At 44.0% G+C, this 70,816-nt stretch overlaps 2 protein-coding genes across 4 annotated transcripts; both read left to right on the top strand.

Annotated features, from left to right (window-relative positions):
- Positions 1 to 7,728: 7,728 nt before the first annotated feature.
- Positions 7,729 to 11,935, top strand: SRSF1 (serine/arginine-rich splicing factor 1). 2 transcript variants are annotated; one of them, XR_001137665.1, is made up of 5 exons: positions 7,729 to 8,127; positions 8,552 to 8,736; positions 9,456 to 9,628; positions 9,829 to 10,507; positions 11,423 to 11,935. XR_001137665.1 is itself a non-coding variant. In XM_012648435.1 (4 exons), exons 1-4 carry the CDS (start codon positions 7,934 to 7,936, stop codon positions 10,021 to 10,023), a joined length of 747 nt encoding a protein of 248 aa, XP_012503889.1. In that variant the 5' UTR covers positions 7,729 to 7,933; the 3' UTR covers positions 10,024 to 11,935. The 2 variants fall into 2 exon arrangements, 1 of the variants encoding a protein (XP_012503889.1); XM_012648435.1 differs by having other exon boundaries at positions 9,829 to 11,935.
- Positions 11,936 to 26,824: 14,889 nt separating this feature from the next.
- On the top strand, positions 26,825 to 42,886 carry VEZF1 (vascular endothelial zinc finger 1). Of its 2 annotated transcripts, none has more exons than XM_012648437.1 (6): positions 26,825 to 26,994; positions 31,735 to 32,429; positions 33,166 to 33,229; positions 34,301 to 34,484; positions 36,011 to 36,166; positions 39,488 to 42,886. In XM_012648437.1, exons 1-6 carry the CDS (start codon positions 26,962 to 26,964, stop codon positions 39,913 to 39,915), a joined length of 1,560 nt encoding a protein of 519 aa, XP_012503891.1. In that variant the 5' UTR covers positions 26,825 to 26,961; the 3' UTR covers positions 39,916 to 42,886. The 2 variants fall into 2 exon arrangements, with proteins under 2 accessions (XP_012503891.1, XP_012503890.1); XM_012648436.1 differs by having other exon boundaries at positions 26,829 to 26,994; positions 34,283 to 34,484.
- Positions 42,887 to 70,816: the final 27,930 nt, after the last annotated feature.

Raw genomic sequence — 70,816 nt, forward strand, 5'->3', positions numbered from 1 at the left:
AGGAAAAATGGTACTGGCCCAAGTTTGGCAAAGTTAAACTTCACTGCGTATTAATAATGTCCTACATGTGTTAATTGAGAACAATGCAGACTTCAGAAAATATATCAATGTTGGCCCATTATGACCTGATGAAATTTTTTTGTTGGGAGTAGAGGGACAGGTTATATCCGTGAAGAGAGTAAATTCTTATAAAGGCGAACAGTCTCACTCTCAATCATCCTATGTACAGGTAGATCCCAAGCCAGGAAATGGAGATGCAGGACCAAGGGAAAGAATTTTTTCTCCTCTGGAGTCTGCACTCTATAGCGTAGAAATGAACTCGGAAGGAATTGCAGCTCCTGAGGCAGAGTGGCTCCTGGCCACATGGAGGCAGAGAGGAGGCAAACAAGGAAGCATCCCCATGGACTCCGGCCTGGACTGTGAACTGTATCCACATCTACTAGCCCCCTGGGCTAGCATCAGCCTAAAAGTGAGTGATTCCAGAACTACAGAAAAACAGTCTGCAAATTTTGGAAATTTCATCTGCAACTTCCATAGTGAGTAGACATTACTATTAATATTTACTTAGAACAAAAACTATTATGGACTCATTCTTTACAACATTACTTCAATGCAAGAATAGTTACAGAAACCTGCACTCTTGCAATCACTGAGCAATTTTGTATCAACTAGACTGCAAAAAAACGAAACCAACTGGAGGAGAGCAACACCTCCTCTTCTGTCTGGGCAGATGGGCAGGGGAGTTTATTTCCACTAGTTCTTAGTAGCTTATCACTGAACTGTAATAGTGGCTGATAAAGCACATGTAAGCAACATATTACTTGAAAAAGATTATTATTTATGTTTACAATAATATATTATCCATGACAAAAACATCTCCAAGATGAAGAAAACGTGACAAAAGTGAATACTTGAATTAGGTTAAGCACAAATGACAAAAGCAGGTTATTCTTTTCTTCTTGGTCACAGGTTGGCAAACTTTTTCTGTAAAGGGCCAGATATTTTAGGCTCATGGGCCATGCAGTCTATGTTGTAAATATGCAATTCTGCCTTTGTTGCATAGACAATATGTAAATAAGTGGGCATGACTGTGTTCCTATAAAACTTATATATGGACACTGAAATTTGATTTTCATATAATTTTCAGATGTCACAAAACTCTTTTTTTTTTTTTTTTAACATTCTTAACTCACAGGTATTCCAAAAACAGGCCGTGGGCTGAATTTGGCCAGACGTCTGTAATTTGCTGACCCCATCCTCTGGGTCTTATAAGCTCTGGAGTCATCTCGGCAAGTAAATTTAGAAAAGTAATTCTGAGAGTTTTTAGCTCACCTATTCTAGGATACCTTTTAAAACAATAAAGAGGAAAAAGGCACAGTGGCTCACATCTGTAATCTTAGTACAGTGGGAGGCTGAGGCAGGAGGACTTGAGGCCAGGAGTTCAAGACAGGCCTGAGCAACTTAACGAGACCCCATCTCTGTAAACAATACAAAACCTAGCCAGCTGTGGTGACCCATGCCTGTAGTCAGCTCCTTGGGAGCCTGAGATTGGAAGATCGCTTGAGCCCAGGAGTTTGAAGTCTCAGTAAGCTACGATAACACCACCGCACTCTAGCTCCATCAAAAAAAAAAGAAAGAAAAAGAGGCCTGGCGCGGTGGCTCACGCCTGTAATCCTAGCCTCTCTGGGAGGCCGAGGCGGGCGGATTGTTTGAGCTCAGGAGTTCGAGACCAGCCTGAGCAAGAGCGAGACCCCGTCTCTACTAAAAATACAAAGAAATTAATCGGACAACTAAAAATAAATAGAAAAAATTAGCCGGGCATGGTGGCACATGCCTGTAATCCCAGCTACTCGGAAGGCTGAGGCAGAAGGATCGCTTGAGCCCAGGAGTTTGAGGTTGCTGTGAGCTAGGATGACGCCACGGCACTCTAGCCCGGGCAACACAGTGAGACTCTGTCTCAAAAAAAAAAAAAAAAAAAGAAATCATACCCTAAAAACTTCAAATAAAAAAATTTTACTGAAATTAATTTTCTTACTTTCTTTTCTTTTTTTTCTTGAGACAAGTCTCACTCTGTTGCCCAGGCTAGAGTACAGCAGTATTAACATAAAATGCCACTATTACTATTAACAAAGATAACTAATATTTATATAGGACTCATACTCTAAGAATAAATCGAAAAAATGAAGGTAGCATTTTTAACAAATGAAGCATATCTGCCATATTTTAAATATAACACCTTAAAGAGCCACTTACTACAATTAGAAACATACACTGTGAATTGGAGTTTGATTTTTTACGAGAAACAACTAAGCAGAAAGAGGGGGAGAGGAGTTACAATAGTAATAGGAAAAGGAAAACATGGTGAGAATACATCTTTTAATAATAGATCATTTTAAGAGCTGTTTTCTGGCAAAATCATATCCTATTATTATCTATAATGGGACAATAAAGATGGGAAGAATTAGCCAAAAACAAAACAAAAAGAATCAAAGAATGAGGAAGGTCAGTCCTAAAATAAGATTACCAAGACTATATTATTAGATGATTTATCTGGGTTTGAAGAGTGGCCATCTTTATTGTACTGTGAAATGAAAAACAATCCTTGTACCCATTGTCTATTCACTGACAGCAAATGACGAAGTTTCCATAGAAACAATATTCTGCTCATCTAACTTCCCACCTTTTTCAAAGAGCAGTCAGTAAACAGTCAATAATATTCATGTTAACAGAGAATGTACTGGTAATAAAGAGAGTTATAGCAGAAATCTGTCCTCAACATAATTTACTAGGAAAGATAAGATTAATATAAATGAAATTTTAAAAAATACTATTTCCTTCCTTTTCAGAGAATATTTATCATTGAAACAAGTGGAGCCAAAGAACAGAGAATCCTGCAAATGAACTATTCCTGAAAGTAACTCCTTTACACAGTGGAATCAAGTAGTATTCCCAATTTTTGTGCCTCTTTGCTTAGTAGTAAAAATAATGGAGTTATCCCCAGGAAAGAGAGTAGAGATTGGCACAACAAATGCTGAAAACAGAATTTCCAGACTAGGAAAGCCATATTTCAGTGCAAATTACTCTCAGACTCTCCCCACCCCCAATAATGCCTTCAGAGGAAGGGTACTGGAAAGTGATTTTGCTGATTGTGGAGGTATAGAGAGTTTTTTCCCCTCCGGTCATTTTTCAAAGTTTTATTGAGTTACAATTTACATACTCTACAATTCATCTGCTTTAAGTATGCAATTCCATGATTTTGAGTATATTCAAAGTTGTGTATCTATCTCCACAGGTATAGAGTTCTAACTGGTAAGCAAATTACTGAAAAATTGGGTCTTGTGATTTCAACTCCTGCAGCAATTAACTCTGAATTTCTTTCTTTCTTCCCCTCCCCGCCCCAACTAATCATTTCCAGGGCAAAGTATGGTGATGACACTGATATATACTGAATTGAAGCAAAAATATTTTAAAAGTTTCTCTTGAGAGAAAAAACACTTGTCATAAACAGCAATAGTGTTGAAAATAAGGTAGCTTCTGAGAGTAAAGTTGGTAAAGTCCACACTTACTAAATTAGCTGGTTGTGGGAGCAATCCATAAAACTGCCAGTGAGGCCGGGCGCGGTGGCTCACGCCTGTAATCCTAGCACTCTGGGAGGCCGAGGCGGCTGGATCGTTTGAGCTCAGGAGTTCCAGACCAGCCTGAGCAAGAGCGAGACCCCGTCTCTACTAAAAATAGAAAACTGCCAGTGAATGTGGTGTAACTCGGAGTTTAGAACCCTCCCAAACTCTAGTTAAGATAAGGATGTAGGCCGGGCGCGGTGGCTCACGCATGTAATCCTAGCACTCTGGGAGGCCTAGGCCGGTGGATCTTTTGAGCTCAGGAGTTCAAGACCAGCCTGAGCGAGAGCGAGACCCCGTCTCTACTAAAAATAGAAAGAAATTAATCGGACAACTAAAAATATTTAGAAAAAATTAGCTGGGCATGGTGGCGCATGCCTGTAGTCCCAGCTGCTCGGGAGGCTGAGGCAGAAGGATCGCTTGAGCCCAGAAGTTTAAGGTTGCTGTGAGCTAGGCTGACGCCACGGCACTCTAGCCCGGGCAACACAGTGAGACTCTGTCTCAAAAAAATAAATAAATAAATAAAAAATAAAATAAAATAATATATAAGGATGTAATCTCGGGAGGCAAAACTGCAAACGGTTGTAAATCAATCAGCCAAAACCTAATCAATCGTCTAGTATGCTATTTAGAGAAAATCTGTGGAAAGATCAGCCTATGGAAGGAGACCGGCCAATCTTTACCCAGCACTGTCCAGGAAACAGAGTCCCAAAATCCAGGGGATAAGAATTTTCCTGTCTCGGAGAGGTATACTCTGTTGTGGGGCAGGGATCATTTATCAGGTCTCGCCTTCATCTGAATAAAATATTCCTCAAAACGATTCACCTCATCTTGCTCTGATTCCAAAATAGTTTGTTTTATTTGCTTTTTTTTTTTTACTCTTGTGGACTGAAATATGTTCATTAGCTCTGGAGCACTGGTAACATTAAGGTTACATCCTTAATTCATAAATCACCAAGCTAATGCCATCCTGAGAGACCCTGATAAATGGCCATTTAGACTTTTCCTGCCGCATACTGACCTCATTATCAACCCCAGAACCTATGATTTGGTTAAATTCAAATACAAAAAAAGAGGCCAACAGAGAAATAAGAATGTCCCATTCACACTATACTAAGTTCTACCTTGTATTTCACTGAACTGAGCAAAATTAGAGATGATTGCATTAAATTAGACACAAGAATAAATCAAAGCAAATTTGTAGTTTCCTTATTTTTCTGGAATGAAAATGTCTTGAAAAGCACTTCAGTTATCACCGACATCATTAATCAACAGAAGATGAGCCTGAATAAATCTAAATTGATGGATAAAAGTTAGAACAGAAAGAAAATGTGTTCATTAAATAACTTGAATAAATGAATCAATAGGATGCAAGTTTTTATTATTTTTTTTTTATTTCTTTTGAGACAGTCTCACTCTGTCACCTGGGCTAGAGTGCCGTGGAGTCAGCCTAGCTCACAGCAACCTCAAACTCCTGGGCTCAAGTTGTAGTAGTGGGCCTCAAAAATATAAAAAGTTATTATAAAAATGTTGTTTCAAGACTCATTCCTGCCTATAGAGTAAAAAGCTTGTACTTTGTAAACCTCGCCCTAATAGAAAAATCTGTACTCTGTAAGCAATGACCTTGTAACTAATTGTGCAAATCCCCCAGCTGTCTGCAGTCAAATTTACTGTACTTGCCTCCCCAAGAAAGAATGCTCCCTGCCTTAACTGATGCTATCTGCTTCTGTAACCTTGCTTGCTCAAAGACTATAATCAGTCACGTGGCCGGGCAGGTGGTCTGAGGCAGGTCCCAGACCCCGTGGCTATGAAATGTATGATGTAATTATTTTTGTTCCACTATGTCGTGTTTAATGTCACGTAGCCCCTCCCAATTAGTATAAAGCCTTCTCACCTTTTCGGCTTGGGGCTGCTCTCTGCACTGTTGCCTCTCAGCGGTGCAGAGGGTAGTCGCTGGCCAGCTAATAAAGACTCACAATTCAGCTCAATTTGGTCTCTCAGTGGTCACTTCTCTCACTCCCTACCATAACAAAGTGATTCTCCTGCCTCAGCCACCTGAGTAGCTGGAACTACAGGCACACACCACCATGCCCAGCTAATTTTTCTATTTTTAGTAGAGACGGGGTCTCACTCTTGCTTAGAGCTGATTTTGAACTCCTGACCTCAAGGGATCTTCATGCCTCGGCCTCCCAGAGTGCTAGGATTACAGGCGTGAGCCACTGTGCTGGGCCTGGATGAAAGTTTTTAAAAACTTTCATCTTTCTTGCCACTAACTGAATGGGACAGTGCTAGAAACTGAATAAATTTGTTGAAATAGTGTCTTTTTTGGTTAACTGCTTCTCATTTTAAGAAATATCAGGTTCTTCTTTTTTATTAAAAAATATCATTGGGCCGAGCGTGGTGGCTCACACCTGTAATCCTAGCACTCTGGGGGGCCAAGGCGGGAGGATCACTTGAGGTCACGAGTTTGAGACTAGCCTGAGCAAGAGCGAGACCTGTCTCTACTAAAAATAGAGAACATTAGCCAGACAACTAAAAATAGAACCAAAAAAGTAGTTGGGCGTGGTGACCAGTGCCTGTAGTCCCAGCTACTGGGAGGCTGAGGCAGGAGGATTGCTTGAGCCCAGGAGTTTGAGGTTGCTGTGAGCTAGGCTGACGCCACGGCACTCACTCTAGCCCAGGCAACAGAGCAAGACTCTGTCTCAAAAAAAAACAAACAAAAAAAGAGAATACACAGACACAAAATCAAGCATCCCTGCTCATTTCAAATTGAATTTGTATTTTGGAGTCACTGAAAGACATTTGAAAAACACATTCAATCAGCTTTTAGAATTAAGAAAACATGTCCTTCTCCTGAACAACCTATTTCTTTTTATTCCAAAGACTTTGGATTTTGAATATACAGTACTTGTGTTCCCTTTCTTTTTTTTTTTTTTGACACAGAGTCTGGCTCTGTTGCCCCAGGTAGAGTGCTGTGGCATCAGCCTAGCTCACAGCAACCTCAAACTCCTGGGCTCAAGCGATCCTCCTGCCTCAGTCTCCCAAGTAAAGTAGCTGGGACTACAGGCATGCGCCACCATGCCCAGCTAATTTTTTTTATATATTTAGTTGTCCAGATCATTTCTTTCTATTTTTAGTAGAGACAGGGTCTCACTCTTGTTCAGGTTGGTCTCGAACTCCTGACCTTGAGCGATCCACCCGCTTCGGCCTCCCAGAGTGCTAGGATTACAGGGGTGAGCCACCGCGCCAGGCCAACGGGAAACTTTTGAAAGAGGGATTAACTTCAGGACTCTGCACAAACACACACACCCTTTTTCTTTCTGGTTCTTTGAAAGGAGAAACAGGCACAATTTATTATGCAAGCATTCACTGAGCCTCTCTGTGCTTGGCCCAGCGATAGGCGATTAACAAGAGAAACAGAGGTCTGGGTCCTGGAGGCGGTACGGTGTCGTCACCCCTCTTGGTTGGCAAGTACCACCAGTTACTGATCAGGCCCACCGCGGCTAGCACAAGGAATGTTGGATTGAGCCATGCAAGACTAAATTCTGAACTGAAGGTGGAACAGTACTTAATGAAGAGCATTTATTAAGGAATCTAAATTGAGTTCCTCTAAATTAGACACTTGTCTAAGCAGCCACGGCCTGTTCGCGTAAGGGGCAGGAAGACAAATCTACGCCCCGGCTATCAGTTGAATGACCTGCAGCTCAGCTCCCGGACTAGACGCATTCTGCGAAGACGCCCGGGTTTCCGGAGCAACCTTCCCGTTCCGCCCCTTTTGGCCCCGCCCCCCAGCCTTTCCCGCCAAAGGCCGTTAGGGCCGCAGAGCATAGTGGGACAAGGCTCTAAGCTAGGTTTCACCAAGTCCTTTGATGGCGCCAAGTTGCTTTCAAAAAGGTTCTTTCCTGGGGAAATTGACTGTCCTTCAAGAACTGAAAGGGGTTAATAACTCCTTTAGCGTGGATTCTGTTTTTAATTTTTACCAAACGGCTAGTGACTCCATTAGCAAACCACGCCACATCAGGATGGTAGTGGACTTTTTTTTCCTTCGTGCGGAGGGTGACGTCGTGCGTACGTGCGTGCGCATGCGTGAGCGTACTAATCGCAGCACTCCTTGCGCTCTCCCGCATGCGTATTGAAATCGAATCGCTGTTTCCTACCGCTTCTCTTCCTCTCTCCCCTCATATCCGTGCGCCGAGCAGATAAAGGCGCCATTTTGGAGAGGCCGCGGGAGACGTGGTGCCGCTGCGGGCTCGCTCTGCTGTGCGCTAGGCTTGGTGGGAAGGCCCGTTCTCGAGTCCGCGCTTTTCGTCTCCGCCATGTCGGGAGGTGGTGTGATTCGTGGCCCGGCAGGGAACAACGATTGCCGCATCTACGTGGGTAACTTACCTCCAGACATCCGAACCAAGGACATTGAGGACGTGTTCTACAAATACGGCGCTATCCGAGACATCGATCTCAAGAATCGCCGCGGAGGACCGCCCTTCGCCTTCGTTGAGTTCGAGGACCCGCGGTGAGGCGGCATGGGGCTTACGGCCTTGATGAAATCGGTTGGAGTAGTTGGGGAGGGCTCCAAGGGCCTTAAGGTAGAGAGTGGGGAAGGGGGCGCTTTTAGAGAGGTTGGAGAGACGACATCGCCCATGCACTAGTCGAGTAAGGAGCCGAGTTGATGTGGCTCCTTTGCTGGCTGGGCGCCTTGGACGTCCCCAGAGCTCTTTAGCATACACAGAGCGGAACACTGAGGCGCTGAGGTCTGGTGTAGAGCCTGGGATCCTGGCGTGTTTCTGGGTGGGGGAGGGGCCATTCCTATTATGCAGCGCATGTGGGCTCTTCCACTTTGGGTGCGCATGTGCGGGGGGGGGGCGGTCGCCGGTTCCAGACTGAGTTAGCTTCTGCCGGTTTCTTTTCTCATCCCTTTTGCTTCTGTGATCGCGCAGAGATGCGGAAGACGCGGTGTATGGTCGCGACGGCTATGATTACGATGGATACCGTCTGCGGGTGGAGTTTCCTCGAAGCGGCCGTGGTACAGGCCGAGGCGGCGGCGGGGGTGGAGGTGGCGGAGCTCCCCGAGGCCGCTATGGCCCCCCATCCAGGCGTTCTGAAAACAGAGTGGTTGTCTCTGGTGAGTTTACTGTTTGTGTGGGTTGATGAGAAGGGACAGAAACCACTTAAAATTTTTCCTTGTGTGATCGGTTTAACAATTGCAAGTTTTTCGTGTTAGGCCTTTTTTGGTTTTTTGTGGTGTTTTTTTTTTGTTGTTTTTTTGTTTTGAGACAGAGTCTAACTCTGTTGCCCAGGCTAGAGTGCCTTGGCGTCAGTCTAGCTTACAGCACCCTCAGACTCCTGGGCTCAAAGCTTTCCTCCTTCCTCAGCCTCCTGAGTAGCTGGGACTATAGGCGTGCGCCACCATGCTCGGCTACATTTTTCTATATATTTTTAGTTGTCCAGCAAATTTCTTTCTCTATTTTTAGTAGAGACGGAGTCTCGCTCTTGCTCAGGCTTGGTCTTGAACTCCTGACCTTGTGCATCCTCCCGCCTCGGCCTCCCAGAGTGCTAGGATTACAGACGTGAGCCACCACGCCCAGCCTCATGTTAGGTCTTAAATTATTAGTTTTTGGGTGAGTTTGGTAAACAAGGATTACTGTGGTGCGGATTTACCAAATTAGGTTGCGGTACTAGAATGTGCTTTAGAAATGATTTTGGACTCTCGGATTACAGAATCTTAATACCTCTTTACCTGCGTACAATCATTAAGTATTTTAGTTTTTGTTCTAATGTATGTATTAAGTTCAATGGGAAATTTGGGATAATTAGTATTAAGAAAAGAAATCACTTTTTCAGGACTGCCTCCAAGTGGAAGCTGGCAGGATTTGAAGGATCACATGCGTGAAGCAGGTGATGTATGTTATGCTGATGTTTACCGAGATGGCACTGGTGTCGTGGAGTTTGTACGGAAAGAAGATATGACCTATGCAGTTCGAAAACTGGATAACACTAAGTTTAGATCTCATGAGGTAGGTTATCCACTTATTCTTTTCTTTGGCCAGAATTGGATACAGTGGTGTTAACAGTGGAATTTGAAGGTAAGGATTCAGGCAAGGGTGTCCAAGTAAATAGCCAGGTTTCTGGTTTTGGTTACATTGTATTCATTCAGCATGCCTGAAGACAGGTGAAAGCTTAGATCTTTCAATGGAAAGTTCTGTCTATCCAATAGGGAGAAACTGCCTACATCCGGGTTAAAGTTGATGGGCCCAGAAGTCCAAGTTATGGAAGATCTCGATCTCGAAGCCGTAGTCGTAGCAGAAGCCGTAGCAGAAGCAACAGCAGGAGTCGCAGTTACTCCCCAAGGAGAAGCAGAGGATCACCACGCTATTCTCCCCGCCATAGCAGATCTCGCTCTCGTACATAAGATGATTGGTGACACTTTTTGTAGAACCCATGTTGTATACAGTTTTCCTTTACTCAGTACAATCTTTTCATTTTTTAATTCAAACTGTTTTGTTCAGAATGGGCTAAAGTGTTGAATTGCATTCTTGTGTAATATCCCCTTGCTCCTAACATCTACATTCCCCTTATGTCTTTGATAAATTGTATTTTAAGTGATGTCATAGACAGGATTGTTTAAATTTAGTTAACTCTCCATGCTCTTCAGACTGTGATTGTGTAAATGTCTCCTGCTCTGGTTTGTGTGAACTGGGATGTTGGGGGTGTTTGTGGTTATCTTACCTGGGGAAGTTCTTATGTTTATCTTGCTTTTCATGTGTCTTTCTGTAGACATATCTGAAGAGATGGATTAAGAATGCTTTGGATTAAGGATTGTGGAGCACATTTCAATCATTTTAGGATTGTCAAAAGGAGGATTGAGGAGGATCAGATCAATAATGGAGGCAATGGTATGACTCCAAGTGCTATTGTCACAGATGAAATTGGCAGTATTGACCTTATACTAAAAGGCAAGGGTTAAAAATGATTATATTCATGTACCTTAAAATACTTGAACATTTTATGCAGTTACCTTTAGCTACAATTGCTTTGCTCTTTAAACCTGGCAATTGTGGCAAAATTGCCCATTTTGTAACAATTTATTTTGCCCCCCTTCCCCCCATTTTTGTTTTAATAGGGACTAATGTGGGAAGAACTGGCTAATTTGTCACAGTACTTAGTTACAACTGTTAATGTGTGACTTGCTGTTGGTGTACATGTGGGTACAGGGTGTCTTTAATTCCAACAAGATAGAGTATAATATCAATACTGCTAAATCTGCATGTCCTCTGTGTGACTGATAGAGCGTTGCTATTTCATTTTTTTAAGACAAAATGAAAGCAAAATATAGAATTCCAATGTATTGGTGTAGATAATCTAGTTGGGAATACTTTTAAGTCTCGCCTTCCCCTTTAAACTAATATTCATAATTGACTCATATGTTTAAAACACTTTAATTTACAAATTAAATTGCAAGATGGGAGTATTAGATTTAGTTTAGACTTAGGTGGGTAGCAATACCAGTAAACTTTTCAACTACATAACTTTTTGCAACCACAAAACCTGTAATACGCTGTACAGTAACAAGTGTTGGCATTATCAGTTGAACTGTAAATATAAAATGCTTCTTCCAATTAGTCTCTATGATTTAAGTTTCTAGAAATTTATCTGAACACCATTCAGAAACTTGTTTTGGGGAATTTGATAGTTATTGATGTACATCTGTTAAACTGATGACAGACATAACTCATCATTCCCCAGAAACCTTTTTTGATTACAGTATCTAACATTTTGCCTCCTCTTTTTTGGTTTTGCTGGTTATAAAGGTTTGGATTGGAGAGGGCTCACTGGATCCCAATCCTTGGAGCTGGATCATTGGATTCAAATCATAATGTGGATAGGATAGGGAGGATGAATTACAAGGATTCATGGAGCGGGATCAGATTACCAGGAACATAGGAGTGGATTCCTGCCCCAACCAAACCGCATTCGTGTGGATTTTTTTTATTCAACTTAATTGGCTATTCCAAAGATTTTTTTTTTTCCTATTTTTGACGATTGGAGCCCTTAAGATGCACGATGGAATTGTGTTTTGCATTTTTTGGTAAAAGGAGCAAAGCGAGGACCTGGAGATGTACGCTGGAGCAATCTCCTTGGAAGGATTCAGCACGAGTAGATGGTAAACATTTAAAGGGGAAAGGGGGGGTTTGTTTAAAATAGTAAATCAGTAAGTCACTTCTAAATTTAAAGAAAACAAAATTGGAGTTGAAGAATAAGTAGGTTTCCAATTGGCTATTGCCGTTTTTCTTTGAAAAAAATAAACATTTTTTAAAAAACTATGCATGGTTGTCCTTTTTCCTCTTCATGTAAGATTTTAACTGGATCTATCAGTTAATACTTTAAATTGATAAGCTTCTGACTCTTGTATTTATGTGTTAGTAAATTAAAAGTATTTAAAAGGCAATATGTAATAAATGGTGTTAGCCATCTCTTATTGTTAATTGTGAAAGTCTTCAGGGAAAGATAAAAGGTGAGACTAAGGCATTTGTGTATGTAATGGTAAATGAGGGGTGACCTAATCTGAAATACAAGCTGCTCCAGCTTTGCTAAAAAGTGATTAAAAACTTAGATACTGCTTATTTTTGGTGGTTATTTGGACAATACAAGTTTTTGTGCAAAACTGATTGATATCCAGTAAATTAATGTTAATTTTGAGTTAGCTTTTGAGGTTCTCAATGAAACTCATCTGAAAAATTGGTAAGTATTAAATGTTAACTTCAGCATAGATGTATTAGAACTCAACACAAATCACTTTTTTTTTGAAATGTGAATAATGCACAAGAAGGTTAGCTGCTTATTTGGGTGAAATCATTGCTAGTAAGAACCTGGGCATTCTTCAGAATGTTGCCTTGTAAATCCTTTTCGACTATAAGGTAATTTTATACCCAAAACTTTGGTATTCTGTACCAAAGCATATCTTGTCATATGCTGCTTTTGTATTTTTCTACTGATAGCCCCTGGTTGCTAAATCTTCAGCTTGATTGAGGAGATTTTTAAAATCCCAATGTTTTCTTTTTTTTTTCATAGCTAGGCACAATCCTCAAACCATTCTTTTCTGCACCCAAAAGAAATAACTAGAACCTAACATTTCCCTTGGGTGCTAATCAGAGTTGGAAGCTGAATTTAAGGTAGTTACTAAGGTGACAGGATTTAAAACCTAGGGGAAACAAGAAATAATTGGTAGCGGAAGAACTGGGCTCTGAGAGAGATTTATATAAGGTCACCCAACCAGTACATCTTAACGAACTTTGTGGAATATCAGGAGAAAGATGTTAAATTCAAAAGTACGATTTCACTGAAAAGTACTTGGGTATAAATTCATTAAAGTAGTTCTAGTTTTTTCATAAGAATTAAGTATAATCGCCAAGAAGTGAAAAGATTTACTGTTTAAAAAAATTCTGAACGATTATAGTTTTATATGACATGCTTGATATTTTAAACTGTTAAATGAATAGAATTCATTTTAAACATCAGATTATTAAAGGGAAGATAAAAAGTGACTAAAAAGATGATTTTGGAAGGTTAATGTGAGGTAGATTTAGGTTCATTTGTGTTTATTGAATGTTTTGGAAACAAAAGGCCAAAAAATGTAAATGGCCTTCGCTCAAGGTAGAGTGTATTGAAGTTGAAAGATGTGCTTTACTGACCCCAGATTGAAATGACATAGAAGATATACCTTGTCTACTGTATAGGCTGAATTTGGAGATATAGAGATTTTGGTGCATATATATGAAAGGTAAAGGGCCATAGGTTTTGTAGTTAAGGTGACCAGACAACTAAAAGCTGTTGACAGGAAATACTTCTATTTGTAGTCTTAGGAAATGGACCTTAAACCTCTCTCTACCCATATTGTCAGAAGAAAGACCCTTTTGAAACTACAAAAGCTCTCTTGAATTTTTTGCCTTATCGACCTATGTATTTCCCTTTAGAATATTGTAGGGAGCCCATAATTATTTTCTAACCAAGGAAACACTTAAGTCTCTTTAAGAAGCAATTATTTTTCATAACATCAGATTGAATAACCCACATTGCTGTTCAGCCTACATCTATCTGACTGGAATCAAAAGGTAAGAAACTGATTTTCTGATTGCTAGTTGTTTGGGATCTGAATTTTTATTTTTTAAAACAAAGCTAAGTTTAATATTTTTAAAAATACTGTTTGGATTGTGAATAGATTCTCTTCGTTTAAAATGGCTTCTTGTTTTATACTTTAAATAAATTTTGAGTGCTTATATATCCACCCATTGTAGTGCTCGAATTTGATCTAGACTCTCTACTTTCCTCAGTTTTGTCTTTAAAACATTGTCTTGGTCATTAGGGCTGGTATTTTCAGGTTTCTGTGGTCACGGGGAATTCCTTATGCTTGCCTTTTTGCTTACTTTGTATATGAAGTTTGTAATTAAATTACAAATGAAACTATGTATTTACCATAAAAAATTTAAAAATGAGAAGCTGTTAGACTGAAGTTCTGTTGTAACATAACCACCCTTCGTGTTTACTTATTTCCATCACCATAAGAAGAGTGCCCAGAGGCAGAAAACAGATTCACAATCTCTTATCCATTTTCTGAAATCCAAAAAACTGAAAGATTTTTTGTTGTTAAGGTAATGGAATATGAAACCTGACCAGAATTGATGTCTTCATTTTGCACTTAGTGTGACTAAAGTTTACCTGCAGAAATATAGATGTGCTTGATTATTCATTACACACAGTTGCCACAGACTTTGCTGAGGGCATTACATAATATAGGGTATATATACCACAGTATCATAAAGTGCAAATAGGTCTGAATCCCGTACATCTGGCCATGAGAGTTACGGATAAGGGATTGTAGAACTGTACTAGAATACACAAGTCTAATGCTTCTGTGTGTAATTTGGGTATATGAGTGGAAAACCTGTTACTGTGGATCCTTTATTGGGATAAGTTCCCCGTCTTTTTAGGCTGAAGCAGCCACAAGAAAAAAAAGGTATGAACGACATTTCTTTATTCTTTTACGGTAGTGGACTCAACAATTAATTATACTCTATTGAAGGAAATATGGAAATATTCAGCCATACTAGAGTATACAGTACAGTACTCTATATTCTATTGAGGTAATTGTTTCTGTTTCGCTTCTTAACAGGAACATTGTCCAGTCTGATCCTATAGGAAAAGCTGGGATTGGCATGAAGTAAAGAGATTATAAGGAAACGTTCATTGTGTCGTATTGTGATTGTCTGCAGAGTAAATAGTAATGCTGGCAAACTAACATTGGCTTTAAATATAGACCCAAGAAGTTACAACATATTTTAAGAAACCAGCACTTACTCCTGTGATTGAGAACTTTGGAGTGCTGCATTGCTAGCTTTGAAAGCTATGCCTGACAACCCTGAAAATGGTTGTGAGATAGTAGATTTCAAGGGGAGAATTTTTTCTCTTATAAATATCGCTCAGTGCTTTAGTAGTACACAGAAAATAAATTAGTTTTTGACATTTAGATTTAGGCAGAAGTAACCTCATAATTTACAACATTTTAATAAGTGCCAGGCTGGGTTTTCAGGGAGAGAAAAGTCATACATGCCTTTTCATAAGAAGGTTACCATTTAGGCAGTTAGAACACTTCAGAGAGTTCAGCTGGGTGCTTTGTCATCAGCTGTTAAGAGTACAAAGGAGATAATACCCAAGCATCAGGTTAAAAGGTGTCTTAACTCCTGTCACCATATAACACCATACAATGTGAAAACAGTAGAAATTGAAACTTTCAATTTTCCTAGGATACAATACTCGTCCCCACCAAATACACTTTGAACAAAAACATGAATTTGGAGGGATGCCAAAACGTCTAGTAATTTTTTGCAGTGTTCTGTTAGTCATTGGCGTAAATGCTAGGGAAAAATCATTTAGCCACTAGAGGGAGCTATGACACAATCAACCAGGAAATTATCCCTATTGTAAATGTGTACAGCAAGGTGGAGACCAACCACGTTTATCTTCTGTATGAGTTCTAAAGTTAGATTGTTTAGGTAAGTTTCTTCCTGTAACTTTACTTCTGCCTTCCTATCCGTTGGGCAAAGTTTGTGTTTTTTTTTCATTTTCATCTTCTGGATCCATTTAGGGTTTGTTTTTTGAAATACAGTCTCTGTTTCCTGGATAGAGTGCAGTCATCATAGCTCACTGCAACTTCACTACTCTTGGGCTTGAGAAATCCTCCTCCCTCAGCTTCCCAAGTAGCTGGGACTACAGGCGAATTTTTCTGTTTTTTGTAGAGACAGGATCTCGCTCTGGCTGGTCTCGAACTCCATAACTCAAGCAACCCTCCTGCCTCAACTTTAGTGCTAGGATTACAGGCATAAGCCACCACACCCGGCCCATTTAGGTTTTAAACAGAGTTTAAACAGTACCTTACAGGTACTCAAATCCTGTAACTCAGGAAAAATGTTTAGGTTCTGAGACTTAGAAGAAAATGCTAAAGACATGAGTCTGCTTATTTTCTGCCTACCTTGTACATCTCCAGGTGTGGAATAGTAAGGCTAGGAATGTGAGAATTGGGTACAGGAGTCGGCGTGCTGTAGAAAGAAAAATACAGGCATAAAATTGGTCATGTACTACAAAAGAATGTGCTTTCAGAGACCCTTGTTTTTTTTCATGGTATGAAACAGTTTTAGGAATGATATTATTCTCAGTGTTACTAAGAGGCTTTTAATGATAATTTGTCTAAAATTCTATTTATTTGCCAAGTTAGCTGTTTTCTATTTTCTAGGCCTTTAGTAGATGCAGAGTATCTTGTGATCAAAAAGTACACAACAATTTTCTTAACATGCTTACTTAGTGCCCTTTTAACAGAGCTGAAAACCATTGGGAATTAAGCACTTGAGAATTTGTCATTTCTATCCCTCCCTTCCCCCAGGTTTACATTATAAAAATGGAAAGGACACAAACTTCTCTCCTGTGTAAAGTATAAATTGTCACTAAGAATACTGTATTAACAAAGTTTTTTAGGCCCACATGATGAGATTTAGTCATCAAGAAGATGGATATGGGAAAACTGGCCTTAAGACGTTAATGTCAGAAACTTGTCTGTTTTGAAGAATATGATACTAAAAATGGACACATTTTGCAGGAGAGAAAAGGAATCAAATTTACACAGTAGGGACTTCTCTGCCTGCTAAGTTAACACTTTATGTTGCAGGGGAGACTACAGGAGGGAGTTGTTGACTAGTAGCCTTGCTGCAAATTGGATTGAGAGCACTGAAAGGGCACTAGATTGATTAAGCCTGTCCTTAATCCTATAAATGTTAGTTCTGGTGTCCTTTTGGTAATTTAACTTGTGAAGAGGCACTCTGAATCCATAAATTGTACAAATGAAAATCCAGAATTCCCGTTGTAAAAAGAGAAGAGCTCACTAAACTTGGAAATAGTTAAAGTTCTAGAAGTCATGATAGAATTGTTCCCTCAGATGCTGGGTATTAAAGGAGTCTTTGTGTGTTATTTTGGGATAAGCTTTCAAGTTGCTGCAATCATTAAGGCTTAATACATAGGACCAGACTGTAGCATCAAAGGGAACTACAGTCTTTAAGTAGGACTGGGAAGTCCTGGGCTGAATCTCTTCTACACTTAACAGTGGCATGCCTAGAACTTTGGGCCATAAAATACTAAACCAAGAGTGACATCCATGTCTTAGACTAGAAATGTAAAACGGTTGGCTGTACTGCAAGCACACTACAGAGAAAGCCAAAATGGCTCCTTTGTCCTCTAAAAATAGTAAATAGTTAAGTTCTATGTCTTAGCCACAGTGCCACTGTGTCTATGATTTGGGCTAAACTAAAGATTTGTTTATTTGTCAAATAAGACTTCTTTAAAAGGCTGTTTGGGTTTGTCTCCCATCTTCAATTGCCTTATCAGCATTCTCGTGTGCACCCAAATTCATTACTGAACTGTTCTAACTGGTTTCAGTGACACCAGTCTCTCCATCCTGGGTATCAAGTCAGCTTCCTAAAACATGTCACTCCCTTTCAACAGTGTTATATTCCATCTTTCAAGTTTATTGCTGTTGTTAGTCATATCTTCCCCTGCTCTGGTTGATACTAACCATGTTTGGTTTCGCTTCTGTGTATCTGCTTATATTTTCAGACACACTCCCCCCTTGGCAGTCTCCCTGCTTCCTCGAAGCCTCAAAGGTTTGGCTCAAGTCACACTTCATTCCTGAAACTAAGCAAGCTACTAAAGCCCTTTAATAGCTCTCTTCAAGATGCATTTAGTTGCCTTATAATTCATCTCATTACTGTTGAATGTTTTGTGTGTGTTGATTTTTCCTATCTGATGGAATTTCTGTAATGTGTTTCCCAGTGAGCCAGATAACAATGCTGACAGCTTATATGGATTGACAAGACACGGAAAGAACTTAGTACCCCCAAAAAGAAGCTCTGTAGAAGTCCATATTTTACAAATCATTGGTTAACTGTGGGTGGATTATTAGGGAAAGTATTTTAATCCTAACATTGGATCAAATAATCCCTCCTCAGATGTGAAGCCAGGAAATTTCAATGAATTTAAATGCTAGCCTAAGTCCAAGTATAATTTCAAAAGTAAATGTTGCCCCCCAAATTGGTCTTGCAAAATCAAAAAGAAAGTTGTTTTGTAAGCTGTGCACACTTCTTTCAGTATAAATCATCAAGAATTGATGGCATTGTGTCCTAAAAGACTAAGCAGTTCCCTCTCTTGCCGCTTCCTCCTGGGTATCCTTTTTCTATCATTTATTCTTAAGCTTGATCTTACAGAGGAAAGCTTAAGTCGCCTCAGAATTTAGTGATCCTGCCTCAGAATCTCTGCAGATCTCTCATTGAGACTGAATCATTTTGGTTCCTTTTTTTGGGGGGGGGGGTTAGTAGTTATTCATAAAGGGATTAATACATAGATTTATAGTAGGCTTGTTTATAGTGAAGAGACTGGATATTATGTGTATTATTCCTTGGGTTGGGAAAGAATCTTAGGCTTTACTTCAGGACCCTGACCCTGACCTTTAGGCTGATAAGAGAGGATCAGCTAGCTGAAGCAATTCTCTCAAGGCCAAGAGACCCAGTGGATACTTATATTTAATACTCCACTTCCCAAATCCTGCAAAATCTAGCCTCATTCCTTTTTCTGTTAAAAATTCTTCCACCCCTTGATCAGCTATAATGATTGAAGCATTCTTGAACTAATTGCACTCTATTTCTGCTTTGCTTTTCTTCAGCATGCTTATATAGTATGTTACATATGCATGTTCCCTTTAACCTGTTCTCTAGTTGCACATTTGTGTTTCGTTTCCCTGAGCTACATAGTAAACTCAGTGAACAAGGGCTGTTTTTAACATTTTGACATTTCTACCAAGATGCCCAGTATGCTGGTACATGTACATTAATACATGTGAATAATAAATACATTAATGAAATCCTAGGCAAGTGTGCCACATAGCTTAAATCTTAGGCACAGCGTGCTGCTCCAATCAGATTGGGCTTATTTCTAAAATAGTAATAACCCCCAGCTTTCATGCCCTTGCTATCTTTTTTAATGGAAAATTTTGAGGGGAAAATGCAAGGCCATGGGACAAAAATACCTGATCTTAATGAAAGTAATAGCTAACTGTTTTACAAAGTACTTTGACTCATTTTAATCCTCAAGTAGTATTTAGCCTCATTTTGCACTTTGAGGAAATAGACTCAAAGATGTTAAAGTGGCAGGCCCAGAACTTGAATCCAGGTCTTCTGATGACAAATTCGTGTTTATTTTACTACCACACTGCTTTTTTAAGCCAGCCTACCTTTTGCAGTTGGGAGGTTCTTAGGGGGTGAATAAGTCTTCGACTCAAGTAAACACCACCTGTAATATCTACCTAATGCCACCAGGGTGTCCCATGGTGCTGTCTTTGATCCATGTGCTTACCCTGGGACCTGGGTGATACTCCCAATCAGCAGTATCTAGTCATACGGGCCATGGCCCAGAGCCTGGCAGCAAGAAAGTAAGATGCTTAGCTCCCTGCCTTCCCAGTGTGCAGTGCACAGCCAGCTCTCAGAGAATCCCTTGCCTTCTTTTGACCCTTACTATTCAGGCTGGTCCCACAGAAGGACAGCAGGTCACATGGTGGCCAGGGCCTGGCTAGCTATTCAGTAACTAGGCAGCAGCCCCACAAGAGCATAGAAAAGAACCTGTGGATGGGTAAATGTCTACAAATGTCTGCGTTTGTTTTGATAGCTGAGTATACACTTAAATTTATATTAGTAAAACAGGTCCACAAGTTACTACTCTAGGTACCTGAGTTTTGAAAGCCAATGTGTGGTGACCTCCTACTTTCCAATTTGCAGTAAAAATGTTTGCATTACACTTAGCCTGAGTATACAGCCTCTTAGGTTATCAGTTTTTGTATTCAGCAACCCTAGATGGAACAATGTCAAAGCTTTGCTTATATGAGAACAATAAGGCAGATAGCCCCTTTAAAAATTTCCTTCCCAGTGCTCCTTAAGCACTTTGTACAAATGTCTATAACTGGTTTATAATTTCTTTACAAGTCTTGTTTTCTTCACTGGAGGAGATTCTTAGAAGTATCTCCAGTGGCTAGTGCAGCTCCTGGCATTTAATAGGTGCTCAGTATTTTTTGGTTTACTGAAATAGTAGTGCTTCCAAAATAGTTCTGAGATAATGCTATACATGAGCCATTTTTCTAAGGAGAGGGTCTATGTTAGAAACAGCTTTGTATTCAAGCTGATTAAAATTAACTATGAACTGGTAAGTTAGTCCTTGCTGGCCTTTCAAAATCTTCACTACAACTTTCTAGGTTGGAATTCTCAGCATGGCCTGAATTTGGGGCTATATCTGAGCTGTTTCTCTTTAGTTGTCATCCATATGATACCTCTAGGACTGGGTGTTTACCAGGGCTCTTCAAGTCACTGGGAGAGACTCCTAAATTAAGAGTGGACTACTGACTTGGGATATGGAATTTGTGGTGCTCCTTCCCTTTCTCCTCCTCGTCTTCCCAGGTGAGTTTCCATCTCAAAACTCCTAAGCCATAGTGTTGATATCACTGTGGAACAAATCCTAAATCTACCCTCTAATAGTCAAGTTTACCTGAATTTTCTCAGTTCAACTCTGGTGAAAGGTCTAATCACAGATTGTTGTACCAACTTGGACCCTTTCATGTGCTTAAGTGATCAGAATAACTGCCTCGGCTAAATAAATGTGTATAGAATATATACGGGGCTTCCTCAGGCTTCAGCATATTTCCCTAGATGTGCTATGGAAGAGACCATGAACAAATTACTGTAGCAGTAAAAGTGACCAGTTGTGATGCAAGCAATCTTCTTGTCCCTAAGAAGTATCACTAAGGGATTTTTTTTTTGGTCCCATATTATATGACTATTAAGAAATGGGTCTGAAAATATTCTTTGATATGTGAGGGAAGAGTATGCCTTTGCCACTTAAAAGTACAAACTACTAAAAGGCAGAAATAATATGTATGCTCTATTCCAGTCCCCACAGTGTCTGTTTCTAGGTTTGCTTTATACCTGATGCTCAGGAAGTATTTTCACTGGCTTGGGTTGACTACTTGCCATCTGCTTTCTGAGGATTCATTGCTGAATGAAAGGGGAAAGAAAGTGAAAGGAGAGGTGGGGGGAAAGAGGAAGCTGGAGAAATAAGAGGAAACAGCTGGAAACTGAGGGGGTAGGACTTACCTAAGGTCAGTAAAACAAAAAGCTAGCAGAGGACAGGGTCAGGCCCTGGGGATAGAGGGATAATTAACTTCTGTTAGCTGGTTGAGTAGAGCCTTGTGTGCTTTGTTAGACCAAAGGTACTTCAAAGGAAAACTCTAGATTTGTTGTTCATCAGGTCAAAATCTATCCTGCACTCTAGGAATTCTGGTCTTCCTTCAGGCCTAGCAGAGAATTTGCTGCCACTGCTCGGGCAACCAAGGGTGAAGTTCTTCAGGTAGTATTTGCAGACAGCAGCGGGTAAGCTTGATGTATTATTCACAGCTTAAAGAGTAAATGCTGAGTATAGCTGTTGTTTCTGTATAGAGCTTTTAACAACCAGTTCACTAGGTCCCTTTACCTGCATTTATGCCTGGAGCAGATGACTAAATGTAGAACTTGTGGCAGTTTCTAGTTCAGAGACTTCTCAGAGTCAAGAAACAGTATCCTTTGAGGAGTTAATTCTCTCACTTGGAGCCTTAGCAGGATCTTATGTTGTCCAGGCCTTGTGTTGCCATCTGTTGGCATTGCTTGCTAGAATGGAGCGGCCTTCCCAAAGCTTAGTCCAGCTAGTCTTGTAACGTCATATTGGTATCACAGGCCCCTGCTGCTCACTTACCTCACCCAGGGAACATCCTACATAGGTTCTTCAACACCTGTTTCGTTATTCCCCATTCCCTTTACTGCCAAGAATGGAGGGACCCTCAGATGAAGATCAAATTGACCCAGTGAAGAAAAAGCTGAAGGGAGATGTTTCTCTTGGTAGAGTGTTCACTTGATACATATGTTTATGCCCTGCCCCTACTCTTCAGGAGAACATTTGGACAGGCATAAACAGTTAGTAAATTTTTTTGCACATGACTAGCATTTTTGTTTTTTCTGGTAATACAGATGGTAGCATATCTGTTTAGTGTCATTACATCCCTCTTTTAATGTGTTTGGGTGGAGGCTATAGCCACTGAGAAGTTCACCTCCATACCAGAGAAATTTTGTGTGTAAGGATTTAATTTATGTTTTTGACCATTAGCACAATGATGGAACTGAGCTGATCTTTGTAGTTTGGTTCAGGCCCACCAAGTTTGTGTGACCTGTTAAGTATCAACTTTTTTTCAAGCTCAGCCATTACCCTGGTCCTGGGGCATCTGAGGGCAGTGAAGAACAAGTGTCCAAAGGAGAAATGTCGGTGCCTGAGAGTATGTTTTCCAGTTGTATTGAATTTCTTACTTGGTGTATTTTTGACCTGTCTTAGTTTCTTTCCTTCTTGTGGCCTTTGCTATTTGTGTGATATTCTCTGTCAGTCATTCAAGAGTTGTAACATGGAAGATGGTATTTCTGTGCAAATGCTTTATGGGTGAAGCTGATAGGTTTAGCATTGATTTTGCCAGTGTCTTTCAAGAAGAGTTAAGGTGGTAAGTATGATTCCATGGCTTTGGACTCATTTTTGAAGTCTTGGGTGTGTGACCTTTCTTAGAAGCAAGAGTGTGGTTTTCTTTTTTTTTTTTGAGACAGGGTCTGGCCCTGCTGCCCAGGCTGGAGTGCAGGGGCATGATGATAGCTCACTATAACCTCAAACTCCTGGGCTTGAGCCATCCTCCTGCCTCAGCCTCCCGAATAGCTGGGACTACAGGCATGCACCACCACACTGGGCTAATTTAATTAAGAGCCCTCAACTACCAGTTGAACTCAATGTCTACTAGGAAGATGGGTAGATTTTTTCCCTGTCTCTTTGTTCTCTTTGAGTATCTTCCAGCTGTCAAAGAACTTAAAAAGGTATTCAGGAAGAAAAAAATTGTTTCCTCTTCCTCACCTTGTCAGTTAAAACAGAGATAACTAGTGGTGACACTTTAGGGGGTAGAATAGAAACACACACCCCACTTCTGACCACATGGGCCACAGGCAAGTGGCTTTAAGCCCTTAGTGTGGTTATCCAGCTTGGGGGTGGGGGAAGGAGCTAGCTTCTGCTTTCCTCCTGAGAAGCTTGGGGTTTTGTCGGGGGTGGGGGAAAGCAGTTCACTTGATCTGGTCCCCAATTGCATTGAGGCTGATATTGAAAGATGACACTTCTTTTTGCCCAGAGCTTTTTGGTATTTCTAAATATTGCAGTCTTGGTTTTTAGAATTGGATTTGTTAATTGTCAGTTCTAGCTTTCTTGCATGAAGAGTTCATTAGCTTGCCAATTTGAAGTTTCTAACTGATTCTAACTTTCTACTAGAAGTTTTGGATTTGATTTGTTTTTGGTTTGTTGAGCAGTCTTACTTGCGTACAGGTACCTGACAACAACAGAGATAGATACTTTCTGTTTCTAGGATTCTAAATCTATAATCTAAATCCTTAATGTATTTATTCACAGAACTTTAAAATCCTCTCCACACTAGGAAGGAAATTTCCTGTTGCTTTCTAATATCTGCTAAAAGTTATCTTTAGAAAAACAGATCTTAATAGGCATCTTCCTTTGTCATGTGTCATTAGTCCTTTGGCCATTTACTTTAGGGCTCTTTGAGGGAGAGAGAGATAGAAGAAAACCTGTCACTTTAAGAGAAAGTGAAAGGAATAATTAACTGGCTCGAAGGTGGTAATGCAGAGTTCTCAGCCCCAGAGTTAATCTAGAACCACTTAATAGCACCAATAAAAATATTTACTTAGCATCTGTTGTATTTCAGGAAGTGTTCTAAGCATTTTATATACATTTCTTGTTTAATCCATAGGTGGCCCCTGTGAGATAGATATTTTCTTCTCGTTTTCCAGATGAAGAAACTGAGGCCCTGAAAGGTTAGGTGACAGGTCATACAACTTGGGGTGGGGGGGTGGAAGAGAAATCTGAACAGGGCAGTTGGGAATCTGACTTTTTTGTGGGTGAATGTAGGCATTTCTTATTTTTTGCTTAGACACCAACCATTTCAGATATTCATGTTTGAAGGTAACACCATTGATTTACTAACTGAAAGCTGTTTATAATAAAGATTAATTTACTGGCTTTAGACATCAGTAGTCTTTTCACTGGATCCCAGGATATGGTCTGTGGAAGCTGGCTTGAGGAGGGGCTTGTTTTGTTGGTGATTAAAGATACTGTCTGTCCTAAAAGTAGAAATGCCCCTTCTAGAGATATAGTATTTGATTATAGTGGTTTCATTATATTCCTCTAACAGTTGGAACTGATTGTTTTTGAGTACTTGTCTAAACGTTTGTATATTTTCCTTCTGGAAAATATCTCAGTGTTTAAAATTTCATCTGAATTTAAAAGGTTGTTAATTCTTCTTTTTAAGGGGAAGTTTGGGAAACAATCAGGATTTCTGGTTTTGTCTTATGGATAGAGATAAAATTATCCATTTTCCTCAAGAAAAGTGATACTTAAGAATCTCAGCTTTTTAGTAATGAGAACTGGACTGTTTTCACTTGACCTCTACTTCCTTTTAATGGGGAAACCCCTCCCCAGAGGTGCTGTGTGAAAGATTGTTGGGGAAAGGGTTTCTAGATCCCAGGCTAAGAAGTTCAACAATATTGTCATTAGAATAATGGTCTTCATGAAGTACTGGTTTTTATAATCCTGAAGCTTCATTTTTACCACAATTTGAAAGGCAGCAGCTGAGGAGGAGAGGCTATGCAGAGAAGGAAAACTGAGGGAGCTGCATTACAGAGACCTGGAAGTGAATGTATTAAGACAGGGAAGAAGCATAGATCTGCTGTGCACCGAATAAAAATAAAAGGACATACAGTGTCCAAGGTCAGAGCAAGAACATAAAGGTTTTAATTTACCTAGTTAATTCCTTAGGTTTACATCTTAGTTCTCTCCTTATTTTGCATGTATATAAACTTAGGCTTCCTGAACCATATTATTTTTCTTTCCAAGAGAGACTTATGGACATTATAGGAGACGTGGGGGCCACTGTAGCAGTTTGGCTGAGGAGTGTATAAGAAACTCTTCATCGTTTTCTGTCCCCTCCTGTCTTAGGCTGACCAGTTCTCTGCTACTGATCCAAACCCCAGAGCTTCTCATTCATCCCCAAGGCCTCCAGGCAGTATCCAATGGGGAATCAGCTCTAAAAGGAACCAGACCAACATTTTCCAGCCCCTTCATTCTGGTGACTGAGAATGAGGAAAGAGTGGAAGAGGGTATACTTTTGTAGTGGATGGAAAGGAAACCGACTGTCATATTACGGTACCTCGTCAGTTTCTATTGCCATAGAATTCTGCAGCCATAATATTTTTATTGTGTATGTTTAGGGGAAGTTGGAGATGGTAACCTTGATTAGAAGTGTATGGAGGGGAATAAATGGGATGAGATACGAGTAAGTTGGTTTTGAAAGATTTGAAATCTGGAAATAATGTGTCCATCTGAAGTTTTTTTTTTTTAAACTAGAGTTTATAAAAATATCAGTGATATAGCCTGCCCTCTCATTTCCCTACCACAGGAGACTTCTTGGACTGGAGACACTTGTTTAATAATAGCTTGTCTCTGATATTCCCAGTAGCTACCTCTATGTGAGGAAAGGATAGAAAACGTTAAAGACATCATCATACAGGCTCCTCTCTACAAAGTTCCAGCAGCAGTGACGCCTACATGGAAGACTTGGAACTGCAAACAGAGGCTGGGGTCACCTCCATGACATCTCCTGACGCTGTCCAACCAGAAGTTCGATTTTTGTTCTGGGGGAGTGAAGAAGGAAACAGATTGTACTAAAGGACTAAAATAATTTGTCTATACTTTCTCACTTGTTATTTTTATTATTTTTGGCGGGAGAGGAGGGGTATTAGGGTAGAATTTCACATCCTATCGGGAGTGAAGGGGAGGATGGGGAAGCTCAGCCCTTTACCCAAGAATAACCCAGTAATGACATCTCTACGCGTGGGAAGTGTTTCCCTCGACACTGGGAGGATCTGAGGCTGCACCCCAGTGGGATTCCCTGCTTGAGTTAGAAGGCTACTCAGAGGGAGATGCATATCATAGAGTTTGTAGGACTTAGCCAGCCCGGAATGAAATGCCAAAAGGGACAGACACTCGAAGTCAAAGGGGCTTCCCCTAATTTGGAGGTAGAGGCCAGGTGTCCGCCGTGGTCTGTGCCCTCCGCTGAGAGTTTAATAGGGACGCGATGCTGCTGGGCACCGTGTCTGAGTCACGGGAGATGGCCCAGCTGTGCCCAGCGGGCCAGCGCCAGACCCTGGCGTCCTCCATCTTCTCTCCTGAGCTCCCCCTGCTCCAGCTGCCTGAGCCACGGACCGCAGCACCACACACCCCCGCGGGGGGGGACGCCGCGCCCCATCCCCGCCCCCGGCCCCACCCCAGCCCCCCCGCGGGGGCTCTGACCCCACCGCCGGCAGGCACTGGCTGAGCTCCCAGGCGGCGAGCCGGCAGCGGGGACGCCCAGAAGGGGTCGGGGCAACTGGGGGCGGCGGCGGCCGGGCCGGGGCTCCCCCCCCGCCCGCGCTCGCCGCCGCGGTGGTGCGTCCCGGAGGTTACCGGAAGTGGCCGCGCTCGGCGCTGCCATGTTGAGGAGCCGCCGCTGCCGCTGCCGCCGCCGCCGCCGCCGCTTTGTTGTCGCCTCCTCCGGCTGAGGAGGCTCCCCGAGCGGGGGGAGTGGGGAGGAGGGGGGTCGGCCGCCGCAGCCATGGAGGCCAACTGGACCGCGTTCCTGTTCCAGGTACTGGGGGCCCCCCCGGGGGGGCACGGGGGGGACAGGGGGGCCGGGCCCCGGGCTGGCGGGCGGGCGGGCGCTCCTCCTCCCCTCCCTCCCGGCTCCGCTCTCCGGCCCGGCCTTAATCCCCCTTTGTTTTTCCGCCCGCCCGCCCCGGCGGAGCCGGGCTGCTGAGGTGAAAGGAGGCGGCCTCACGGGGTGCGGGGGAGAGAGCAGGCCTCGGGGTGAACCCAGAGCCCCCCCAGCACACACACGCGCACACACACACATACACACACACACCCTTCTCTCCTGCCCTGAAGGGGAAGGGAGGAGGCCGATCGCTGTCACCACCCCGAGGCCCAGAGAAAGGAGGGCGCCGGGCCGCTGGATAGCGCGGGCTGCCCAGCCACTGCGCGCCAGCCGGGTCCCGCACCGTGGGGTGAGGGGGGTCCCCAGGTCCTGCTCTGAGTCTCGTTCTCCCCCCCCACTTCATCCATCTTTCGCTCGCTCTTTCTTTTCACCTCCCTTTCCTTTCTTTTTGTGTATATGCGTGTGTATGTTGACTTTCTGACCCCCCCTCCCGCATCCCCGCGAATAGCGGGTATGTCTAGGTTCCCCGCCACTCCCCCTTCCCGCCGCCCCCCCTTGTGTTTACCCAGTGGAGGGGGTGTTGTGTGTTTCCCCTCCCTAAACTTTTTCACTGGATTTACATTTTTTCTTTCCCAAGCCTCAGCCGAGCCTTGGCAGCTGACACCTTCTCCCTCCGTCCAGCTCTCCCGCCGTCCCATTCAGCCCGGGGAATCCCCCAGCCGGGCCGGGCCGGGGAGGGGGGAGCGCTGGGGGCCGGGACTCCTGGAGGCGCGACCTTCTCCCGGAGCGCTTTTCTCTCTCGGCCCACCTCGATCGTTTGCTCCAACCTAGTGGGGAGACGGAAAGCGGAGAGCGCAAACAAAGTCCGCTTACAAAGCCCCCAGATGAGTCACTCATTGGGGTGTTGGTCTTTGCTTTTTGCAAGAAACTTAAAAGTGACTGTAGCCGGTACGTTGGCAATTCTCTTGCCCGCCCACTTTAGGTGGGGGACCCCTCTTTGGAAGATCTAGGCTGCAACTTATTTTTTTCCTGCTTCGTTTCTGTTTGCACACGAAGCATTTAGTGGGCAGTAGCGATGAGCTCACGGGGAAACTTCGGAACCGGAGGAGGTTAGGAAGCTAGCTCGTCACTTTTAAGTGCGTTCTTCCCGCCTCTCTGAGTTATTTTCCTTCTTTGAATACTTCGTGAAATCCCAAACGCGTAGCTTGGGCGCTTGAGACCTTTCGGAACTAACCAGGAACGGATGCAGAATTTTCGAAAAATTATCCTTCCAGTTACTGGATTCATCTCAGTGAATTTAATATAGGGAATTGGAGAATTCAGACATTACCTATTGTGTAGACCTGGTTTATTGTTTTAAGACATATATTTTTTCAAATATGGAAATTTGTTTTTAAGTAGTTACTGAAATATATTCGGGCTTCTTAAAATTGAAAATACTCAAAATTATGAAACTCAGGAACTTCCTCCTTTTCTCATTATGGTGTAGTATTGTTTTATTGTGCTTTGATAAGCTTGATAATAATGTGATAAACCAACTTAAAATGCACTGGAAAAGAAATGATACATGACTAGCTGTCATCCAGGTTGGTGTAAAGGTGGCAAATGCTTTATTTTTCTCGAGAAAAAGAAAAGATATGGGATCGATGGGCCACTGAAGTGATTTTCACATGATTAAAAAAACTGTGTTAAACCTGGTGTCTACAAACTTAATAGAGATTGAAAAAAAAACAGAAAAAACTTATAACTCATCTTTAGAAAGCTCACTGAAAAATTTTTGGAATACTTCTTAAAAAATTATTATTCCGTCCCTGGGTAAAGCAAATGCCAAGCATTTTGATCAACTTTTTAGTTAGATTTTATACTACTTAATAGTTTCCAGCTATTAAAATCTTTTTTTTCCACCTGATGGAGAAGTGTGAAAGCTAATATTTGATCCTGGGCTTGGCAATGTGTGCAGTGAAAATTGTTGGAAAACTTAAAATGTAGAGCCAAGGGCAGTTGAATGGATGAGGAGAATATTTCAGCCTTTTCTATGGAAAGATATGAATAGACTTAATCAGTTCTGGTATTAAGTAATTTTCACTGGGGGAATGGAGTTAAATTTTCTTGTTTGTTTCCTGGAACATCCTACTGAATTTATATTTTAAAACAATTTAATACCTGCTTGCTTTCCAGATAACCTGGTGGAAAGTGAAAGCTATAGCTGCTAAAATGTTTGATGGATTATTCTTCTAACAGGACATTCAAGATATGACTCACCGATGCTAATTTGTTCAGTACAAAATCTTTTACCCTCTGGCACTGGAGATTTCATGGTGCCATATCCTACTACCCTGGGTGATGAAATAACATTTCTGTTTAGTTTTTTGCCAGCCTCAGAAAAAGGAAAGTTTGAGCAGGATTAAAAATCCTTACAGTCAAAAGAGATGGGAGATAAAATTAAAACTTTGATTTGATGATGATAGTCAAATAAAAGCCCAGAAGTTATATTTTAAAAATAAATTTAAAAGTAAATCACTTAACTAAAGGCCAGCTGTGGTTGTTATTTTACTCTGTCTCTCCCCCAGAGAACAAGTTGGGAAAACCCAGTTCCCCCTTAGAAGGCTTCATGTAGAAGTGTGGGGATCCTAGGAATCCTCAGAGAGTGATTCCTGTAGTGGTTCTACAGCATTTCACCCAAGAAGCAGGGACCTGGTGTGACCCTCGTATGAAAGTGAGCTTCAGCAATGCTGTAAAAATACTTTATGTTGCCACAGACATCTGAATTGGTAAAATGGCAGTAAGTGCTTTTAGTACTCCATCGTACTAATGGTTGTTTAGAATTGAAAAATGCCTCTATAAGTCTGAACTTTGTCCAGAAGATTTGCATTCCCTATTATCTGATCTGTTAGCCTTTGAAATTGTATATCTTGAGCTATCTCCAACTATTAACCATTTGTATACTGTATGGAAACTTGAATGTCTTACAGCAAAGTTGGAAGAGGGGTGAGATTAGAGTCCAGTCCAAATTCTGCAAAATTTCTGCTGATGTCACGTGGGTAGATAGACCCTCACTGTTACAGGAGCTTTACAAATTAGATTAAAAGTGGACTGTACTTCGGTTATGCGCACTAAGTCTAGAAAGATACTCATAAGCAACTGCACAATTTCTGAGAGCACTTCCAGGACTCAAAGAGTGATAAAATCAAAATTATTAAATTGAAGGTGATAACTCTGGATACCACACCTCCTAATCATTTGGGAGAAACTAGTTCCAGGCTGTTGTGCTGCCATCAAGTAAACATGGAACAACGTGTGGTAGATATTCTTATCCATCAAAGGAGGAGCTATGTGTGAGTGAGTGTGTGTGTGTCCTTCTTCTTTTCTTCCTTAATCAAGTTACCTGTAGCACTTGTGGTTATAGAATGAGAGGGTAAATAACTGTCTAAAATGTCTAGATGGGATAGGTCCCTCCTAGGACTTTGTATGCTTAAATATTTGGAACTCTTAGCTCTGAGTGCCTGTATCCTTTTAGGATTACAAAACTCAAGACTCTGTCAAGAGTTTCAAAAATAACGTTGGTAAAGAACAACATATTAGGAAGAACTATTTCAGGAATTTTTTCCATCATTTCCTAAATGTTTATCAGTATGGAGGTATGGAGAATTTTGAAAGAATCAGAACCAAGAGAGCAACTACTCATAAATACCAAGAACCTGATCCACGATGAAATTTTGGTTTCAGTGCAGCTAATGAAAATTTCCAGACAGTATCTAGCCCCCACTTTTGAAGTGGTGAAGCACTTTATACCAGCAAATGTCTAATACTTTATCGAAACCTACAACTGCTGGAACTGGTGGAAGAAGATGAACATAAAAGGAATTTAAGTGTTTGTTGTTTGTTTTTCTCAATCTGTCTTTGAGAGTTTAGAGTTTGAACAGCTAGTGTTGCTAAAGGATGTAGACTCTAGTATAAGATTAAATGACCTGAGAACAACCGACAGGTGTTTTGCTGTGGGTTACCTTCACAGATGCCTTCCACGTTGATTAATAGCAAGTTTTGTTTCGACCAGATCTTTTAGTAGAGTCAGTGAAAACTTAAGCTTAACAGCTAGCATATGTATTCAGAGAACTACTTTTCTTTCATCACTTAGCAACAGTCCCCTTCCTCAATCACTAAGAGTTTTCTGATAGAAAGGGAAAAACTTGATGCTTTTCCTTTAGTGGGTAATAGACAAGTAGATGATTATGTCATTGTGTGTGTGTGTGTGTGTGTGTGTGTGTGTGTGTTTGTGTGTTGCTGCAGTAAAGTACTGTTAAATACTTCAGCCTGGAGTGTAATTTTTTTGACAACTTATTTAAACTTGGTTTCAGCACTGACAGACTACTGCAAACTGATTTCATCAGCTGGTATGTCCCTTATGAACCAGAGTAGTCTGTAGTTTAGTCAGCTGTTCAAAAGCAAGATCACTGTCAGCAACTTAGTCGCAAAAGTTTTATGTCTGCACAGTGATTTTTCAATGCTTTATATTGGGAGCTCTGAGAGTGACTAGGTGGTTGCTGGATCTCTGTTGCAGAGAATAGCTTACAGACTCTTTGACTGTTTCTTCTGGTCTCTATTGTCTGGAGCATGTTGAATTTTGAAGGTCATTGTGAGAGGCTGAGTTTCTGAAGTGTAAATGTTTGGTTTTAGGCCCATGAAGCCTCCCATCACCAACAGCAGGCAGCACAGAACAGCTTGCTGCCCCTCCTGAGCTCTGCTGTGGAGCCCCCTGATCAGAAACCATTGCTTCCAATACCAATAACTCAGAAACCTCAGGCTGCACCAGAAACATTAAAGGATGCCATTGGGATTAAAAAAGAAAAACCCAAAACTTCATTTGTGTGCACTTACTGCAGTAAAGCTTTCAGGGACAGCTATCACCTGAGGCGCCATGAATCCTGCCACACAGGGATCAAATTGGTGTCCCGGGCAAAGAAAACCCCCACCACGGTGGTTCCCCTTATCTCTACCATCGCTGGGGACAGCAGCCGAACTTCGTTGGTCTCGACCATTGCAGGCATCTTGTCAACAGTCACTACATCTTCCTCGGGCACCAACCCCAGTAGCAGTGCCAGCACCACAGCTATGCCCGTGACCCAGTCTGTCAAGAAACCCAGTAAGCCTGTCAAGAAGAACCATGCTTGTGAGATGTGTGGGAAGGCCTTCCGAGATGTGTACCACCTCAATCGGCACAAGCTCTCCCATTCAGATGAGAAGCCCTTCGAGTGTCCTATTTGTAATCAGCGCTTCAAGAGAAAGGACCGGATGACTTACCATGTGAGGTCTCATGAAGGAGGCATCACCAAACCCTATACTTGCAGTGTTTGTGGGAAAGGCTTCTCGAGGTACTGCATTTTGCTTTGCTTTTCTTCATTATGGTATCAGTGAACTTCAGTTTTGTCTGTGTGATCTGGAAGGTTTATGTGAGAATAGATGTGGGCAGGCCTGTGTTATTAGAGATTGGTGATAGATAAGCATTATGCTTCCAGTTTGGTGTGGCTGACAAGTGGTACATAGTGATTAACCTATTATTTCATTTAAGAAGTGTCTTGGTGGACTCAGGCCTTCATTTGGCACATGGATACTTCTTATCACTGCAAAACCACCAGTTTCGAATTCAGTCGGGAGACTACACATAAGGTTCACTGCGTAAATCAAAGAAACTCATTTCCTGGAAGTCCTTGGATACTTTTAATAAAACTTTTAGAAGAATGTTTTTCCATTTTTGTGTGGCTACTAACATTTCACTAATTTTCATTTTTAAAAGCTTTTAGAGTTAATATAATAGTAGCTGTTTTTGGCAGGTGTTAGGACTAAAACTTCAGGTGTTTTGTAATTGTAAAGAATCAAGACCTAATATGATTTGATGTTGACTAGGAGAGAAAATTAACAGGTAAACGACTAAGACTTTTGTTTATGGTAAGAGAGGTAAGGAGGCTTGCACTGGGGGAGAGGGGTTGGTGATTTTGCTAGCTTTTTTTAAAATGCCCCCTCCCCATCTGCCAAGCATGTAAGCATCACATAAGTAGCATTTCTTTGTGTGTTATATTACATCTTATGTTGAAACTCTCCCTTTCACAGGCCTGACCACTTAAGCTGTCACGTAAAACATGTCCATTCAACAGAGAGACCCTTCAAATGCCAAGTAAGAGTTAAAATGACTTACCCTTAGTGTGGTACTAAATGCACATTATACAGAAGATCTGAGCCAGTCAAATCTCGCCATTCTTGAATAGTCTTAAAATCACTGGCTTGAGTAAATGTGGCCTATTTGAATTCTAGTTTCATAAAATATAAGTAACAGCTTCTATTTCTGTAAGACAAGATCATTTAAGAATTTCTGTGTTATTTTTGTTAAGCTATATTTCCCTTTTCCTGGGCAACAGCATTTCTTATTATAAGAAAAAAATTTATAGTCTTGGGAAGATTGTTGTGTATTTGGAATGAATAAAAGAATAAAGGGCTTTGAATTAATTTCTGGATTGATGATTGAGGTTGTTTTAATTGAAGTAGGAGAAAATATGAATTTTTCTCCCAAATGTTAATCACATACTGGACTTTTGCTGTTACCAAATTGGAGCATTTTCTAGTTGTTTGAAAATCTGTTCAGGTTAGTGATTTTATTTGACATCAGTTGTGATAACAAAAAGCTTAAGAACTTTGCTAAATCAAATGACTTAGGCATCAGTAATTCTGGTTTGTTGCTGGAGTACTGGTGCTGCTTTGAGTTAAATTTGTTAATGACTGATTTTATTAAGTAAATGGTTGAATTCTAAGAAAAATCTAATTGGAGGGAGGAAGCTAGTGTCATTGAGTAAGTGCCTGCTATGTGCACCGGGCTGTTAATCCACCAGTAATTTTGTCAGTTGGGAATTATTATCCCAATTTTGCAGATGAAGAAACAAATTCAGATGGGTTAACTAACTTGTTCAACTTTACACTGTTTAGTAAATTGTAGAGCTCATTTTAAATCCAGGATTAACTGACTCTAAAGCTTATATCTTTTCACTACTCTGTGTTGATATATTTTCTTCCTCCAAAATGGAAGGGTTCAAAATTCATCAAGTGTTTTATTATAATTATGATTCTGAATTAAAATTCAGCTAGCTAAGTCAGCTTGCTGACATGGGTAGGGCAATGCATAGAATATAACGTACTTTAAAATGAGTAGAACAGGATAGTCTATATTTAAAAAAAGTTTTCCTCCCTCATGCAGACGTGCACTGCTGCCTTTGCCACCAAAGACAGACTGCGGACACACATGGTGCGCCACGAAGGCAAGGTATCATGTAACATCTGTGGGAAGCTCCTGAGTGCAGCGTACATCACCAGCCACTTAAAGACTCACGGGCAGAGCCAAAGTATCAACTGTAATACATGTAAACAAGGCATCAGTAAAAGTAGGTGATGCTTCAGATGTTATTTCTTTTGCCTTTCAGATTATGAAATCTGCGTGTTTTTATAATGTTTCAAATGTATTTTCACGTGTGTGCTCCCAGGACTATGTTAATGTTCATCTTACATGTTTCCTCCTATTACTAAAGTGTGCAAACAGGCAGTAATGGAGAGAGCATATTCGAGTCAGAACCGTGCTTTACCTGCATATTTCCAACAGCATTGATAAACTCTCCACTAATTTTGCTTTCAATCCTGTGCTACTAATTAACACCCATATTAGAAGAGCAGAATTTCCCCGTAGGTATTTTTCAGTGTGTCCGCTCTTTTATGGGGTTTGAATGAAAAGCTCTAGTGTGTTAGGATTGAGGCAGCAGAAACCACACTAGGAAGCTACATCTCTTTTTTTGAGACAGTCTCATTCTGTTTTCCCTGGCTAGACTGCAGTGGCATTAGCCTAGCTCACAACAACCTCAAACTCCTGGGCACAAGAGATCCTCCTCCCTCAGCCTCCCGAGTAGCTGGGACTACAGGCACACTCCACAACGCCCAGCTAAGAGACAGGGTCTCACTCTTGGTCAGTCTGGTCTTGAACTCCTGACCTCAAGTGATCCTCTTGCCTCAGCATCCCAGAATGCTAGGATTACAGGCATGAGCCATGGAGCCCTGCTGGAAGCTACATCTCATACTAGGCAATTTTAATTGTTTTTATTTAAAGTTAGGAAGATTCTCAAGTGGCAGTATTTCCTAACTCCTAATTGTATTAATAACATATCCTTAATAATAACCCTAAAGGTGAAAGCAATGTTAACAAGTTTGCTTTTCAAACCCAAATCTGTAGAGAAATGGGGTATCACATCCACTTGAAGGTTTAAATGCTTTGTTTACCTTAAATTCAGAGTTAAAAATGGAATATTCTAGAGACTCGTGGATAAAATTCACATTTTATCCTGTGCATTTATCCAGGCTTTTACTGTTAAGATTGCCCTAACCAATAGAAGAAGGCATTTTCTTAATCCTGTATTCTATTATATACGTACTTTATATGCAGCAGAAACATTAAATGTTCAAAAAATGGGTGGCCACAAGTGAATGGGAAAGAAAACTTAATGTGATTTAATCTCATCCATTTTTGCTTCTTTGTAAGTACACTGGGTTTATTATCTAGTGTGTTGTACTTTAACTTTACAAAAATTTGCTTTTGATGTACATCATTGTCAAATTTTAAAACATTTGATATTTTGATGAACATTGATTAATCCATACTAATATTACCCAACTTCCATTTTTAAAGATGCTTGCTTTTTAATATGCCAGAGAATTCTTTTCCATATTGTTTTTCCCTGCTTCTCCAGAATTTTTTAATCAATTTGTTTATTTTGACCAATATAGACACAATCCCAAAAAACATACAATTATTAAGAGCTATCAGGTTAAAAGGTCACAGAGGTATGAGGAGTCAATTTTGAAAAAATGGCCATACTTTCTCAAGGTAAATACAGCCAGCGTTTCTGGTTTATCTTTGGAACAGCATGCATGAATGAAGAGACCAGCAACCAGAAGCAGCAGCAGCAGCAGCAACAGCAGCAGCAACAACAGCAACAACAACAACATGTGACAAGCTGGCCAGGGAAGCAGGTAGAAACACTGAGACTGTGGGAAGAAGCTGTCAAAGCAAGGAAGAAAGGTGAGATGAGGCTTCCAGCATTCAAAGTATGGCCAGAGAAGTATTTTCATTTGGTCTGCCAAGTGATCAAAGTAGAGAAGCCACAATTTAGGGCGACTAGCTTAATGGAAACATGTAAATATTGTGAATCCTAGGAAATATATGATAAAGTTTAGTTACTGGCAGCAAAGCATCCAGGTAAGTTTTTCTTGCTAGGAAATAAAAATTCTCAGTATTTCTTATCATTTTCTTTCCTTCAATTTACTTTTTGTTACAAATTTGGAACTAAATTTGGTCCTTTGTTATGCTCATAGTTCCATTTTGATGTCAACGTCTATGCATTATGGGCTCCTTTTTTTTTCTTTCTGAAATATTACCACTTTTAGAGGTAGATGAAATGTCCTTATGTGTACGTAAGTTCCATTTTCTTATAACTCCACTATTTTTTGCTCTTTAGTGTTCTTTCTGCATTGTATTATTTATTACATGTTTCAGATTTTATAGTGCTGATGTTTTTTCTCTTGGTCTCACCCTTAATCTCTTTCAGTCTATCACTGTGACTGGCCTTAGCTTAACATGTCTGCACTTGTGCTAATGGGGACTTAACTGTAATTGTTAGAAAAATTAAGTGAGAATGGTTAGCTTTTTCTCTCGTGTATCTTATAAAGAACCAGTTGGAATATCAGTTTTCAACATACTTTTTAACTTACTGGTTACAGCTTTGGCTTCTGGATTGTTGTGCAGCCACTTCAAATAAATCATTTTGTCAATGTATCATCAGCCATAGGACAAATTTATAAATTCCTTCTTTCCTCCCCGACCTCTGCCATGTTTTGCTGTTTTATTTTAAATGCTAAGGAATCCTCTGCATATAGACTCCTGTGCATGTAACTCCTTTGCTATGTAGTTTCTTCCATCTTTTGCTTTCATGTAGTGTGGCTGTTGCCTTCCTCCGAGCCTTTCTAAACATCCTGTACTAGGATAAAGATAAAAGGAATAGCATCCTTTTTCATACATCTACTGGCATTGGAGGAAAAGACTGCAGCAGTCCAGACAGGCTTTCCACCCTTGCTCAGCTGCTTCTTGTTCCTTTCTTCCAAATGAAGATTTGTCATTATTTTAATAAAATGTTTTGTGGGTAGAAGAGTGGAGTGGAGGGAGAGCTGGCAGTGGGGAGCAAAAAAATGTAGTGCTGTGATAATTGCATAGCGGGTTGAAAGTATATGAAGGATCTTTTACGTAGAGAAGGAGTGAAGTGTTTAAGTCATAATAAAAGGACACCGTTAGGTTAAAAGAAAACACAGGAGAGGAGGTGAGGGGGATAGCACATCAGAGAGAGAAAACTCCTTTGGGGAAAGCAGGAGGAGAATATCCTTAGCACTGATACCGGCACCTCAAAAGTGAGTTAGTTGGTTTTCTCTCTCATTCTCTCTCTTGCTGCACTCCTCTATTTGGTATTGTATTTCAGTTTGATTGCACAATAAGACTTGATTGTTTAGCTCATCTTCTGACCTCCATGAAACAAAATGCTATTGTATTCCCATTCATAGTATGAATCTCTCTGGAAATGACCACTGATATTAGAGACCTCTGTATTCATGTTAGTAAATGTTATCTTTTTGGGGGAGAGGAGACTCCTGACCTGAAAACCTAAACTTGAATCTGCAATGTCCCTTTAAATAATTAGGCCTAAAAAAGGTAATATAAGTTTCCAAACCTGGTTGAAATCTTAACATCATCTTGGGAGCTTTTTAAACATACAAATTCCTAGATTCCACCTAAATTTCACCGTTGGGAATACTTTTTTTTTTTTTTGAAACAGGGTCTCACTCTGTCACCTAGGCTAGAGTGCAGTGGCATCATCATAGCTCACTGCAGCCTCAGACTCCTGAGCTGGGCTCAAGCAATCTTCCTGCCTTAGCCTCCAGAGTAGCCACCATGTCCAGCTAATTATTCTATTTTTTGTAGAGACAGCCTGTTGCTCAGGCTGGTCTCAAACTTGTGGCCTCAAGCGATCCTCCCACCTCAGCCTCCCAAAGTGCTGGGATTACAGGTGGGAGCCACCACGCCTGGCCCAATTCTGGAATCCATTTTTTTAAAGAAGTTCCCTAGACAGATGATTTTGAACATCAGCCAGGTTCAGGAATCTCTGATATGAAGTATGGAGTATGCCAAAGTTACATTGTATTGATCAAGGAATGGCTGCTTGACTCAAGGATCCACCTGAGGTGATCTGACCTATGTGTAGATCATGTGCAGACCTCCGTCTTTAGTTTCTAATGCATTTCTCCATTTTGACAGCCAAGTCACAGCCAGCCCACCTATCCATCTCCTTACTGCCATTTTCTGGCACACCAGCAGGTGGTGCTGAATTTTGTTGAGGGATGGGTTGGGGGTGTCACTTTGGAGGGGAGTACCCAGGTTTTGCTAGATAACAAGGACCAGGGTCCCCCAACTCACTGCACGGTCTCCTTGCCTGGTTAGTTCTTGATATGTTCAGTGGTGTGTGTATTATGTGCAGTTAAATGATACTAGACAAAGTAAGTGACTGTCAACATCAGAAAGAGAAGAAGAAATAGGAGTGAGGAGGAGAATATCAATCTACTGAGGAGTATTTTTTCTTTCTTAACATAGTTAAGAGTTATAACCAGAAACAAGATTTAACTAGAATGATTTTCCTAAAACTGAAATAAACAGGTGATACTAGAATAACTTGTTTATCATTCTCTAATTATGCATTTTTAAAACCTTGACAGAATGTGGCTTCGTGTCTAAGAAGGCTTTAACGTACATGTCATTGAGTATGCACACTTCTCTCTGCTAGTTCCTGTGTGCCTTATGAGAAGATTTTTCTGACTGTCTGTTATTGTGTAACTATTGGCCCAGCTCTGTGTAAACAAGCCCTTTCTCCTGGCCTGCTTCTGGTTGGCTCTTCCCAGGAAAGTCTTTAGAACTCAGAGGAACTGCATGAAGTGGTAGTGAGAACACTTAGCCCTTCTTGGTATCTCTGCCCTGCAGAGTGCCTTGCAGAAGTTAACTGATCCTCCCAGCATCACTATGAGGTAGGTAAGTAAATCTGAACTTGAAACCAAAAGTGCAAGGCTAAACAAATTGCCTAAGTCCTTGCGGGAGGTATAGCATCAGAAAGGTGACTCCCACACTGAGATCCCTGGCCCCCAGGCTTGAGCTCCGGAGGATCCTCCCTTCCTGTTGATGACTTGGTAGAAAACTGTAATTTGATTTATTAAATGTTTGACTTTTTTAATGAAAAGAAATTGATTCAGAAACTGAATTTTTTTCACTGTTTTGAAAGTCTAAAGGCCCTTTTGTCTTTTATTTTAGAAGCTGCTAACCTGTGCCAAACCTCCACGGCTGCTACGACACCTGTGACTCTTACTACTCCATTCAATATAACATCCTCTGTGTCGTCTGGGACTATGTCAAACCCAGTCACAGTGGCAGCTGCAATGAGCATGAGAAGTCCAGTAAATGTTTCAAGTGCAGTTAACATAACCAGCCCAATGAACATAGGGCATCCTGTAACTATAACCAGTCCATTATCCATGACCTCTCCTTTAACACTCACTACCCCAGTCAACCTCCCCACCCCTGTCACTGCCCCAGTGAACATAGCACACCCTGTCACGATCACATCTCCGATGAATCTGCCCACACCTATGACATTAGCCGCCCCTCTCAATATAGCGATGAGGCCTGTAGAGAGCATGCCTTTCTTGCCCCAAGCTTTGCCTACATCACCGCCTTGGTAAACAGTATTATAAAATTAAAATATGGGTTAAAGTAAATATTTACCAGCAACTTAACTTTTAGTTGATTAAAACAAAAAGTAAACCATGAAATTGGGAGATTTTATTACATTAGTTAATAGTGTAGTAGCATTTTTCTCCAATTTGGCTGGGATTGTTCAAAGTAGGGTATGTATGTAACTTATCACTGGACCACTTTAGTTTAATCAGAAATTCCTTTTAGCTGACAGCATTGCTTAAACAGGATAGTAGTTGGCAAGATGAGATGCCAGAATTAAAACCAATCATTAAAAAAAAAACCCATTTCAAAATAAAAAAAAAAAACAGCATTACTGTTTCTAATCCCAAAAAATCATTTTATTCTAAACGCTAGCAAAACTCTTCTCCCTACACAAGGTGGATGGCTGATTTTAACCTGAAATTCTAAATCCACAGATTGAGAGCTAGTGTAGAATTGTCTGTGTTTATTGTTTTTATGAATAAATACATGCATTGTCATAATAAAATGCATTTCAGAGAATATGCATTTTACCTTTGGGAATATGTTAATTTCAGGCAGCATTCCCTATGGGAAAGGTGATACCAGCTCTGATATGCAAAGCATATGATAATTTATCATTCTAACTTCAACATATAATAGGGATTGTGACCTGATATTTGGAGATGTACATATTGCTCAGCATATTAATCCTGATGGAATATAGCATTGTAGTTGACTTTTTAAAAAAAAATCTTAAAAAAAAAAAAAATACCAAAATATACAAATTGTGTTTTGGTAAGAAAAGGCCGCAACTGACAGAGAAGTTGTCAAGTGTGCGGACAGGCAGGCTCCTAACTAAAGGAGGCCAGTGGGACTCCTGTTTGGGAGCCAAGGAGTACTTTGGAACAGTTCAAATATATTGCTTTAAATTGGAAGACGCTGGAGGCACTGGGATGTGTTATGCCCCTCTCTCTCCCAATCAGAGCCTGTTGATGTTACAACAGGGACAGATGTGTTAGTTGCTCACTAGAGTTTATGTCTTATATTAAATTGTATACAGTTTTTATTCTAACCACTAACTAGGTAGTATGCCCCTTCAGAACAAGCAGAGTGTATCTCTCTTTTTTTTAATTTCTCCTTCCGTTTCTTAATCAAGTATTGTGCAGATTTGTTCAACTTTGTAAATACGGACATCACTTTTTTTTTCTTTGAGAAAACACTTGTATCAGCTTTGTGGTGTTTTCAGGGAGATAGCTGTCTGCACTCCTGTGGAAACCCAGCAATGATTGTGCACGTTGCAACATGTGCTTTTTATTTCTTAGCAGGATGTTTTATCTCTGTACATAAAATAGAAACCAAAAGGTAGGGAAACAGATACTTTACACCATCATGCCACACATTAATGTTTTTAAAGCATCGTGTTTTTTTAAAAAGTTAACTAAAACCAAGACGCTGTGATTTTTTTTTAAGTTGCAATGTTTTTGGGTTTTTTTTTTTGTTTTTTTTTTTTCATTTTTTAATCTTTGCAGTTAACAGAAATGGAAACTAGTTGTGTTAATCTTGCAGAATGTTTGCAGGACTGACTATCAAACTGGATGACTTCTGTTTATACCCCACTGTGTCAGTTCAAACATCAAAATACCTTGCATCTGAGGCAGACTTCCTACATCAGGGACAGGTATCTGTGTGTCATTATACAAAACAGTTCTAGGGGGTTGAACTACATAGTAAAAAATAAAATAAATAGTACTTAGTGTAAAATAATTTTATAAATGATCTTTTGTACTTTAGGACATTAAATTGTACAACTTTTGTATATATAAAAGCTTAGGAACTTTCTGTTTAGCAGGAAGGCAACACATTCCTACACTTTTAATGTATATGTTTGTTATAATGTCCATGTAAACATGCCCTATGTTTGTGCCTTTTAATTAGTTTGTCTCAATAAACAAAATGTAGAGAAAAATACGTAGCTATGACTTTGTTACAACTGATCTTATCCACAGTACAAAAATGGTTCGTTTCTAATATGTAGAGCATTATGTGTGGACTACTGGAAGGACTCGTGTAGGGAAGGCCCAAGAATGGCCCTGCTGAGACCTGGATTGGGGGGCAGTGGCCACATTTGGAGGAAGCCCACATTTCCTGGCATGCAGACCCAAGACTGGGGTCTGGCTCTGCCTGCTGGGACCTTTCATCTCTCTGGTGGGCTGGCAGTCACTGTCCGCAATTCAGACAGCCCAGGCTTCCTCCACAGTGGTTCAAGGAGCAGTCCTCAGTGAGGGCAGTTGTGGGCCCTACCCCCCAGGCTAGAGTGTGGTTGTCAGAACCCTGAAAGTATTAGTTCTTTAAAAAAAGATATATACTAGAAATGATTGTTTTATCAATTCATTGTATAATAAACAGGAGTGAGACTTCATTGTATGACTTCAGTTAAAATGCTACTTTGTATTCGTTCTTTATTCACTTAAGAAGCTTGTCTGCAATAATAAAGCCACGTCGTGTCTTCTTTTGGGAGGGAGAGAGTCGATGGCAGGATGAGGGTGAGGGCGGGCCACTGAAAAGGGAGGCGGAATAGGTTGTGCGGTGAAATTCTCCTGTGTCTTGGAACTGGAATTGAGTTCTGATGCTGATGAACTGATTCAACCAGGTGTTGAAGGCACAACGGCCACCGCTCTACGAAAAGGCAGAGTATATTTTTCTCTTCTGGTTGTAACCTGGTTGAGAGCTTCCCCTCTATCAGATTGGCAGCTAAACAGTTGTATTAGATAATCCTCAAATCTGACATCCAGCCTGTTATGCTCTAGGGCTCGCTGCTTGGCCTGCATTTGCCTTTTATTGTGTATCCATTTCCCTCCTACGGTGTGCTCCTAAATGAAGGTTTCTGTGTAAGCAGATGATGATTTTACCTGTCAATACCAGCACTGTATTACTAACATGCAAAATACTGCAGATTTATTTTGACAAATTAAAGTTAACCGGTCACAAATGTTACAATGGATTGCTTAATAACTCAGAAGCTTCATCAATTCACTATGATGGTAAGAAATTTTTGAAGTACTGCTTCTTCAGGTGTACACATCTCAGTATTGGGCTGGAGAGAGGGAGGGATCAGTGTCGGGCTGGTTGGTATATTGATACCATGGAAAAGGGAGGGTGGAAAAGCACCAGACCTCAGGGGGGAAGTATCCCTGTCCAGAAGTTTGAGTAAAGCCCAGGAAGTCAGACCTTGGGACAACAGCACAGGTTTAGGCCCCTATTCTACCCAAAAGAGAAAATGGGTTTAGAACATTTTTTCTCATGCTCTAGGATTCAGTTTCTTTAATTGAAAGGTGTTTTAAACTGGGTCCCTTGCCCATTTGTGTTTAACTAGATTTATCAGATGTCCACTGAGTGCTACAATAATGTGCCAGGCACTGTCATACACTAAGGGGACATGTGAAGACGACTAAGACTTGGTTGCTGCCTCCAAGGAGGCTGTTAAGGGAGATAAGTACCCAAGCGATGGTATCACCAGACAGATGTCAAGATGAGTCTGACACTTAATGAAAAAGTTTTAGATACGTACATCTGTTGTATATAGAATGCTTTCCAAACTTCCTGTAATAATTACTTTCGTCTCTTTATTGACTCAGTGAACACAGCTGGAGGAAATGTATTTCTTATGCTGTTTTTGTCTTGGGAACAGGGGAAGTGTTATTTGACTGAGTTGCTAGATAATCTTTCCAATCCCGGCTGTCCAGGTGTCTGCTTTTCTCAAGGGGCCTTGCAGTTTGGTCCTCTTGGGAGAGACCTGGGTTCAGGATGTCGAGGGGATAGTGGACACCTTAGTGTCCTCATAGATTATTAGAGAAAAAGTCCAATCTGTTCATAGTATAGTAATTACTTTCCCCGTCCTGCCCTAATATTAATAAATCTGGCCCTGAGTCCTGCACCCTCTCCATTTCCTCCTTAAAGAATCTCAACCTGAAAGAATGTCATTTGTCCCCCAATTTGGGCCTATAAATCTCCCCCACAGCTGGCCTGACACTGGCAGATTACTGGATAATCCCCCCTGCCTTGTAAAAATAGGGGGCTGGCACGTCAGTGTGTAATGATCCAGTGCAGAATACTGACTGTGTCACTGCATTCGTCCACACTCCAGCTGCTCTTGGACGCCCACCCTTGGGCAATCTAAGGCCATTTACTTCCCAAGAAAGGAATGGAGGGTCAAGGACTTTATTTTGGATCTTTGTGTAATCTAGCCCTCTCCCTAGACCTGCCTATTAGGGGTTGGCCAGTTAGCCTTCTCCTTCCCAAGATAGGCACTTGACCCAGATCTTAGCTGGCCCTGGACCATGAGAGTCAAGTACACATCACTTTACAAAAACTGTCTTGTCATGGTAAGGGAATGAATTTTTATACTTCAAATTCTGTATCACCACTGACTTGCATCATAATTGCAGACATTTTCTTCATCCCTAATTATCTTAAATTGATTTCCCACCTCCTTCCCAATCCCTAAATATCTCTTTGAAGAGTGCATAAAATAAGAACTTAAAATCACTACTCTAATTGGAGTGAATCCTTTGTAATGAATGTAACTGCTAGCCATGCAGGAAGAATTCTCAATGTTTTTGTAAATTCTCATTGTTTATGGGGTTTCCTCAAAGTGAGGTCCACCTGCATTTGGCTGTATCAGAGGCTAAAGATGGACATTTAAGGAAAATGTTCTGCCAGTAAGCTATTCCTTTGGCATGACAGCTGGAAAGGACGAGGAGACCAAGGGGAATGGAAGGGACATGCCCTTCCAGTGACTGGTCCAACAACTCTGTCTGGCAGTCAGTGCTCCTGTCCAAGGCTGGGGCAGATGTGCCAATTCTAGAGGCTGCCCATGGAGAAGAAAGCCAGACTGGGATGGGAAGCTAAGTCTTTGTTAATCTTAGAGGCAGCTGGGGGCCACCAGCCTTACGATCCCTGCAGAGTCAGCCAGATTCAGAGATCTGACTCACAGGAGCCTGGATCCCCAAGGCTCTGGTCCATGAGCCAAGAAATTCCTACCTTTATTAGTGATGGGAAAAGAGCCAGAGAGAAATCAGTCTTGCATGTGTAGGGGGGAAGGGGAAAAGGGAGTCTTGGAGGTTAGGAAGAGGCTAAGGAAGGGGAAGGAGAGATTTTGGGGGACATTGTCCTTGTGCTACTCGTGTCTTCACCCCTACCCTGACCTCTGTCTCCATGTATCTGCCCTAAGCTGAAGATGATCACTCAGAGGAATTGGAGTTAGGCTGCTAGTCCAAGCCAGCTGTGATCATTTCAGCTTCAGTCAATAGGCAGAAAAGATGTGCTTTTCTTGGCCAGATAAAGGACAAGATTAGTAGCTAAAGAAACAGGCAAGATTCAAGTGATTAAGAGGGAATCCCCTTGCAGTGGGGACCTGTGAGCCACTTCTTGCTGGAAGAGGTTGGGGCCCACCATTTTCTGTAATCCCAGACCTCTGTCTCAAGAGAGTAGGCCCTGATAACAGGGTAGTCCTGTCAACCAACTTAAGGAAAGTTCCGTCACTTTGTCAACACCAGAGCCTCTGTGGCTATCGGGGATCTCTGAGGGAGAAGAATAGGGACTGGGGGTCTTTGGGAAGAGAAAGAGAAAGGAGACAGAACCTTTCCCTGTTCCACAGGCCTAGAATGCGCTCCCCACAACCAGCCCTCCAACACATTTTCTCTACTGTGAACCCTTAGACATCCAGCAAAGTCCAGTTGAAATACTGCTTCCTCTGAGACCACCTATAACTTCAGGCAGTTCGTTTGTTCCTCCTTGGTATAACAGGAGGAGTTAGGAGATATGAAAATAAAGGTGGAAGTAGTCCAGCACCCCGAGAAGAGAAGCTAGTTCCTAAATTGTGCTGTAGGTTCCTAAAATTTTGCCACATCCCTAAGTTCCTGGTTCCAAATTAGTGGGGCCACGGCAGCCTGTGATTTTTGCTGATTTTGCCCTGCACTGATGAGTCCCAATGGCCAGGAGGCCTGAAACAAAAAGGAACCAAGCACTGAGGCCAGAAACAGGAGCAAGCACCAAGGTAAGTGAGGAGGGCCCCCAGAGGACCCAGAGCAGAGGGCAATTTGGCATAAGGGATGGTCAAGAGGAGCTGTAATACAAGGTTGTGATCAAGAGCAGAGGCTTGGAATCTGACAGGCCTGGGTGTAAATCCAAGCTGTGCCACTTGGAGCTTTGTGACCTTGGGCAAGGTACATAAACTCTGGCCTCAGTTTCCTCAGCTGTAAAATAAGGACGATAATAGCTACAAACTAGTAAAGTTTTGACTTAATTCATACAAAGTGCTTAGTACAGAGTCTGATATAGAACATGGAGCCTTGAACTCAATAGACCCCATCTCCATCTGGTCCTGTTTCCGGTCTCAGTCATGGCAACATCAGTTTGCTCAAAGGCACCAACTGCAACCTCTGAACGCCCTGCGAAGGAGCTGAATGCCTTCCTGCAGTGCTACCTCACCTCAGACTCTGAGATTTGGGGGACTGGCCATCCAGCATGGGAACCAGAGCTTCATCTGAGAAGTGAGAAAATTAGATGAAACACTCATCTCCTGAAAAGCAGTTCATTGGAGGCAGACAGAGATATGGCAGGGAGGGTTCAGGTTAGACCCGGGGAAGGATCACCGGGCTGGAAGACCTGGTATGTGCCTATCTGAGGACGGTGCATTGGGCCTCACAGAGGTTATTCTATCTTGTTCCATCTCCCCGGGTTCTCTATATCCAGAGAAGGCGCCGGCACGGCTTCCCACTGCAATCTCACCATCCTGACAGGGAGTTCGTTCTTCTCTAGTCGCAAGCATGGCACAGAGCTGACCTCTTTCCTTCCCAAGATGAAAGGGAGCACCACCACCCACCCAGGGGAGAGAGAAGCCTGAATCCTAGACTGCTCCCTCCTGAGTCAGCCTTCGTAGCTCCGCCTGCTCTCCCCGAGGCGTCCTGGACTTGGACTCGCAGATCGGAGAGAGGAGCCCGCAGAGCGCAAGGCAAACGCGGGTGTTGCCAAGGCTGGAGCAGTCGCCTGGCTGTGCGCCCGCACTGCTCGGCCTAGCGTTTGACGCCCTTCACCGTCGGGCCCAACTTCCTCTGCCGGCCTCCCGGCCTCCTCCCCGCCTCTTGCCCGGGAGGGTAGACTAAGTTAGAGCCGGGTCCCGGGGCGCCGAGACAGACAAACAACTCCTGGGCGCGTCGGCCCCGCCCCGACCAGAGCATCGCCGCGCCGGGATTGGTTGGTGCCTCCTGTGTTGGGATTGGTCGGGGTCGGTTAGGCGCTCATTCCGCGAGAGCGTTGCTCTCCTGCCGAAGCGTCTGTCTCGAAGGCGGCTTCGCCTTCTGCACTCTGCACAGTGGCTGTGCTCATTTTATGTAAACAGATAAAATTCGGTTCCGTGGTTTCCGTGGATGACTTGCCCTCGAGTACAGTGTTGGCCCCTCAGGGATGGATGGCTTAATCTGTCGGTGTGTTGTATCCTATGTCCCAGTCGCACCTGTGAGAGCGAATGGGCGCGTATAGGAGCTGTAGGGGCTGCGCTGTGCACACCTGAGGGAGGCCACGGTTTGTCCTGCGAGGCCGTCTGCTGGGTTAGCCTTTCACCCACTTTCACCAGCGCCGGTCCTTTCTACCATCTACATGTGTATTTCACGTTTCCTTGTCTTGGATCATGCTGTTCCATACGGTAGGAACGCTTTTTCTTCTCATTTATCTCACTTTTTAAATGTGGGTAAATACTGCTGCTCATTAGGACCCCCCTGGAGAAAAAGCTGATTGCAGGGCTCGGACAGGAGAACATGAAGTGAGCCTGGAACATTAACAAATATTTATTTGGAAATAATTTCAAACTTACAGAAAGTTGCAAAAAGGAAAATAGTACAAGAAACACCTATATACCCTTTACCCAGATTTAGCTATTATTAACATTCTATCCCTTGCTTAATCACTTGTGGGCTCTAATTCTTTTCTGAACCATTCCAGGATTCCATACATCACAGCCCTTACCCCTAAATACCTCAGTGTGTGTTTCCTAAAATTAGGGATACACTCTTACACCACAGCACAGTTATTAACTTTGTACATTGAGATATTACTTTTATTTAGTTTACCATCCATATCCCAATTTTGTTAGTTGATCTAATTATGTCCTTTATACCGTTTTCTCTGCGCCAGTACAAGATCTACTTTAGGGTCAGGTATTGCATTTAGTTGTCATGTCTCTTTTTATTTTTAATTTCGTTTTTAAAATATGTTAATTCTTAGTTTTTTGTGTGTGGGTTTTTTTTTCCTTTTATTCTTTTTCCTTTTTTTTTTTTTAACCACCAAGTCCAAAAACGAAAGTTATGTCTCTTTAGCCTCCTTAAATCTGGAACATTTACATAGCTGGCATTTTTGAAAAATACAGAAATCCGCCTTATTTTTTTTTTAATAGAACGTCCCTTATTTTGTGTTTGTTAGGCGTTACACCATGATTAAGTTTAGGTTATACATTCTCAGCTGGAATACTGCATAGGCGATGTGTCGTCATCTGGAGGATATCACACCTGGAGACACACGATGCCCCCCTATCCCTCACAGATGATGCGAATTCGATCGAGGTGTTCCCCAGTTTCTCTACCATATAATTGCCTTTTCCCCTCTTGCAACTGATAAGCAGTCTGTGCAGAGACACTTTAAGACCATCAAATTATCCTACTCCTCGTCAACATTGCCCCCTAGATTTAACTTCCATTAATGGTCTGATTTTTTACCACTTTGGCCAAAACATCTCAAGCACAAGAAAGTAAGGAAGTGCTCAGGAAGATGGGAACGTATCAGAAGAATGTCAGAAGCCAGCAAATGGCCAAATCTGAAACAATCCGAGCAAAAATGAATGATGATAATAATAAATTATAAGCTGTTCAAGGAAAATAGTAAGCCATGAGTCCATAAATAAATGATTGACTAAGTCCTCTTAGTCCTTTAAATCTTGGTTCAGCCTTCCTATGCGGCAGTGGCGGGTGTGTCCCTCTGTGCTACTACTCCCAGCTGTGCTTCTCCTCTGACCTGCCGCAATAATGTGACACTCGCCGGACTGTGGAACAAGCTGAACTGAACCCAGGGCTCTGCCTCCCTCGGCCCCAAAGGCAGCAGGCCCTGTAGGCTCAATTGTGGGGCCTGAGGCTGAGGGTCTGGCTCCTAGGAACCTAGTCCTACTGTAGCTTCAGGGTCCTCTTGCCCCAGAGGCTCAGCCCTGCTTTGGGAAAGGCTTTCTGTTTTCTCTCTTAAAGAGACACCAGGTGAGCCAACTCTCCCTCAAAGGCATCAGTCAGCCCTCCGTAGGGTCCTGCACCTACCACTTTGGAACTGGCTGCTGTGCAACCCAAGTGAGGCTCTTCCTCTAAAGTATAAGACATTTTTGCCATTTCCACCAGTGCCCAGAGTCCTGCTCAGAGGCCAGTGCAGTAGTGCCAGCTTCCTTTCCCTGGCCATTTACGGGCCTAGCTGAGGGCTCCTCCCTGCAAGCAGGAAGGAGCCTTCCCCAGGACTCCAAAGCCATGAGGCTTCTCCACCTGTGGTGCCTGCTCCCCAAGTCTCACACGGGACTACATTTATCCTACCCTACCCCCCAGCCACTGCTGGGAAGGACCAGATCTGAACATCTGGACTAAATTGATCTCTGGTATTCCCTCCTTAGGATTACAAGGATGACAATAAGAAAAACAAGCTTTATTCATTGAGTATCAGTGATGAGGAACAGACTGCAGCCAGACCACCTGAGTTCCTATCCCAGCTCTGCAAACAAACAAACAAAAATGCATGTTCCTCAATCTCTCTGGGCTTCAGTTTCCTTGTCTGTAAAATGGGGCCAATGGCAGTACCTACCACAGGGTCCTTGACAATGAATGAATGAACACATGTAAATGTTAACTGGCACACCGTAAGCATTATGTGTTACTGTCATCATTATCTCCAGGGGTGTAGGGAAGAGCATGGGCTCTGCAGTCATGGGCTGGGTTTGTATCTTGGTTCCACTACTTATTGTGGGTCTTAGGTAACTTATGTGACCTTCGTGGGTCTCAGTTTCCACATCTGTAATGCCTGGCTGTTAGGGTTTTTTGGAAGATTAAATGAGATAAGATATGCAAACATACTTAAAATGGGCCAGAAATATTGTAAATTTTCAAAAAACTTTATCATTTACTATTTTCTTTTAAAGATGGGGTCTTGCTAGATTGTCCAGTCTGCACTTGAACTCCTGGGTTCAAGTGATCTTCCTGAGCAGCTGAAACTACAAGCATTTGCCACTGCACTTGGCTCATTTCCTACTACTATTTTTAATCTAGTGAGGAAGAAGGTGATATTCTTTATGTCATTTTAGAGATAAGGAAAACAAGACTCAGAGAGGTTAAGTAATTAGCCCAAGATCACCCAGCTAGTTAGTAAGCAGTACAGCAGAGATTTATTTGTACGCCAGTCTGATTGGTACTAGGGTCTGGGCATTTAGTCACTACACTATACTCTGGGGTTTAGAGGGAGTTTAGGAGGAAAAGGGCATCGCTGCTCCAAGCCAGATTGAATCTCCCAACCCATAGGACCAGCAAGCTCTCCACTAGGCTCTGTGAATTATATGTAGCAAATGCTTAACTCCAGGCTGGCTCTACCCAGGGACTGCTCCAGTGCTGGGGACCTCACTGCCTCAACTCTTGGTGTTGTCAGGAAAATCAAAGTAAATTTTAATATTGTGTTTTGGAATTCAGTCCTGAGACTGTAACATACCCCTTCTCGAAAAGCCCTGGATGTGCCTCCCCACCTGCTGCACATTGCTTGTTTTGTGTTCCAGGCCCTTCCAGGCTGACCGTTACCACTGTCCACCCCGCACTCTGGCCACAGTAGACATTCACTCGTGTCCAACAGGCCTCAATATTCCCATCTCCATGCCTTTCTTAGGCTGGGCCCTCAGATGGGAAGGCCCTTATCCCTAGTTAAAAGCATTTTCATCTCTCAAGGCATAGCTCAAATGCCAGCTCTTCCAAGGTGCCTCTTTGACCTCCCCCGACCCCCATCAGAATTAGCCCCTTCCTGCCTGTGTAGCCCTAGAGCCCTCTGCCTGATTTTAGTAAATGTCACACTTTGCCAGCAGCTCCATTTCTACCTTCCCCTTAGACTTGGGCTGGGGGGAGCTACATATTTTTCATCTTTGGGTCAGAGAATGGGCACACAGGAAGTAAACAAACATGGTTATTTATGGAACTGGATTGAAATAGCCTAAGTTAAACATAATTATGTAGGAAAGTTATTTATGTTTAACCCTCCTCCTTCCAATTATAATGATTTGAAGGCTAAATATAGGTATATATATATATAATGGATTATAAAGGTATGTATGTACAATATATGAGCTTTGGAAAATCTTGAAAAATATTAATAACAAAATAAAAGTTATCTATAAAACCCTCATCTGGTGGGGCATGGTGGGTTATGCCTATAATCCTAGCACTTTGGGAGGCTGATGCAAGAGGATCACTTGAGGCCAGGAGTTTGAGACTAGCCTGGGCAACATAGCAAGATCGCTATCTCTAGAAAAAATAGAAAAATTAGCCAGGTGTGGTGGCACACACCTGTAGTCCCAGCTACTTGGGAGGCTGAGGCAGGAGGATCGCTTGAGCCCAGGAGTTTGAGGTTGCTGTGAGCTATGATGACACCACTACACTCTACCCAGGCAACAGAGGGAGACCCTGTCTCCAACAAACAAACAAACAAACAAATCATAAAACCCTCATCTAACAAATGTTAACATTTTGGTATATTTTCTTCAAGTCTTCTATGTTTATAACTAACTAAATAAAAATAAACGAATGGGATCATATTGCATGTACTGTTTTGTAGCCTTCCTTTCCCACGTTATATGGTGAACACTTTTATATTTATTAACTATTCTTTAAAAGCAATTTTAATGGTTACACAGGATTCCATTTATCTTGGCCTAATCTCCACTTCACCGCCTTGTAGAGGACAAGCTGGCAGCCTCTGTGCGGGACGGCAGGATTCTGAGCCTTACACACTGTTACCAATAAAGGGGAAGACATATCATTTCTGTAAGGGGAAACCAGGCCTGTCTCACCCACCTGTTAGAAGTCAGTCCTTTGGCAAATATTTGCTCACTCTCGGGGGCCTGCTAGGCCTTGGGCTAAAAGGTGCAAACACTGAGAGGAAAGACACCCTCTACCTCCCAGGAGCTCCCGAGGAGACCAACTATAATGCCACGTGCTCTCTATAAATAGGCTGGCGGAACGGACACAGGGACTGCCAGGGAGCAATTCGCTGTGCAGGGAAAGGAGGGTTTATGGGAAGTAGCACAGGCGTGACATTGGTACTGGCGCTCTGGGAAGGGGTGAGTGTCCCCCAGAATCCTCCGAGATGAGTCAGTTTGCAATCCCACAAGTATCCATCTACTATCCCAGAAGGGAGTTGTTTGCTCTTTCATTTTTTTATTTTTTATTTTTGCCACCGCGCTCCCATCTTTCACCTGTGCATTCTTTCAAATCCCCAAGTCATGTTACCAATTCTTTACAAGTTTCCTCTGAGTTTCTTTTTTTTTTTCTTTTTTTATTTCAGCATATTATGGGGGTCCTCTGAGTTTCTTAGATTGGTCAAGACGGAGAAAGGGACAGGGATAGGATTATTTGACTTTTAATTATTTACTCATTTATTTATTTATTTACAGGCAGAGTCTCGCTCCGTCACCTGGGCTGGAGTGCAGTGGCATCATCATAGCTCACTAAGACCTCAAACTCCCAGGCTCAGGCGATCATCCCACCTCAGCCCCCCAAGTAGCTGGGACTATAGGCATGTGCCACCACGCCTGGCTAATTCTTCTAATTTTTGTAAATATCGGGGGGCGGTTCACTCTTGCTCAGACTGATCTTGAATCCCTGGACTCAAGGGATCCTCCTGCCTCGGCCTCCCAAAGTGCTAGGGTTATAGGCATGAGCCACTGGGCCCAGCTGGATTATTCAAGTTATCCAGAGGTTTACACCACCTGCTTTTCTACCTTGGGCCTTGTTAAGCTGCATTTGGTAGTTCTAGGAGGAGGAGTCAGTCTCACTGTGGCAGGGACAATGTGGTTGGTCCCAAAGCTGCAGCCACATGCTCTTGTCCACCATGAATGGGGCATTTGCCCTGGGCGAGGAAAATCCTGGAAAAGTAATGTGCTGCTTTCCCTGTGGTCCAGCTAGAGCCTGCCCTGAGCCCAAGCCCGGTAGCTCTCCATCAGCCTCATGCTCACAGGAGATAATGACATATGTTCCCAGGGATCCACGCTTAATATAGCCAGAGACTTAGCAAAAGGCTTCCATCACCTTCCCATTCACTCCGTGCAAACGGCAGGTGTTCTGAGCTGGTGCTAGCATGGGCGTGCGTGGGTGGGTGAGGACAGGAAGGGGAGACGCTAGAGTGCAGGCTAAGGGCAGCGTGGGAAGGGACTCTTTAAGGAGTTTAAATTTCATTCTCCAAGGCTTGGGGAGTCATCCACCCTGTTCAGCAGGGCAGAGACGCCACCAGGGCATATTTTAGAGAAATAACTGCTGGTGCAGAGAAGGATGGACTGAAAGGCAGGGCCCTGGCGGCAGGGCCTAGAGCAGGGCAGAGCAGTGGGAGTGGGTGTACCGGGGGGTTTGCACACGGGAGAGGAGAAAGAAAGCAGGTCAAGTTTGTAGCTTGGGTGAACGGGAAGTGCCTTTGTCCGGGACAGAGAATTCTGGCACAGGAGGGTGGGAAGATGACGGGCTCCAGCTTGCCACACTGAAGGTGGGAGGTGGCTGTGGGACAGCTTGTCCAGTGGCAGCCGCTCATGCCCCTGGGGCTCAAGAGAGGGAGTAGGGTGCAGGGATGAGCTGCTGGCACACTCTACCTGACAGCAGATGTGGTCATGCTGTTATTAATAACAATACTGGCAGTTATTGCACATGTGATGTGTCAGGTGCTGTTCTGTGCATTTTACATGTACGGATTTGTTTTACTGTCACCACAATCCTTTGAGGTAGGCACTGTTGTTAGCCCCAAATCCAGAAGAGGAAACTGCGGCACAGAGAGTGAAGAAACTGGCCCAAAGTCACACAGCCTGCAACTGGAGCAGCGGGGCTGGGAGCCACTCCTCTCTGTCCTCTTTTCGAGAACATCCTGGGAGGAGGAGTGGTGGGAAAGTTAGAGGGCTGAGCCCTCAAGAACCCCCGGGGCGAACAGAGCTGAAGAAATAAGACTGGTAGGAAAACCAGGAGCCTAGGAAGCCACTGGAGGTGCAGTGATTCAAGGAGGTGTTAGCAGCACACAGGGCTGCCACAGAGCAGCCAAGAGGGGGCTGGGGGGAGGCCCTCAGGCTGAAAGAGCTGGGAGAGCCCGCTGGAGCCTCCCACTGCAGCTGCCCCTAGAAGGAAGTGGAGGGAAGCAGGATTGCAGGAAGTCAAGGATTGAATGGGTCTTGAGGAAGCAGAGTTGGCATGGCTGCTCCTTAGAGGAGGTCTCCTGATGCATGGGGAAGAGAAATAGGGCAACGGCTTCTGGGGCAAGGTTTTCTTAGAAGGGGCCATACCGAAGTGTTTGCAGTTTTGAAATAGCGGAGGAGAAAGGAGGAACCAGTAGAGTCTCCCGAAGCTCACAGGTTGGGCTGGAAAGCAGAGAGGATGTCTCATCCTCTGAGAGGGGCAAAGATAACAGGGGCCTGAACTGAAGAGGCAGAACTGGAGGAATGAGGGAGAGAGAGAGAAGGAAGAATGACGGGATCTGAGAACCAATAGAATTCAGGGAAGGGGCACGAGGTGGGGGACTGAGTGGCAGGGGAGGAGGTGGCAGCTTGGGGAGGGAACTGCTCTGCATTTGCTTTTCACCTCCTTGAATTTGGGGTGTCTGAGGGAGCCCCTCTGTAGGCAGCTGGTGTGAAGGGCTGGAGCGCAGCAGGGAGATCTGGCCTGGACCCCTGGGAGCTCACCCCGGTGGCGGCAGTGAGTGAGGGTATCTGGGGTTGTGAGAGGCAGGGAAGCAGTCTGCGAAAAAGCTCCCAGGAAGGAGGAGTATGTTGGCAAAGTTCAAGAAGAATGTGCTTCAAGGACTGGTTTTATTAATGACTATGATACAAATCTCCAAGTTTTGTTAGATGCATTTTCCTGGTCCTGAAATGCCAAGCTGACAGGGATGAACCGCAGGGGGATCTTGCGAGTAAGCAGAAAAGTGGCAGATGAACTGCACTGCGGGTAAGTATAAGATAACACACTTGATAACATAATCCAGTACGGCCAGGAGGATAAATCCTGCGCGCTCAGTTACAATTCAGGAAAGGAGCCAGGAGTCAGCAAGAGGCATCGGTCGGCTCCTCTAGATTAGGAATCTTTAACCTGAGGTCTAAGGACCATCTTCTGGGGTTTCAAGCCCCACCTGGACCAAATGCCCAGGAGCATGGGGAGAGGGGAGCAGGAGAGAGATCCTCAGAGGGGCGTGGGAACCCAGTCCTGGAGCTCAGCTCCACGTGCTACCCTAATGCGAGGCCTCCCCAAGGAGGGTGTGGTTCTGAGGTTTCTCTCCCTCCCAGGTTCCTAAACTTACTAGGGCCATGCAAATGATGGAAACACACTGGTGTCTGGGGCACTTTGGTTTGCGGTTTTTACCATCAGATGTCTCTGTGGCTGAGCATGTTGGTCTGTCTCAGCAAGACTAGCGGGTTGCAAGTGCTCAGAGGAGGGGAGAGGGGGCTCTTCCTGGGGGTCTGGGTCCACAGGGCAAGTGGGTCTCTAAGGCAGGCTTTTGCAGGAGGGTGCAGATGCTTTGCAAGTTGTTTGGCAGCAAAGCTGGGATTACATCTGGCCTTCGCCCTCCTCAGGTGCCCTAGGTAGCTCCTCTTCGAAGCAGGGTGCTTGGTGGTCACCATCTGATTCACCCTACCTAGCCCTAAATGGGAGTCCCAAACCGAACCACATGGGAAAAAAAATAGCCAAAGTCGATTTCCTATTTATTAGACAAGTTTTTCCATGGAACATCTTCCCAGGGCTCAGAAGCCCCTGAAGTGACGGGGGATGTTGGGGAGGTTGGGAAAAGAGGCCACGGGGAGATGGCAGGTGGTACCTGCTGGTGCGAATGAATAATAGCTTTGATTTCCTGAACCTTCCCCACCTTCTCTGCTCTCAGCGTTTGATTTTGTTTCCTTTCCTGACCCCTAAATCCCAGGGAGCCGCCCCTCTCCCACACCTCCGTGTCCCAAGCCCCAGATGTGCGTCCACATTCTTCTACACCCTAGTCCTGGGTTCCTGGCGTACATCTGCAACCTGTCCGGCCGCACTGCTCTTAGGCTCTCCTCCGATCTCGGAGGTCTGGGGTCTCCTCGGCCCGCCCTTCCCTGGCGCTGCTCCCCACTCGGGAGGGGCAGGACACCCCGCACCCCGCTCTGCCTGGGAGACCTCCTGCCCGCAAGCCAGGGAGTCACTGCGGCTGCCGCGGGGGTGACACGGAGGGGATTTTCCCAGTCTTCACCAGGTGCTCCCTCTCCGCCCCGCGCCACCGCGTTGGTTTCCGGACCCCCATTCCTGCTTCCCTCTTCCCTGGAAAGGGGTCGGGCACCCGGAGAGGGTCTGGGGGCGCCGCAGCCTGGCCCCCGCCCCGCCCGCAGCCCCGCTCCTCCCCGCGCGGCCCCACTTGTGGTCCGCCGGCAGCCGCGCAGGGACAGCTGCATTTCTCGCCGCCCGCCGCTAGGAAGCTTGCCTCGCCTCGCATTCTCCGCCTCCCCGCGCCCAGCCGCGCCGCCGCGCCGCCGAGCCGGGCCCGCCGCCGCCGCCGCCGCCGCCGCCGCCACCTGCACCTGCCTGCGCCGGACGCCGGAGAGCCATTGGGCGCCCCGCACACCCCCAGCCGCGCCGCCGCGCCGCCGAGCCGGGCCCGCCGCCGCCGCCGCCGCCGCGGGATCGCGCCCCTCCCCCTCCCGGCCCGGCCCGGCCCCAGCGGCCCGCGGGGAGCGGACGCGTGTGGCGGCTGCTCGGTAAGACCTCCTGCGCGCTCGCCGGCTGCCGCCCGGCCCCGCCGCGGACCCCGCCGGGCGCCCCGCGCGCAATCTCGGCCCCGGCCCGGCGGCCCCACCTTCTCGGGACCGATCGCCCGGGCGCCGCCGGGAGGGCCGGGCCGTCGCGAGTTTGATTCCCGGTGCTGTCGCCGCGGCTCCGTGGGAGCCCGCGCCGCCCCAGCCGCGTGCGGCAGGTCCCGGCCCGCCCTTCCTTCCCGAGCCTCCACCTCATCCCAGGCCCTGGGCGCGGGGGGCGTGCGGGCATCTGGGGCTGGGAGCGGGGCGCGCGGTGGCGGGGTGGTCGCGGGCCGCCGCCGCGGGGGAGGGAAGCGAGGCCTCCCCGAGCAGGCGCCGCCTGAGTCCGGTCTCCCGCCGCTCCCCCTTTTGTGTGGGCGCCCCTCCCGGTTTTGCCCGGGCCTGGGGGCGCTGGCTGGGCGGGACTGCAGGCGGGGGCGCCTGCTGGGAGCAGAGCTCCTTTCAGGGGGAGGGGAGCTTCGCTTCCTGCCCCCGCCGATGTCACAGGTCGGCTCAGCCTTTTCTGGTCCCACCTCGTCCCCTGGGAGCTGCATCTCCGGGCGGCTCGGCCAGGGAAAGTTGGGAACGCACTGTCTCCGCCCCTGCTCCCCCGCCCTGTGCGCTCCTGTGCCCCGGGCTCTAAGCTCCAGGGGGCTGGCATCTGCGGTTTTTCATTCTGCCCTTGTCATATTCTGGGTCGTATGGTTGCCTTACGCCCAGCACTCGCTTGCCCATTTCTTTTCTCCTTAAAAAAAGTTTTAGCTCCAAGAAATATGTACTGAAATTAAATTCCTGGGAAGGAATTTAATGGGAGGAAGGTTTTAGATTTTCCTTTTTTTGGTGCAAGTGGAGGGGGAGGGGACTCACTGAGAGTTAAGAAACAAGATGTCCTGGAGGTGACACAGGGTACAAGAAGACCATTTCGCTCCTCACCTCATCCTCAGGCAGCAGTATCATGAGCGTGGGTAGTGAACCTTTCCCTGGGTTACCTTGCAGCACCCTGAGCCACCTGGCCTAGGAGAAGGGACTCAGGAAGATGTTCTGGGCCTTCCCACCCCTTTTCTTTACAGCCTGGTGGGGTTACCCTGGTGTGCCTGAAGGAGGTGAGGAAGTCCTCTCCCATGAGGTTTGCCCGGCTGATCAACTGTGAAGCTGGGCCCTCTGTGTTGTTGAGGGTTGGTGCTGTCAGGACCTTGATCTGAGCGGTGGGTGGCATCTCTGGGATGGAGAGGTGCTGCTAGGAGAAGCTTGGTTCAGGCCAGCAGGCAGCTGGAGGACGTGTGCAGGAGGGTTGAGTTAAAAGGTCCCCTGTCCACTTTCTGAAGCTAGAAAGATCAGATCAGCAGAGAAGGGAACAAAGTTGGTGCCGCAAACCTGGACACAACCTTGAATAGAAGAGAGACCCTGGGCAGCTAGGGTGGTCCAGGGATGTTGGTATGACTAGGGTGGGACTTGGGGCCAGAGGTTGGGGTCATGGACTCCTTTGAGAATCTGGTAAAAGCTCTAACTCCCCTCCACCCAAAATGCACATGTGCAGGGACACACTTGTCTTCCATATCAGAGGGTTAATATACCGCCTTGGAACTAGGACCCTCATTAAGACGCCAGCTCTAGTTTGTGGTCTAGCCTGGACCGTTCAGAACAGTTCCTTCCTTTTGGCTGCTCAGCGAATAATCCCGGGTGCAAAGAGCAGACCTCTTGTAAGGTCTTTCTCATGACCTTCCTGTGCAACTTTGGGCTTGTGGCCACGGAGACCTGGAAACCCTGGAGCAGATCCCGGCTGCCCACAACTGGCTGGAGAATGGAGGCCAATGAGGCAGCCCTTTTCCAGGGCTGATGGTGCTTCTGTGTGGGGGGAAGGCCTTGGGTGCTGAGCTGGGGCCCCCTGGGCTATTGAATTAGAGGTAAATAAGGGCACTGGGTAGGATGGACATGCTGGTATTTTAGCTGAGTGCGGGAGCCAGGCGCCTTAAGAGCCCTAGTTCATTCTTGGGAGACTGGGTTAAGGTGCTTTAGTGGAGAGTGTTAAGTGTGAAAGAAAGACTCCTCTTGAGGGCTCGGGGCAGAATTGTCCAGGGCCAGAATCTGGGTATTGCAGGTTCGTTAGATCCCTCTGGACTTTAGAAGGCAAGTGGGGGCCATACCCATCCCTAATGCAGCCTGGAGGAGGCCTGGCCTGCCTTTTCTTTCTTACCCATAGCTCACTGGGCCTGGGCTGCTGCACAGTGTTTATGGTGTCTTCACTTGCCAAGAATCTGGAAGAGCCTTTAGGAGGACCTGCCATTTGTGACTTCTCTGCCTTTGTATTGAGAAGCCCTCCTTAGGCTCAAGTTCCCCCCAGACAACTATAGCTCATGGGGATTTTTCTTTGTTTAACTAGCGAGCACAGTGTTTGGCATATGGCACCTCTCACACCTGTTTCTTCCTTCAGAATTTCCTACATTTGCTCTGCTCTGGCAATGAGCAACAGAGGCAGGAGTATTCTAGAGCCTTGGGCACAGGAAGCTGGGTGTCTGTTTTGCTGGCTCTTGGACTTATGGGAAGTAAGAGCCATAAAGGGCCTTGGAGACCCTAAAGGGCTGTGGTCCAGCAGTCCCTGACTTGGGACTTGGAAGTTGTCTTGGTGGCATGTAAAGGTCCTGTGGCAGTGACTGAGGATTCACCTTCGCCAGTGGCTGGGACTTGTCTGTCTGCTCTGGCCCTGGCTGCCACGGGTTGGTAAGTTCAGGATGCTAGTTGTGTTAGCTCACTCAGTGCTTCTCTGATCCCCTCTGCTTCTGGCCTCCCAGTAAGTACCTCTGATGTGTTAGAGCAGTAAGGGACTCCTAAAGATATAGCTAAAATTCTTGTCTTTAAAGCAGGTCATAAATGATAAATGTCCTAACAGCGCTTGTAAACATAAACTGCCTTCTCATAAAATGTGACCAGTCCATTTCTATTATGGTGGCATCAAGGGTGTTTGAGGAATTCTTGGTGGGATAAAAAAAAAGACTCCACTGGTCTAACCTCCACCCTCAGGAAGCGATCCAGCCATTCTGTGCCTATTTTCCACCCTGGCTTAGTGGTTTAGAGTGTAAGATCTGAAGGTGGGCATCCCCAGGTGGAATCCTGCCATCTCACTCTAACACTTTGTAAATGCCTGAGTTTCTCCTGTTTAGAAAGAGTTAAAAGAGATCTAACATATATGCCAGACAAATAGAAAGTGTTCATTAGATAGAAGCTATTATTACTATTATTTCTGCACATGGGTGCAAAAGTTCTGAGGCTTGTCATTAAGGAAAATCTTTGGTAAAAACCGTAGAGGGCTGAGGCTGGCTTTTGGAGGGGTGAGGCTCTTGAACTGTGAGCAGAGGGGACTGCACAGTGGGGATGGGGTGGCTGAAACATCAGGGCTGACAGCTAAGCATAGTTGGGGGCAGAATGACTCAGCATTTGTAGCCCTGCTGTGGAAACAACTCTTCTCGGTTTTCTTTGGAGAACTTGCCCTATAAGCTGGGGGCAGGGGACGGGGGCATAATCAGCGAGGGGGTTGGATGGCTTTTCATGTTGGTACTAACATTGGTCCAGAGGAGGGGCAAGGGGGGCACTGGAGGAAGGGAGCCTAGTGAGGGGGTGGGGCAGGCCCTATGGGGTCAAGAGCGGAATCTTCTGGGCTGTCGGGGCTCCTGTGAAAGCATAGGCTTGGGAAATAATGATAATAAGCACTTACTCGTGGTCAGACCCGTTGCTACGGGTCAGACCCTGCTCCAAGTGCTTCACATGGAGTAGTTCGTTTCATCTTCATAAGACCCTAGGAGACGCTATATCCATTTTTCAGATGAAGAAAAAGAGACATATAATAAGAGACATCAAGAGTTCAAATAACTTGCCCAATATCACATAAGTGGCAGAGCCAGGACTGAATTCAGGAAGCCTGGCTGCAGGCTCACACGCTTACAGAAATTCTCAGAGAGACCCCTGATGAGCTGGGTGGGGGCTGTGGGATGGGGACAGTGGGCCGGCAGGGCCGGCAGGTTTGTGCTCTGCTGGAAGGGCTGCCAGTGCAGCGTCCAGGCACCACTGGAACATGCCCGACGCGTTCGGCTTAATGCAGTCTGCTGAGAACCCCTGGCCAAGTGCCAGGCGCTCTGCTGGGGTCTGCTCTGGAGCGCAAAGGTCACCAGGCACGGCCCCTGCCTGCAAGATGCCTGCAGTCTAGTAAGGGAGACAAACATGTTAGCCTAGAATTCCAGCTGCCATGGCAAGTGCTGCGACAGGACAAAGCACTGAAGACGGGGTGCTTTGCCAGCCAGAAGAGGAGTCGGGGCAGGGAAGGTTTCCTGGAGGAGGGTGTGCTTGAGCCAAGTGAAGATCAAGGTGGCTGCTGTCTCCTGGATTTTTTTTTCTTTTATTGATACATAATATTTTACATATTTATAGGGTACATGTGAGTGTTTTTTACATGCATAGAATGTGTAGTGATCAAGTAGGGTATTTGGGGTATCCCGTCACCTTCAGTATTTATCATTTCTATGTGTTGGGAACATTTCAAGTCCTTTCTGTTAGCTACTTTGAAATATACAATATATTGTTTCTAACTCTAGTCACCCTAGTCTGCTATGGAACCTTGAAACTTATTTCTTCTATCTACCTATAAGTTTGTGCTCAACCTCTCCTCAGTTCCCGCTCCCACCCTCAGGTCCTTCCCAGCCTCTGGTATCCATTATTCTATTCTCTGTCCTCGTGAGGTCAAGTTTTTAAGCTCCCACATATGAGTGAGAACTTGCAGTATTTGTCTTTCTGTGCCTAGGTTATTTCACTTAACATAATGACCGCTGGTTCTATCCATGTTGCTGCAAATGACATGATCTTATTCTTTTTTATGGCCAAATAGTATTCCATTGTGTGTATAGACCACGTTGTCTTTATCAACTCATCTGTTGTTGGACACGCAGGTTGATTCCATATCTTTACTATTGTGAATAGTGATGCAGTCAACAAGTGAGTGCAGAGGACCCTTTGACATACTGCTATCTTCTCCTTTGGATAGATACCCATAGTGGGATCGCTGGATTGTATCATTGTGTACACCAATAGCATATAAGAGTTCCCTTTTCTCCACATTCCCACCAGCACTTGTTATTTTTTGTCTTTTCAGTAATAGCCATTCTAGCTAAGGTAAGACAATATCTCATTGTAGTTTTGATTTTGAATTTTCTGATGATTAGTGATGTTGAGCATTTTTCATATACCTGTTGGCCATTTGTATGTCGTCTTTTGAGAATAGGCTTTTCATGTCCTTTGCCCACATTTTAATGGGATTATTTGGGTTTTTTTGGTTGTTTTTGAGTTGAGTTCCTTATATTCTAGATATTTGTTTCTTGTTGGTTGAATAGTTTGCAAATATTTTCTTCTTTTTGACAGGTTGTTTCTTCACTATGTTGATTATTTCCTTTGCTGTGCAGAAGCTTTTTAGTTTAATATAATCCCATTTGTCTATTTTTGGTTGCCTGTGTTTTCGAGGTTTTCTTTTTTTTTTTGGAGACAGAGTCTCACTCTGTTGCCTGGGCTAGAGTGCCGTGGCGTCAGCCTGGCTCATAGTAACTTCAAACTCCTGGGTTCAGGTGATCCTCCTGCCTCAGCCTCCCGAGTAGCTGGGACTATAGTCATGTGCCACGATGCCCTGCTAATTTTCCTATTTTTAGTAGAGACGGGGTCTCGCTCTTGCTCAGGCTGGTCTCTAACTGCTGAGCTCAAGCAATCCACCAGCCTCTGCCTCCCAGAGTGCTAGGATTACAGGTGTGAGCCACTGCTCCCTGCTGCTTTTGAGGTTTTAACCATGAAATTTTTGCTTAGACCAATGTTCTGAATTGTTTCCCTGTTTTCTTCTAATAGTTTTAGGTCTTGAGTTGATTTTTGTATATGGTGAGAGATAGGGGTTCAGTTTCATTCTTCTGTGTATGAATATCCAATTTTCCCGGCACCATTTATTGAAGAGAATGTCCTTTTCCCAGTGTCTGTTCTTGGCGCCTTTGTTAAAAATCAGTTGGCTGTAAGTATTAATGGATTTATGTCTGCCTTCTGGATTCTGTTCCATTGGTCTGTGGGTCTGTTTTTATACCAATACCATGCTGTTTTGGTTACTATAGTCTTGTAATATATTTTGAAGTCAGGTAGTGGGATGCCTCCAGCTTTATTCTTTTTGCTCGGATTGCTCTGGCTATTCTGGCTGTTTTTTGGTTCCATATGAATTTTAGGATTGTTTTTTTCTACTTCTGTGAAAAAATGACATTGGTATTTTGATAGGGATTTCATTGAATCTGTATATTGCTTTGGGCAGTCTCCTGGGCTTTTGATATGGCCATGGGAAAGAAAACATTGCTCTCCCACTTTGTGAACTCTGGGCAGAGCCGAGTGGCTGGCATGTGGGTGTCAGAGGGTCAGGTTTTCTGGATCCTGCAGTACCCTTGCCAGGGTGAGGCAGGAACTGGGCAGTGTGGTTGGCTTTGTGGTTTTTAGTAGTGGAGAAACACTGTCTTCTCCTGTAATGCCTGCAGTGAACAAGCCGAAGAAGAAATAAAAGTCTCATAAGAGTTACTGCTCAAAACACAGTGATTCATTCGTCTCTCTGAACTTAGGAACAGAACCAGAGCAAATGAATTTGAACTGCAGAGGAAGGACTCAAGTCAGGTGCGAGGAAGACATTCCAGATCGGGTGTGAGATGTAAGAAAAGTGACTCATAGGAGCAGAAGGGAATGGCCTTCCCTGAAGGTCTTTAGAAATGGGGACAAATTTCATTTGTCTTTGTGGTTTAAGACATTTCATCTGGAGACAGGAAGACAGAGTAGCGGCCCCTAGAGATCCATGTCAGCTCAGTAATAGGAGGATAAAAGGAGCTGGAATTTTTGAGCTAGAAGATTGCTCGAATCCGGCCTAACCTCTTCTTTTACTGTTGCAGTGATCGAAGAATGCCCAGGAACATTGAGCAGCTCATCCGCTAATTAGTGAGCCAAGACACACACTGTATCTTCTCACCAGCTGGGGCCCTTGCCCTGCGCAGCTCTCAGTAAGCAGGGGTGCTCACTGGGGGTGACCTGCAGCCCTGCAGGATGGACTCTATGCCTTGTGAGAAGAGCTGCAGGACACCTGGAAGTGGTGGAACATTTGTCTGGTTATTGGAACACAGAAAGCATCAGCCCCCATCACAAGTTGTTTCCGAGAGTGGCACTGTCAGAGCTAGCAGGTTATCTTGTTCACCCTGCTGGCTTAGCATCTAGAAGAGTTTTGGGTATACATATGAGGCCCTCAGTAAACTTTGTTGAATCAATGAGTGAATAACAGATAATCCAGAAGTGATTTCTCCTTGACCATGCATTTGTTGGGCCAGTGCTCTTACCCTTCCAATTCTGTTTTGCTTAAGCCCACAGTGGAATCATTTCGTATACCAGCTGGCCACAAAGAAAGGCACCCACAAGTGTGCGGGGTGGGCAGGGGTAAGAGGAACAAAACACAGCTTAGGATCTTTCTCAAAATGTGTAATTCCTTGAAAGATCACCAAGGACTGACATTATGTTCATTTATAATGGCTTTTTCTTTTTTTGTTGTTGTTTCAAACACAAAGTAAAACCTTCATTTTTCAAATTTAGGAAAAATGTATAACAATCTCAACCGCATTTAGCAAGATGGCTGCAGAGATCTCACAAGAGAACAAGGCTTGCTCTTGGAAGAGAATCTGATTAAGAATGAACCAAATATGAATGGATGCTGGACAACGAGTTTAAAATTGTGGGTGGTGAACTTTAGCTCTTGGGGTGAATTTAAATTAACTTGTGTAAATTAGAGACAAGTAGCAGCAGAAAACACTATGGCATGAACTCTTGCTTCCTCCTCTAACCCTGTGTTTCCCTTTTCATTAAGAAAGCATTCGGTTCTGCGGGGGCATCTGCAAAGCTTTGTTTTTTTTCCGGTGACCAGCAAGCTGGATTTGGAGCTGTGTTGAGGGAAGATGCTCTGTGGTCATGTAGGGTGATCAGGCCAGGAAATGATTTCACTTAGTTCAGGTCTGAGATTAGTTTCTGTTTCAGGCGGTACCAGGAGCCCAGAGAGAGTGAGCTAGTGAGCATGAGGGGAGGGGTCAGCTGGGAGAGTTTCGCTCCTGGCTTTGTCTCCAGCAACAAGGTGAGCGGACAGGGAACTCCCATGTTTAGCAGGGAGAGGAAGAAGATGAATCAGAGATGGAGTTGGGGAAGGTGGCGAAACTGAGTGTTTATGTGTCTGGGGACTGGGCTGAGTGATGGTGGGGAGGAGGAAGCCGATGAAGATTTCAGATGTGCATAAGACAAAACCCCCACCCAATTACAGGACCACTGAGCCTCGGGCTAGGAGGTGATAGGGAGGTTTTAAAACACGGATTACTGGGGCCAGATGCAGTGGTTTATGCTTATAATCCCAGCACTTTGGCAAGATGAAGTGGGAGGATCACTTGAGGCCAAGAGTTTGAGACCAGTGTGGTCAACATAGTGAGACCCTGCCGCTAAAACAGAAAAGTTAGCCGGGTGGTAGTCCCAGCTATTTGTGAGGCTGAGGCAGGAGGATTGCTTGAGCCTAGGAATTTGAGGTTGCAGTGAGCTATGGTGACACCACTGCACTCCAACCTGGGTGACAGAGTGAGACCTTGTCTCAAATAATAAAAACAAAAAGCCCACAGAAAAATATAGATTACCTGGGCAAGGTGGATTGTCCATGAGCAGCTGTCCACTGGAGAAGAAAGCAAAGTGTAAGTATGCACAAGGTCAACATATATATTGTGCTGGCATCCTTAATACTAGCCTCTGTTGCCCAGGCTGGAGTGCAGCGACGCTGTCATAGCTCAGTGTACCCTCAAACTCCTGGCCTCAAGTGATCCTCATGCCTCAGCCTCCAGAGTAGCTGGGACTACAGGTGTGCACTACCATGCCTGAATGATTTTTTTCATTTTTTTCTTTTGTTTTTTTTTCCTCAATCTTGGACTCTTTTTTTTTTTTTTTTTTAAGAGATAGAGTCTCACTATGTTGCCCAGGCTGGTCTTGAACTCCTGGCCTGAAACAATCCTCTTCCCTCAGCCTCCCAAGTCGCTGGGAATACAGGTATGGGCCACTACACCCAGCAGCATTTTCTTGAATTTGACTTTCTTTTTTAAAAAAAAGTCAAATTAAAGTTTGAGAACTGATAGTTGTGAACTTGCAGACTTTTGCATATTGGTGCATTCTCTAAGAACGTTAAGCTGTCATTTTTCCAGAGACGGTTTGGGGCCAGTCTGGTTATTTCACAGGGCATCATTACCCTAGAAAATCAGTGGTTTTCCTCCCTTGACTGGTTCTGGGTGAGGCATACACAGATGTTTCCTTCCATCTTAGCAGTACTAGAGCATCATTGCATTTTATTTCTTGAAGTCATAAATTTATTTTATTTCTAAAAGAATCACTGAATTTTACAGCCAGAAAGGATTTTGAAGATCACTCAGCCTGCTCCTAGAGGAATTTGTGGTCCTGGGTCGTTAAACACCTTGAAAAGACTGATGGTATGTGGTTAAGAACACCATGTCATCCTGCCTGTGTTTGAATACAGCTTCTGCTAGTCACTGCTGTGTTCTTGGGGCAAGTTACTCAATCTCTCCGAGTCTTAGTTTCCTGATGTATACAGTGGGAGTAATAATATTACCAAACGGTTGCTAATGAGGACCAAATACTTATTAAGCTCTTAGCACAATGTTTAGCATATTGTAAATCCTCAATAAATGTTAGCTGCTGTTACTGTTATTGTTATTATCATATTTTCATTTCGTGAACTCATACAGCTACTTAGTGGAAGAGCCAGGGCTACAATGCGAAATTCTTTTCATTCTTAGTTCTTTTCAGCATGGCTATAAGGTACTTTCATCACGGTCTTGAAATATGAGAAAGTGTGCAGAAATCTTCTAACCAATGTTCATAACAGAGCTAGAAGAAATGGGCTTAACCCCATTTATTAGCTATAGTTAGATTTTGGGCATGAGGGCATATATTTACCAAATGATTTGTTTCCACAAATATCATTTACTAGTGTCTAGAGGCTTCCTAAATGCCAGATTGGTTGCTTCTGCTGGAAAGGTTGGGGTGTTTTTTAGACGTTTTTGTTGAGGAGTTCTTCTCAAATTGGAAACATCCATTTCAATGAGTTGTGGTGGCAAAGCAGGCTTTTGGGTGTAATGGAACTATTTCTGTAGGCTGGCTGCTATTTGTCAAGGGTGAAGACAGTGCAGATGTTTTAAAAATAAATATATGGGCTTGGCAGAAGTCCACGTCTTAGGCCGTGCCTATACAAATACGCTCCCGAAAGATTTGCACTGACCTTTGTAAATCAGTGATAGCCTGGGAGCCTCCCAAGGGAGGCATTTTTGTCTGAACCATTGCTGAGGCCGATGTGATCCTTGAGTGGTCCTTGGCGGCACCCTCTCCCTAAGGTGGCTTCGGTGTGTTTTCTTGGAATATTAAAATGAATAGATATTAAATTTTCTTGGTGAATCCTGCAACACTCCGTTGCAATACTGCCGCTCTCTAGAGGTTACAGCATTTGAATCTGTTTTTGATGCTTACGCGTGGGACTTCTCAAATTTCCATGACCGAAGGAGGGAGCCTGTCAAAGTGTGAAATTCGTGAATGTGCAAATTGGAGTCTGTGACTGGAGTTCCAGTCTCAGCTCTGCCACGTGTGGGCTGTGTCATTCTGAGCAAGTCACTTCACTTCCTAATTTGTACTTTTCTTGAGGCTAATCTGTTATTATACCCCACAGCAACAAATGGCTGTTGAACACATTTGTTACATAGAGCTGGTAATAATAATCCCTATTGGTTAGGATTGTGGTGATGGTCTGACAAAAATACCTAACATTTATTGCATGCTTGCTGCATGCCAGTAAGCTTTCTGAGCAGTTTAGGAGTATTAGTTTATTTAATCAGCCCTATATGAGATAGTGTTGTCAGCACTTTGTGCAGGAAGAGACTGAGGCACAGAGAGGTTAAGTGAACTTGTGTAAGGTCACACCGCTAGTTAATTGAGGGGAGTGGGATCTGAGCTGGAGCCAGGCAGCTGAGGCTTTAGATGTGTTTACAGGAGTGCAAGTGCTTTGTGACATCGAAGTGTTGGGATCCTTATCCTTTGACTGTTAACTCTTCTTATTTGACAAGCTGAGGGAGGGATAAAGTGGGCCTGGAGGTAGATTAAGTGTACGAGCACAGAGCTGGAAAGAATGAGGGGACCGAGCATATGAGAGCTTTTTTTGGAGTTCCAGGGAAGCAGCTGTTTCTAAGTTTGGGACAGAGCTGAGGAGATCCGGCAGGGACAGAGAAGGACGTTTTCTGGGTGGATTTTTACTATCTGTTGCACGTCTGTGGATTTACGAGCCGCGTGTCTCTTTCCCCTCCTAGCACGTTTTATTTGGAAATCCTTAAATCCCAACCCTGCCCTCCGCTGTGGCAGCCTTAGAGACTTAGAAAACTGCCAGAGAGTGAATTCTGGAGACATGAAAGGGGAGCTGAAGGGTGGGATTTTTAGTGGAATTTCTGCCTTGTGCTGATTTCTGTTAAGTGCATACGGGGGATGAGCCATGGAGTGGCTTACGTTCAAAAGAATTAGGGGTGGGATTTGGGTGACGTCCCTTTTTCTCATGAGTTGATTTAATAAGAGAATGAATCATCCTATTAGCTTTCATCCTGGAAAAGAAAAAAGAAAAGACAAAGCGAGTGAGATGACATTTAACCGAAGCCAGAGCCCTCTGTGTCAGCCTCCGAGGGCAGGCACCAGGCCGACACCCAGGGCCTTGGTGGTTCGTGCCAAGGGTAGGGGCCCTTTGGGGGTTTTGGGGAAGGCTCCCAGCTTCCTGTCACTGCCACCCTCAGCCCTTTCAACCTGGTGAGGCTCCAGGACCTAAGCCCTTGAAGGGAAGTGAATAGGGGGCATAAGTGTCATTAAAAATAGACTACTGGCCAGGCGCGGTGGCTCACGCCTGTAATCCTAGCACTCTGGGAGGCTGAGACGGATGGATCGCTTAAGGTCAGGAGTTCGAGACCAGCCTGAGCAAGAGGGAGACCCCGTCTCTACTAAAAAAATAGAAAGAAATGATCTGGACAACTAAAAATATATATATAAAAAATTAGCCGGGCATGGTGGCACATGCCGGAGGCTGAGGCAGAAGGATCGCTTGAGCCCAGGAGTTTGAGGTTGCTGTGAGCTAGGCTGATGCCACGGCACTCTAGCCCGGGCAACAGAGCCAGACTCTGTCTCAAAAAAATAAATAAATAAATAAATAGACTACTGATGAAATTCACATATAGCAGTGATCATATTTTGCAGACATTAACATAAAAATTCATTCTGTAAAATGAGACAATTCAAAAATAGCTTTTGACCTTCGGGGATGTGAATGGCCACTCACAACCCACAAAGGTGACAGGAGTCCTCTCTGTGCTAATGGCTGCTCTCCTGGGATGTCTTTGGGGAACTCCTGTTCTCTTTGAGGACTCCAGCTTTGAGCCTTCCAGGTGTGGCGCTCCCAGCCCAGCCAGCTCTACCTGCCAGCCGCCCGGCCCTTCTCTGAGTTTACCTGGGTGCTGGGGAGCATATCCTTTTCTGAAACATTCTTTGTGAGCTTTCTCTGGATCAGTGATCTTAATCTGGATTCTGAGCTGAGGCTGGGGTCCCCTGGGGAATGTGAAGGCTGCCAAGGAAGGCAGGGTTCCATGAGAACTCCCTCGGACCAGCCCCGCTCCCCAAGCTCAATTCAGGAACATTAGTAGGGTGGTCCTATTTTCAGACTCTGGCTTCCTGGCACACATTTCCCAAAGCACTTGCTTTTCTGGACAATGTCCCTCTGTCCCCATTTGCCTTGTGTTCCTTCCTGGCCCCAGCCACCAGCAGCTACTGTTGTAAAAGGACTGATTCTGTGTCAAGCATTCTACTTCTGTAATTTAATTTAGACCTTATAGCAACCCTGTGAACCAGGGATTATTGTCTTTTGGATGTGGAAACTGAGGCTAAGGGTTAAGTAATTTATCCAAGTAACACACTCACTTACTAGGTGGAATGTTTATTTGGTTTTTGTTTTAACCTTTTTTTGTGAACAATTTCAAACATCTACAGAAGTAGAGAGACTAGTATAGTAAATTCCCATGTATCCATCACCAAGCTCCTTCACTCTTATGCAGAAGCCCTGGCTCCAGCTTCTGTGGCATATAGCAGACACCTTTGGGTGAATTAGAGGAAAGTACCCTTCCTCTAGGGTATACAGCTTGATAAGCAGAGCATAGGCTGGATTCCAGCCCCATTTGCCCATTTGGACGGGCACCTTGTGCAGTGAACAGCCTGTGTAACTGTCTATGGCAACCCTGCCTGCCTAACTTCTCATCTGCTTTTGGCATAAAGAAAGGAGACTGTAGCCAGACACCAATTCCTGACAGAGTGATGATTTCTCTGCTCAGTTCTCAGCTATGTGGGGTGGGGAGAGAAAAACCCAATCGTTGGGGACTTTTCCAGTTAAAATTGAGCAGGGAAATGATTCCCAGAGGAGATAGTTCTGCTGCAGAGGATGGTGAGGAAGATGAGCTGTCTCTTTTGCTGCTCCTATTTTCTACCAGCCACCTGCTGTCTTGATGACTCCTCCGCCTTGATGCCTTCTCCCTTCTGTTCTGTGCCCAGGGCATGGGAAGCGCTTGTCTGCAACCATGAGGTTGGCAGGAGTGGGGCTGGTAAAGCCCAGGGTGTGAAAGCCTAGTGTGAACTCACTCTTGGCTGCCACCCTCCTGGAGTCGCTGGGACAAGCTGTCTTTGCCTCTTGGAGGCTTAGCTTTTCTTGGGGCTCAGGTTAGCCAGGGGCTGTG

This window comes from Propithecus coquereli, unplaced genomic scaffold, assembly GCF_000956105.1.
Source record: "Propithecus coquereli isolate 6110/MARCELLA unplaced genomic scaffold, Pcoq_1.0 Scaffold285, whole genome shotgun sequence".
Classification (NCBI taxonomy): Eukaryota; Metazoa; Chordata; class Mammalia; order Primates; family Indriidae; genus Propithecus; species Propithecus coquereli.

Excerpts from the sequence above, each read along its gene's own strand:
- SRSF1 (XM_012648435.1), top strand. The coding sequence starts at position 7,934 with ATGTCGGGAGGTGGTGTGATTCGTGGCCCGGCAGGGAACAACGATTGC. Across the intron at positions 8,128-8,551 it reads GTTGAGTTCGAGGACCCGCG|AGATGCGGAAGACGCGGTGT; the intron begins GTGAGGCGGCAT and ends GTGATCGCGCAG. Across the intron at positions 8,737-9,455 it reads AAACAGAGTGGTTGTCTCTG|GACTGCCTCCAAGTGGAAGC; the intron begins GTGAGTTTACTG and ends TCACTTTTTCAG.
- VEZF1 (XM_012648436.1), top strand. The coding sequence starts at position 26,962 with ATGGAGGCCAACTGGACCGCGTTCCTGTTCCAG. Across the intron at positions 33,230-34,282 it reads AGAGACCCTTCAAATGCCAA|TTTTCCTCCCTCATGCAGAC; the intron begins GTAAGAGTTAAA and ends ATTTAAAAAAAG. Across the intron at positions 36,167-39,487 it reads TGTCAAAGCAAGGAAGAAAG|AAGCTGCTAACCTGTGCCAA; the intron begins GTGAGATGAGGC and ends CTTTTATTTTAG.